The 72,089-nt window shown below is 43.3% G+C and overlaps 1 protein-coding gene across 1 annotated transcript; it reads left to right on the forward strand.

The window, feature by feature from the left end:
- The first annotated feature begins 4,360 nt into the window (after positions 1–4,360).
- Positions 4,361–52,206, forward strand: slc22a15 (solute carrier family 22 member 15). Its single transcript, XM_078413250.1, has 12 exons — positions 4,361–4,487; positions 11,309–11,455; positions 14,513–14,645; positions 19,495–19,659; positions 21,736–21,865; positions 27,569–27,790; positions 30,798–30,938; positions 34,681–34,766; positions 35,813–35,933; positions 39,552–39,624; positions 44,077–44,241; positions 48,618–52,206. Exons 1-12 carry the CDS (start codon positions 4,404–4,406, stop codon positions 48,648–48,650), a joined length of 1,500 nt encoding a protein of 499 aa, XP_078269376.1. The 5' UTR covers positions 4,361–4,403; the 3' UTR covers positions 48,651–52,206.
- The last annotated feature ends 19,883 nt before the right edge of the window (positions 52,207–72,089 follow it).

A 72,089-nucleotide genomic window follows, 5' to 3' on the forward strand; every position in this document is an offset into this window, starting at 1 on the left:
CTGCTGGGCCCACTTATGGTTTGGCATTGGACTCCCCAGGTGATGTTTCCTGCATTCCCACATGTGCCTGAAACTTAATAGATTTATTGGGAAATTTATTACAATACTGAGTAACATTTTTTTTTAAGTGAATTAAGTGTGTCGGGGTCAAACAGCATCCAATAGGGTGGAAAAGCTGCCTGAGCATCAGCCTTTAATCTGTTTTCAAAGTGAAGCATGGCCTGTTTCCGAGAGCTGTAATATGGTTTTCTCCCTTTGTATCATGATATGTTGTAATCGGGTACTTGATGAGATTCTTTGGTGGCGTATTTTTTTGGAGGGTTAATTTAATCTCCAGATTGGAGGCATCCTAAAAAATATATTACTTGCCTATAGAATATATGGATTTTGCTGGCAATACCTATGTTTATTCTCAATCCCTATTTGACCTGAATAGAGGAGGCAGTTAAAGGCTTAGCTTGTTGGTTAAGGAACTGAGGCCGGCTTTCTCTACAGTTTGAATTGATAATTAAATTCAGCAGCCATTGTAGCATTCAGACTGGTGATCAATGGTACAAATGCTAGTGGTCGGTTAGGTCATTTATCCCCTTCATTGCTGTAATCTGCATTGTCTTTGGAAAATGAAGGCCGTGAAACTCAACAGAGGGAAGCATCTGGTTTATTAACAGTTGCTGATATACAAGTTAAGATCCTTAATATCTTATCCTTAAGATGCTTAATGAAATTCCCGAGGTACCAACCACTATCGTGGCACGTTTCCTATCACATAAATTTAATATGTTTAGCTTTGCATTATAACTTTCCCCACTGAATTTCTGGGTCTTCCCTGTCTGACACCACAAAGGCAGGGAGATTCCCCACTCCCTGGTGCTGAGATGGTTGGATCGGTGATTGGTGTGCAACCCAGCCACCATTTCATCTGAAAAGAAGGCACATTATGGTCATTGATTAACTGCCTTTCAGCAGGTCAATAGTCTTCGGGCCTATTGTTTAGACACTAAGATTTATTAGAAGTACTTTACTGGACATCCTTGGGCCCTCATCACATTATTATCAACAGCGGGTGTTGCTTGCTTTGCAATTTCTTATCCTCCCAGTCACCTTGCAATGAAAATTGCTCTCCTAGTTGTGCATGTCTTCCATCACCAATATTGGCACTAAGGTTTAGATTTCTTTTATCACTCCATCTAGTGGAAATTTCTCCAAAAGAACACAATAGATATAGGATATGAAGCTTTCTTAGTCACTGTCATCACAGATGAACTCATGTTTAGTCTCTTTTCCATTCCCTGACCCACACATTCCTGTGTTAGCTGGTTATGGCTCTCTACCTCCACCTGGAGGTGGAAATTGTTTTGTAGACTCTTTCATCACACTATTTATTCACTCTTCATCTTTTGTTCTGGCGGAAGATGTCAAATTACATTTTTGATCTTCCGTTTTTAGTTTGGGTTTGGCTAATTATCCTGTCAATCCAGACTACCGTCGTCATGGTTCTACCCTGTGTCAGACATTTCTTGCTGTATTCCACATTATTTTGAATGAATGCATGAATGAATAAGTTTATTGGCCAAGTATGTACACATACAAGGAATGTGCCTTGGCGCTCTGCTCGCAAGTAACAACACGAACATACAATAAACAATTAAGAATAAAGCATAAAACATTAAGAATACAACATTACAGTTTAAACATGTGAGTGAAATAAACCAGAGCAAAAAGAGACTACAGACTTTTGGTTATTGAGTAGAGCTACTACTCGCGGGGAAAAAAAAGCTGTTTGTATGTCTGGCTGTGGCGGCTTTGACTGTTTGGAGTCGCCTTCCAGAGGGAAGTGCTTCAAATAATTTGTGACATGGTGAGAGGGGCCAGAGATGATCTTGCCCTCTCGCTTCCTGGTCCTTGCAGTGTACTGTTCGTCAATGGGGGGGGGAAGGTTGCAGCCAACAACCTTCTCAGCTGATCGAACGATTCAATAGACAATAGACAATAGGTGCAGGAGTAGGCCATTCAGCCCTTCGAGCCAGCACCGCCATTCAATGCGATCATGGCTGATCACTCTCAATCAGTACCCCGTTCCTGCCTTCTCCCCATACCCCCTGACTCCGCTATCCTTAAGAGCTCTATCCAGCTCTCGAAAGCATCCAACGAACTGGCCTCCACTGCCTTCTGAGGCAGAGAATTCCACACCTTCACCACTCTCTGACTGAAAAAGTTCTTCCTCATCTCCGTTCTAAATGGCCTACCCCTTATTCTTAAACTGTGGCCCCTTGTTCTGGACTCCCCCAACATTGGGAACATGTTTCCTGCCTCTAATGTGTCCAATCCCCTAATTATCTTATATGTTTCAATAAGATCCCCCTCATCCTTCTAAATTCCAGTGTATACAAGCCTAATTGCTCCAGCCTTTCAACATACGACAGTCCCGCCATTCCGGGAATTAACCTAGTGAACCTACGCTGCACGCCCTCAATAGCAAGAATATCTTTCCTCAAATTTGGAGACCAAAACTGCACACAGTACTCCAGGTGCGGTCTCTCCAGGTGCGGTCTCACCAGGGCCCGGTACAACTGTAGAAGGACCTCTTTGCTCCTATACTCAACTCCTCTTGTTATAACCACCGGATGTCGTGCTTCGTGGCTGAGCCAAACCAGACCATGATGACTGACAAACTGCAATGTCAGAGAGGAACATATTGGCAAGTGTGTTTCAACAATTCAAAAGTGAAGTACTACAGCTGCTGGAAATCATAAGGACATTTTAAAATTGCATGTATTTATCAATTTGTATAGAAATGACATGGTCTTGTGTTAATTAACCAGTAAAATATTAAAATGTATATGTTCTTTGTTATTGTCCTCAATAAACACCAGCTAAGATTAGATGTTGGGGTATGATAGATGCAGACACCACCATGCTGAGGAGGGAATATGTAATACCTGATCCAGCCAGAGGTGGGAATGGACCCAGTGTAGTACCAATCAGTTTTGACTGCGAGGAAGAAGGGTCTTGAGCTGAAACGTCACCCATTCCTTCTCTAGAGATGCTGCCTATCCTGCTGAGTTACTCCAGCATTTTTTGTCTATCGTGAGTGTGATGTATTGGGTCATACTTCAGTCTGGCAAGCTGTTGAGAAGTGACCTAACTGCTGAAAAGGGGACAAGACCGCTGACGCAGACAATATCATAGTTTGATCTCATTTGAGCTGCAGTAGTTATTGCTGCTGTTCAACCCCAGAATTCTTGATTCAATAATACCTAGTCTGCTGGTTGGGGATGGCTGATAAGTCATGTAGCATCCTCAGATTTAGCTGTACTCAAAAAATGTTACAATCCTCCATCTTCACAATTATGTGCAAGTCCTGAACATGGTGGGTTCAACAAGACTCTTCAACGCACTCTTAATCAGCTTTGTTGCAGCTCTACAGCAGAGTGTGGATCCTATCAGGGCATCATTCGTTCTGCATATTTTGTGTTGATTACAAGGAAAATATATATTTTTCTCTCAACAAAGAAGGATTACCCAGTAAAATAGACAAACGAACCCTGCACTTGCCATGTCACGATTAGGGTGCAATCCCGTCTCTGGTCTCGTGCGGCGCTGTAGTCTGGCCAGCCTACAACGCTGCACCCAAGTCCAGGGAGGAGGGGAGGTTGGGTGCGATATCACTCTAGTTCTCTCGGGGCCCTGTGCGTAGGATGCGATACCACGCCCATCCCCCGCAGCGCTGCTCCATGTTCAGGCTGCAGTACCGCGCCTGTCCCCCCGCGGCGCTGGTCCATGGTCTGGCTGCAGTACCGCGCCTGTCCCACTGCGGCACTGCGGTTGGTTTGTCTGCATTACTGCGCCTGTCCCCCGCGGCGCTGCCCCGTGGTCTGGCTGCAGTACCGCGCCTGCCCCCCCGCGGCGCTGCCCTGTAGTCTGGCTGCAGTACCGCGCCTGTCCCCCGCGGCGCTGCCCTGTGGTCTGGCTGCAGTACCGCGCCTGTCCCCCCGCGGCGCTGCCCCGTGGTCTGGCTGCAGTACCGCGCCTGTCCCCCCGCGGCGCTGCCCCGTGGTCTGGCTGCAGTACCGCGCCTGTCCCCCCGCGGCGCTGCCCCGTGGTCTGGCTGCAGTACCGCGCCTGTCCCCCCGCGGCGATGGTCCATTGTCTGGCTGCAGTACCGCGCCTGTCCCCCCGCGGCGCTGCCCCGTGGTCTGGCTGCAGTACCGCGCCTGTCCCCCGTGGTCTGGCTGCAGTACCGCGCCTGACTCCCCGCGGCGCTGCCCCGTGGTCCCGCTGCAGTACCGCGCCTGTCCCCACGTGGCGCTGTTTCGTGGTCTGGCTGCAGTACCGCGTCTGTCCCCCCGCGGCGCTACCGGGCACCGCCTGCCCGCCCGCCGCCAGTGTGTGCGCAGCCCGCTATGGACGTGGACGAGTCGCTGGTGGCGGTGGGCGAGTTCGGCTGCTACCAGAAGCAGCTGACCTGCACCTTCGTCCTCTTGCAGGTGGGAGCGCCCGCGCTTCGCGGCAGCCGGGGACCGGGGACCGACCTCGGCCTCCACTGGGGCGGCGGGGGGAGGCAGGGGACCACGGGCAGGAGCGGAGTCTGCATCCCGTGTGATAGAGCAGGGCCGCAGGTCTTCGGGACCCCTCACCCCAGCCACAGCCACACCCCCCATCACCCACACCCCCCCATCATCCACACCCCCCCATCATCCACACCCCCCCGTCACCCACACCCCCCCATCACCCACACCCCCCCGTCACCCACACCCCCCCGTCACCCACACCCCCCCATCACCCACACCCCCCCATCACCCACACCCCCCCGTCACCCACACCCCCCCCATCATCCACACCCCCCCGTCACCCACACCCCCCCGTCACCCACACCCCCCCATCACCCACCCACACCCCCCCATCACCCACCATCATCCACACCCCCCCATCACCCACACCCCCCCATCACCCACACCCCCCATCACCCCACACCCCCCCGTCACCCACACCCCCCCATCATCCACACCCCCCCGTCACCCACACCCCCCCATCACCCACACCCCCCATCACCCCACACCCCCCCATCATCCACACCCCCCCGTCACCCACACCCCCCCATCACCCACACCCCCCCATCACCCACACCCCCCCCATCATCCACACCCCCCCGTCATCCACACCCCCCCGTCACCCACACCCCCCCGTCACCCACACCCCCCCGTCACCCACACCCCCCCGTCACCCACACCCCCCCATCACCCACCATCACCCCACACCCCCCCGTCACCCACACCCCCCCGTCACCCACACCCCCCCATCACCCACACCCCCCCATCACCCACCATCACCCACACCCCCCATCACCCACACCCCCCCATCACCCACCATCACCCACACCCCCCATCACCCACACCCCCCCATCATCCACACCCCCCCGTCACCCACACCCCCCATCACCCACACCCCCCCATCATCCACACCCCCCCGTCACCCACACCCCCCCATCACCCACACCCACCCATCACCCACACCCCCCATCACCCACACCCCCCCATCACCCACACCCCCCATCACCCACACCCCCCATCACCCACACCCCCCATCACCCACACCCCCCCATCACCCACACCCCCCCATCATCCACACCCCCCCGTCACCCACACCCCCCCGTCACCCACACCCCCCATCACCCACACCCCCCCATCATCCACACCCCCCCGTCACCCACACCCCCCCATCACCCACCATCACCCACACCCCCCATCACCCACACCCCCCCATCACCCACACCCCCCATCACCCACACCCCCCCATCACCCACACCCCCCATCACCCACACCCCCCCATCACCCACACCCCCCATCACCCACACCCCCCCATCATCCACACCCCCCCATCACCCCACACCCCCCCATCACCCCACACCCCCCCATCACCCACCATCACCCACACCCCCCCATCACCCACACCCCCCATCACCCCACACCCCCCCATCACCCACACCCCCCCATCACCCCACACCCCCCCATCACCCACCATCACCCACACCCCCCCATCACCCACACCCCCCATCACCCACCATCATCCACACCCCCCCATCACCCACACCCCCCATCACCCCACACCCCCCCATCACCCACACCCCCCATCACCCACACCCCCCCATCATCCACACCCCCCCGTCACCCACACCCCCCCATCACCCACCATCACCCACACCCCCCCATCACCCACACCCCCCATCACCCCACACCCCCCCATCACCCACACCCCCCATCACCCACACCCCCCCATCACCCACACCCCCCATCACCCACACCCCCATCACCCCCCATCACCCACACCCCCCCATCATCCACACCCCCCCGTCACCCACACCCCCCCATCATCCACACACCCCCATCACCCACACCCCCCCATCACCCCCCATCACCCCACACCCCCCCATCATCCACACCCCCCCATCACCCACACCCCCCCATCATCCACACCCCCCCCATCACCCACACCCCCCCATCACCCCCCATCACCCACACCCCCCATCACCCACACCCCCCATCATCCACACCCCCCATCATCCACACCCCCCATCACCCACACCCCCCCATCACCCCCCATCACCCCACACCCCCCCATCATCCACACCCCCCCATCACCCACACCCCCCCATCATCCACACCCCCCCATCACCCACACCCCCCCATCACCCCCCATCACCCACACCCCCCATCACCCACACCCCCCCCATCACCCCACACCCCCCATCACCCACACCCCCCATCACCCACACCCCCCATCATCCACACCCCCCCATCATCCACACCCCCCCATCACCCTCACCCCCCATCACCCACACCCCCCATCATCCACACCCCCCCATCACCCCACACCCCCCATCACCCCACACCCCCCATCACCCCACACCCCCCCATCACCCCACACCCCCATCACCCACACCCCCCATCACCCACACCCCCCATCACCCCACACCCCCCCATCACCCCACACCCCCCATCACCCACACCCCCCCATCACCCACACCCCCCCATCACCCCACACCCCCCATCACCCACACCCCCCCCATCATCCCCCCATCACCCCCCATCACCCACACCCCCCATCACCCACCATCACCCACCGCCCCCCATCACCCACACCCCCCATCACCCACACCCCCCATCACACACACCCCCCCCATCACCCACACCCCCCATCACCCACACCCCCCCATCACCCCCCATCATCCACACCCCCCATCACCCCACACCCCCCCATCACCCACACCCCCCCATCACCCCCCATCATCCACACCCCCCATCACCCCACACCCCCCATCACCCACACCCCCCATCACTCACACCCCCCCATCACCCACACCCCCCATCACCCACACCCCCATCACCCCCCATCACTCACACCCCCCATCACCCCCCATCATCCACACCCCCCCATCACCCCACACCCCCCATCACCCCACACCCCCCATCACCCCACACCCCCCCATCACCCCACACCCCCCATCACCCACACCCCCCATCACCCACACCCCCCATCACCCCACACCCCCCCATCACCCCACACCCCCCATCACCCACACCCCCCCATCACCCACACCCCCCCATCACCCCACACCCCCCATCACCCACACCCCCCCCATCATCCCCCCATCACCCCCCATCACCCACACCCCCATCACCCACCATCACCCACCGCCCCCCATCACCCACACCCCCCCATCACCCACACCCCCCATCACACACACCCCCCCCATCACCCACACCCCCCATCACCCACACCCCCCATCACTCACACCCCCCATCACCCCCATCATCCACACCCCCCCATCACCCCACACCCCCCATCACCCCACACCCCCCCATCACCCCACACCCCCCATCACCCACACCCCCCATCACCCACACCCCCCATCACCCCACACCCCCCATCACCCCACACCCCCCATCACCCACACCCCCCCATCACCCACACCCCCCCATCACCCCACACCCCCCATCACCCACACCCCCCCATCATCCCCCCATCACCCACACCCCCCATCACCCACCATCACCCACCGCCCCCCATCACCCACACCCCCCATCACCCACACCCCCATCACACACACCCCCCATCACCCACACCCCCCATCACCCACACCCCCCCATCACCCCCCATCACCCACACCCCCATCACCCACACCCCCCATCACACACACCTCCCATCACCCACACCCCCCATCACCCACACCCCCCATCACACACACCCCCCATCACCCACACCCCCCATCACCCACACCCCCCGTCGCCAACATCTTACCCATTAATCTCCCCAGACAACGGACTCCGGACCCGTTACCAGCTCCAGCCCTCCCTCCACCATCTGGATCTCTCTCTCTCCCTCTCTCCCTCTCTCCCTCTCCCCCTCTCTCCCTCTGTCCCTCCCTCTCTATCTCCCCCTCTCGCTCTTCCCTCCCTCTTCTCTCCCTCTCCCCCTCTCTCTCTCTCCCCCTCGCTATCTCTCCCCCTCTCTCTCTCTCCCTCTCTCTCTATCTCCACCTCTCTCTCTCCCCCCCTCTCTCTCCCCTCCCTCTCTTTTTTAAACTGCAGATGGTAATAATCTGAGACAAAAACAGAAAATGTTTGAAATATTCAGAAAGTCAAGTCTTAACTGTAGTAAGGGTAGCATTTCCAGTTGAAGACCCTTCAGGTCCTTTGACCTGGAACATTAACTTTGTTGCTCGTTTTAAAGATGCTGAATGTTTCAGGCATTTTCTGTTGGAGATCAATTCCTCCGGCATATATTCTTAGTAACTCTGATTAAGGAACGTCCACTGTCACGATCGCTGTCAACTAGCTTGCCTGAGGGAGCATTCCCTGATTTTCTGTCCATTACACTGTCATATTTATCCAGCAAGGAAAGAATCTCTTTGTGTAGGAAGGTACTGCAGATACTGGTTTACACCGAAGATAGACACAGAATGCTGGAGTAACTCAGCGGGTCAGGCAGCATCTCTGGAGAGAAGGAATGGGTGACGTTTCAATAGACAATAGGTGCAGGAAGAGGCCATTCAGCCGTTCGAGCCAGCACCGCCATTCAATGTGATCATGGCTGATCATTCTCAATCAGTACCCCGTTCCTGCCTTCTCCCCATACCCCCTGACTCCGCTATCCTTAAGAGCTCTATCCAGCTCTCTCTTGAATGCATTCAGAGAATTGGCCTCCACTGCCTTCCGAGGCAGAAAATTCCACAGATTCACAACTCTGACTGAGTTTTTCCTCATCTCAGTTCTAAATGGCCTACCCCTTATTCTTAAACTGTGGCCCCTTGTTCTGGACTCCCCCAACATTGGGAACATGTTTCCTGCCTCTGTGTCCAACCCCTTAATAATCTATTTATTCACAAAATGCTGGAGTAACTCAGCAGGTCAGGCAGCATCTCGGGAGAGAAGGAATGGGTGACGTTTCGGGTTGAGACCCTTCTTCAACCCCTTAATAATCTTATACGTTTCGATAAGATCTCCTCTCATCCTTCTAAATTCCAGTGTATACAAGCCTAGTCGCTCCAGTCTTTCAACATATGACAGTCCCGCCATTCCGGGAATTAGCCTAGTAAACCTACGCTGCACGCCCCCAATAACAAGTTTTGGATCCAGACCCTTCTTCAAACTGAATATCTCTTTTCACGTTTGCTCTCAATGCAACTGGAGGCCGGAGGGGTCCCGGTACAATTACTCTCCACTCCACTGACCAAGGGAGGGATTGCTGTCCCTTTTATTCTACATTACACCTACTGTTGAAGAAATCGCTGGCATGTTCTTCCTTTATGACACTGAATTTGGGAAGGATCCATGTCACATTTGATCTCTGTCATGCAGAATATTTACTGTTTGTCACGTTCACCGTTTATCATGCGACTGTGGTCTGAGAGACAGATCCCTGTCATCTTTACCTTCAAGCGCTCTGACATCGGCTGTCTTTTACTCTGCCGGAGGGAGGATCACTGTCACATTTACTCCCCATCACACTGACGAGGGACAGATCCTATCACAATGCTCCCCGTCATCATTGCCACATGTCATTTATCCTCTGGTCTCTGATGCATTTCCTCTCAACTGCAGTTATTGGAGGATTTCCTGTCACGTTTACAAGACTGACTGAGTCCTTGGTCCTTGTCATCTTTAATCCCCATCATCAGAAACTCACCTGAAAAGTCACCTATCCCTTCCCTCCAGAGAAGCTACCTGACCCGCAGAGTGGAATCATGCTGACCAGGGGAGGGTCCCTGCTTTGTGTAAGCTCCATTGCATGGAAGTTGAGTGGAGTTGGATGTAGTTCTTCGTGTTTACTCATCTACTACTCTTATGAGGGACAAGTCCTACACGGTCTGAAGAAGGGTCTCGACCCGAAACATCATCCATTCCTTCTATCCAGAGATGCTGCCTGTCTCGCTGAGTTACTCCAGCATTTTGCACCTATCCCACATTTACCTTCATAGATCTCATTAAATAAGTTTGTTTGTCATCGCACTGATGGATGGAAGAGTTTCTCGTGTTTCTCCTGTACCAGCAGTACCCGGGTTATGAACATCTAACTTATGGACACTCCCACATTCAAAAGAACTCCCATTACATTATTAAATTCAAATGTTTGATATACATGCGTGTTTTTGATCCAACTAAGGGCAGAACTAGTTTTTGCTCTCATCACTTTTAGTAATTGTTCTTTCCTATCAGTCCTATGTGCTTTTGATGCCATTCATTACAAATCTGTGGAGATTACGTTGTGTGATCTTCGTGTAAGAAAATAATTGTAGATGCTGGTACAAATCGAAGGTATTTATTTCACAAAATGCTGGAGTAACTCAGCAGGTCAGGCAGCATCTCAGGAGAGAAGGAATGGGTGATGTTTCGGGGCGAGACTCTTCTTCAGACTGATCGTGTATTTTCCAACTTATGGACAACATTGACTTATGGAGTCTGCAAAAATACAACCTGTTTGTTACCTGGAAACAGTCTGTATGTGATCAGCAGGGCGCCTCTAGCTGACAGATTGTTAATAGATTAAATGTGTAGGAAGGAACTGCAGATGCTGGTTTAAACTGAAGATAGACACAAAATGCTGGAGTAACTCAGGGGGAGTGGCAGCATGTCTGGATGGAAGGAATGGATGCTTCTGAAGAAGGGTCTCGACCCGAAACGTCTCCCATTCCTTCTATCCAGAGATGCTGCCTGTCCCACTGAGTTACTCCATCTTCAGTTAATAGATGAACCTGCCCATTAATGGTTGGTGAACTAATGATGCACTAAGCTCATGTGATGTGTTACAGATTTACGTGGCTTGTCAATCAATGCTGATTGTGCTGGTGGGAGTACAGCCTGACTACAAGATAATCACACAGGAAGTCCCCAGTACACATGAAGAACTTATCAAACATGTCGTATTTGAGGAGGATTTGACTTCAATTGCAACAGAGGTAAACAAGGCGTGAGATCGGGTTACTTGGTTAAACTTTCTATTGATTCAATTGATCGCAAGTACTAACTCCACTCCAGATGACTCCTCTCCTCTTGCTGCTTGGAGTTCTGGCACAAGGCCCATGTCTGCTGCTTGGCGTCTGGCACTCAACTCATTTGCTCTTAACAGTATGTGTCAGCCAGCTGTTAGAACACAGAGGCATCACGTGGGCAGTACCCAGCCCTGGTGCGTTTTACTGAGGCACCAAGAACAGGTCACGTCAAATTTTCTACGGTCTTGTGAATATTTTGATTTCAAAGGAAACTGGGTAAAATCTCTGCTCATTTCATTCAAAAACTCTTAATTTCCATGTCCCGTAATGCATCCTTGTCATCTTCCAGTTTCCACCTGAAAATGAGGCAGTGAAATTCCGCGACATAGTCATTGTGTGTGGATTTGCCTTGGCTTGAACAGCCTTGAATGTTCCTGTTTAATGTCTGGTGTGTCATGTCTTTGTAAGTTGCTAGTTTATGAGGTTAAACAAGAGAAGCTCACACAGCTTTTGTGTATGTTCAAAGCCTGACAAGTGATTGGTGGACAGACACAAAAAGCTGGCGTAACAGCGGGACAGGCAGCATCTCTGGAGAGAAGGAATGGATGATGTTTCGGCTCAAGATCCTTCTCACATAGAAACATAGAAAATAGGTACAGGAGGAGGCCATTTTGGCCCTTCAAGCCAGCACCGCCATTCATTGTGTTCATGGCTGATCTTCTACAATCCATAACCTGTGCCTGCCTTCTCCCCATATCCCTTGATTCCACTAGCCCCTAGAGCTCTATCCAACTCTCTTTTAAATTCATCCAGTGAATTGGCCCCCACTGCCTTCTGTGGCAGAGAATTCCACAAATTCACAACTCTCAAAGTGAAAAAGTTTTTTCTCACCTCAGTTTTAAATGGCCTCCCCTTTATTCTTAGACTGTGTCCCCTGGTTCTGGACTCCCCCAACATTGGAAAAAAATTCCTGCATCTAGCTTATCTAGTCCTTTTATAATTGTATACGTCTCTATAAGATCCCCTCTCATCAATACAAGCCTAGTCTTTCCAATCTTTCCTCATATGACAGTCCCTCCATCCCAGGGATTAACCTCGTGAACCTACGCTGCACTGCCTCAATAGCAAGGACCTCCTTCCTCAAATTAGGAGACCAAAACTGCACACAATACTCCAGATGTGGTCTCACCAGGGCCCTGCACAATTGCAGAAGGACTTCTTTGCTCCTGTACTCAAATCCTCTCGTTTTGAAGGCCAACATGCCATTAGCTTTCTTCACTGCCCGCTGGACCTGCACGCTTACTTTCAGTGATTGGTGGATATAGGGGAGGGGTAGTTGGCAGTTGAGTGGAGTGAGTGACAAAGGCTAGAGGTGAAAAGGAGATAAAAGAATGTCAGATAAGAGGAGTGAAATATAAAGGCTAAGGGAAGGGTGGGGGTGAAATCTGGTTTGTTCTGTGTTGTGTTCATTTGTTGTTGCAATGGCCCTTGGGGTATTAAAGCTGGAGTGGAGTTGAAGGTGCAGCCAGCTGCGGAGTGTTCAATTAACTATCAGATCTTGCCAAGGCAACGTAATTGGGCCTTCCATTGGCAACAGAGGGTGAGAGATGGTGATTAAAGTTAACCTGCCTTTGAGACTAGATAACACTTCCAATCTTGTTTGTGGTTCTTGGACTTCCCCTGATATAAGCACATGTTTAGTTTAGAGATACAACGTGGAAACAGGCCCTTCGGCCCACCGAGTCTGTACCGACCAGCGACCCCTGCACATTAACACTATCCTGCACACACTGTGGACAATTTACAATTATACCAAGCCAATTAATCTACAAACCTGTACGCCTTTGAAGTGTGGGAGGAAACCAAAGATCTCACGATGGCCAATGGAGAACATACAAACTCCGTACAGATAGTACCCGTAAACATAGAAAACATAGAAAATAGGTGCAGGAGGAGGCCATTTGGCCCTTCGAGCCATAATTGTGTTCGTGGCTGATCATCCACAATCAGTAACCTGTGCCTGCCTTCTCCCCATATCCCTTGATTCCACCATCCTCTAGAGCTCTATCTAACTCTCTTTTAAATTCGTCCAGTGAATTGGCCTCCACTGCCTTCTGTGGCAGAGAATTCCATAAATTCACAACTCTGGGTGGAAAAGTTTCTTCTCACCTCAGTTTTAAATGGCCTCCCCTTTATTCTTAGACTGTGTCCCCTGGTTCTGGACCACTTTCTTCACACAGAGAGTGGTGAGTCTGTGGAATTCTCTGCCACAGAAGGTAGTTGAGGCCAGTTCATTGGCTATATTTAAGAGGGAGTTAGATGTGGCCCTTTTTGCTAAAGGGATCAGGGGGTATGGAGAGAAGACAGGTACAGGCTACTGAGCTGGATGATTAGCCATGATCATATTCAATGGCGGTGCAAGCTCGAAGGGCCGAATGGCCTACTCCTGCACCTATATTCTATGTTTCTATGTTTCTATGTTTCCCCCATCTTTGGGAACATTTTTCCTGCGTCTAGCTTGTCTAGTTCTTTTTATGATTTTATACGTCTCTATAAGATCCCCTCTCATCCTTCTAAACTCCAGTGAATACAAGCCTAGTTGTTCCAATCTTTCCTCATATGACAGTCCCTCCATCCCAGGGATTAACCTCGTGAACCTACGCTGCACTGCCTCAATAGCAAGGACGTCCTTCCTCAAATTAGGAGACCAAAACTGCACACAATACCCCAGATGTGGTCTCACCAAGGCCTTACACAATGCAGAAGGACATCTTTGCTCCTGTACGATCCCGTAGTCGAGATCGAACCCAGGTCTCTGGCGCTGCAATCGCTGTAAGGCAGCAACTCTACCGCTGTGCCTCCGTGTCGCCCAGACTTGGCTTGCTCTAACACACTTGTTCTCTGCTTGCTTTTGCATACTTTTGAACTCAGTTCCTTTCAGAGAACCTTTGGAATTATTGCATTAAAATGCAGATAATTCTTATACTCTCAATAAGAATAACGCCTTTTTTTATATACCAACAGTGGTACTTAATCAGACAAGAAGCATACAAAGTGAACTTGGCTGGATCCTTGTTTTTCTTGGGCCTACTCTTTGGTAACGTCTTATTTGGACCATTGTCTGACCGATTTGGCAGAAAACCAATCTTCCTTATAGGTGAGGTTAAGTGCTCTATATGATTGTAGTATAACATCTAAATAATTGAATGTGTCAAGTAAGTGTATAAGTAAAAGGTTTACTTTTACTTGTAGTATTAAATTAATTTAACTCAAGAGAAAGATTGGACTTTCTACAATAATAACGATATGCCTATAGGAAGCCCTCGAAAGGTTCCAAAGCACTTTGTGTGAGTTTTAACAAGAGGATTATACTTTAGCTTTCAACAGAAGATGCATAGGTAGGTGACCAAATGCTTGTGTGGATAGGTTTTACTGGTGTAGCTAGTGGGTGCTGGGGCCACAGTTGTTTACAATCTATATTGATGAGTAAATTAAGGAATCGCATGTACTGTAGCCAATTTTGCTGAAGATATGATGATGGGCGTGAAAACAAATTTTGAGAAGGACACAGTTTGAAAGGGCTAGGGTTACCTTAAGTTGGAGGACATTAATTTGGAGGCAAATGTGGGGAAATGGGAGGTTATTTACTTTGGTAGCCTGAACACATCACGTCAGCCACAGCCTGTCCCGAAAACGACCAGTCCCCAAAATAGCTATTCCCAAAAACAACTTAGCTCAAAAACAGCCTCGGCACTTCACCTCAGGCACAGCCATTCCTCAAAACAGTCACTCCCATGAAGAAGGGCCTCGACCCGAAACGTCACCCATTCCTTCTCTCCAGAGATGCTGCCTGTCCCGCTGAGTTACTCCAGCTTTTTGTGTCTAGCCACTCCCATGAATTGGACTGAGATAAATGTTGCCACAGATGGCAATGTTATGGCATTGCATAGTTTATACAAGATGCAGGATGGCTAGAAATGCATTGGGTGGTTCAGATTTGGAACCAATGGATGCATAAATCTGTCCATTGATTAGTGGGATATGGAAGTAGAGATTGGTGCCATTCATCTGAGGCTCTGTAGAACATGTGTCCTCTGGTCACTGAAGAAACAAGTCTTTAACTTGTTAGTTCCATGATTACAACAACATGTTTTAGCTGCAACATCTAATTTCTTGGATGTAGGCATATAAGCAAGAGGAGAAATTCTATGTTAGATATGTAAATTTATTTATTATGTATGTAATACATAATAATGTATTTAATACATTTTGTCTCTCATTTCGGGAGATAGCTTTAGTTCTTATATTGATCCATATCCAAGCAATTAAATTTTTTAATGGGCCGGAGATGTAATCACTAAAGCTATAAAGATGAATGTGCTTTGAAAATGGCTAAAAGAAGCCTGTCTTTCATGTTAAATTTCAAAAAATTGCAGGCTTGTTCTGTGATATGTAGATCAGTCTTCGGAAGATCAATGCATAATTTATTTGTAGGCAAACTATGCAAATCAAATGTAGGAATGATTTGGTTACTGTCAAAAGATGTATGCATTAAATTGTATTGGGTTAAATTTCAAAGGAACACCTTTCCAAGTAGAAATTCAAAAACTGTAACAAGGTCTGTATAAAAAAAATGTGTCAAGAGTGTTTTATCTTATGTCTCGGATAGAACAATTAAATTCTTATTTGCAGCAGTACAACAGAATATGTAAACATTGTACATTGTAAGCAATATAATAAATGAGAAAAAAGAAGTTCAGTGTGTGCATACACACACATATACATGTATACACACACACATACCCACATTTACATATATATTATATACATATACACCCACATATACATACACACACACATATGTACACATAAAAAACAAACATTAGCAAGGAATGCAAACATCTACAAACTTTAACGTTTGCTCTGTTTCTCCCAGCACAGATGCCACCTGACCTGAGTATTTCCAGTAATTTCTATTTTGATTTTAGATGTCGTGCATCTATAGACACTTTGGACTGATTGATTTGGAGGCTTTTCTGCTTGGAATATATACTTCATCTTATTTGATGTATTTCCAGCTCTGTTTCAGGAAATTACATTTGATTTTATGGATTGGTGAAGGACCTGTGCATCTGCATGTCACACTTTACTGTTAGGAGCTCTTTGAAAAATTCGCACCTTTCATTATTTTCTAAATATTTGTGCCACCAGTAATTTTCTGTATCTTGTATTCTAGATTGCAAGAAAGAACTTGCATTCATGTAGCATATTTCACAGGACATCCCAAAGAGCTTTACAGCAAATGAAGTACTTTGGAAGTGTAGCCACTGTTATTTTGTAGGTAAACACAGAAGCTAATTTATTTATTGTCTTACTTGTAAATGTAACTGTTAGTCTTAGGCTTTAAAAAAAGAATTTGAGTAGATTAAGTTGGAAGATACGTTGAATGCCTTTTTAAATGATGACATTGTAATTAAGCTACAGGGTCAGTAGTCCATTATAGTGGGTGGGAGGTTTAAATTTAGCAACAAATAAATCTGCAAATTGATATGAAATATGGTCTCAGTAATGATTACTATGAAGTTAATTTCTAAGCTAATTACTATGAAGCTAATGATTACTATGAAGATTGTCATTAAAAACTCACCAGGTTCACTAATTCATTTCAGGGAAGGAAATTTGTCCTCACCCAATTCACAGTGACGTCAAGCCAGTGTGGTCAACATGTAACCACCCTTGGAAATGGGTAGCAAACCATTCAGTTGGAACGGTTGGCAACTCACAGGGTTCACAGGCCCCATAAAAAAAATCTGCACTGATGGCTTGTGAGTGTCAAAGATGAGGCACTGACTATTGTTCATCTTAGCTTCCTCCTGAGATGTCCTGCTACTAGGAAGCCAGTCTTTAAGACAATTTGATTCACTCCAAATGCTGGCAAGAAATAGCTGAGAACATTGAATAAAGAATGGCTTTGGCACCAGACAGCAAACCTCCTGTATAACCAAAGCCCATAACCATGTAGTTCTGGTGTAAGCAAAGCACCAACGTTGATCTGAAATGTCCAGTTTTATTTCATCCACAAAACGTACGGACAAATAGGTGAATGAAATGAGCTGCCAGAACAGGTAGTTGAGGGAGGTACTATCAACAACATTTAAACGAAATTTTGGACAGGTAAATGGGTAGGAAAGGTTTATAAGGATATGAGGGAAACACAGGCAGGTAGGACAAGTGTAGATGGGGCATTTTAGTCGACATAGGCAAGTTGGGTTAAAGGGCCTGTTTCCCTGCTGAATGGGAAAACTCAATATTATAATCATCAATCTTATAATCATCAGCATAGTGATGGGAAATGTTATTGACAGTATTGTCAAGTGATACTTGCCAATAACCTTACTGTTGCTTGAGTTTTGTCAGGACCTTTTTGCCAGACCTGCTTTACCCTTGGTCCAAATAGAGCAGTGGTACAGAGGTGTGGTGAGGGTGATTGGTGTAGAAATTGAGGCAAGATTTGACCAAGGATGGCATTAGGGAGCCTTTGTAAATAGACATAAGTGGAATCAGAATTAAATCTCTCCACTGGCTGGAGTTGCATCTCACTCAAAGGAGTTGTGATTAGAGTCATAGAGTCACACAGTATGGAAACGAAACAGGCCTTTCGGCCCAACTTGCCCATTGTAGATTATGGAGGTTAAAGTGCCCACACTATGGAACATTTGTGTTAAGATTTTAGGCTGCATCATCCTAACTAAATTTTACTAAAATTTAATTTAGAAATCGGGATATTGTTGGGAAAGCCAGCATTCATTACCCATCCCCAGTTCCCCTTGAGAAGATGGTAGTGAGACCGCTTTGAACCTCTGCAGTTCTTTTGTTCAAGGTATTTCCATAGTGCTAATGGGTAGGGAGTTACAGGATTGTAATCCAGGCGTGATGAAGGACCAGTGATATATTTTCAAAGCAGGATCATGTATTATTTAAAGCGTAGCCTCCTAAAGCACAATTAAGAATGAATAATGGGCTGAGTTGCCAGTGATACATCATGCAACTGAATAGAAAGTCACTGTTTTAGACACCGCTGCTGACATTGTAAACCTTTTATGAAACACATGTGCACAAGTCATGCTTCACCTCTTTGAAAATTACTGCTGTCACTAGGAGTTAATGTTCACACCAGAAGGAATCTACCAAAAACTCTCATTTTTTACTTAAAGTGTGCGTTTGTATAGTTGTCACTGAAATGTTAGTGGTTTTTATTTTGGGAAGGTTAATGTATCGGGCAATCTGAGGCACTCTGACCTTTTTCCTTTGTAGGGGTAAATGAATAGAATAAGTGTTATCCTCTCTGGAGGAGGATAAGAGAGGTGATATTTGCTGCTAGTCTGCTCCTCTTCTATCCTTATTGGATTACTTGTGATGGCCAATCTCGGTTCAGCCGTTGCTGTGGGATAAAAATGGAAAATATTAGAGATTTCCAATAGGCCAGGTGACATCTGTTGGGGGAAAACTGATAATGTTTGAGGTCAATAACCTTCCAGTATAACCTCCCTCTCTGGCCATTTATCCTGATGAAAAGGGCAATAGAAACATTCAGAGGACATAGGACCAGAGGACATAGATTTAAGGTGAAGGGAAAGATATTTAATAGGAAATTGAGGGGCAACTTTTTTACATAAAGGGTGGAGGGTGTATGGAACAAGCTGCCAGAGGAGGTAGTTGAGGCTGGGACAATCCCAAACTTTTTAGAAACAGTTAGACAAGTGCATGGATAGGGACAGATTTGGACGGATATGGATCAAATGCGGGCAGGTGGGACTAGTGTAGCTGAAACATGTTGGCCGGGGTGTGGTCAAGTTGGACCGAAGGGCCTGTTTCCACACTATATCACTCCATGACTCTATTACTGCAATGAATACTGTGCTAGCAGCAGATTAATCTTCCTTTTGCTTCTATAATGGGCAGGAACTTGAAAGAAATGTTTCAAGCCATGTTCTTATTTCCTACAGGTTTATTCCTTGACGTCGTGTTTGGATTCATTTCAGCAATCGCTCCTAATTATGAAACCTTTGCCTTGACACGACTTCTTGTTGGCATGATGAATGGTGGAATGTCTCTGGTGTCTTTTGTACTGACGCAGGAATTTGTGGGAAAATCCTACTGGGCTTTAACAGGTGCTGAGTTTTATCACTGTTTGAACAATGGGTTCAAGGATAAGTGAGAAGCTTATTATAATACAATTTACCATATGTAACATGAACTCAGATTATCTCTGATGGTGGCAGCTATTGCCTCTCAGATCCTCATAAGTTTACCTGGGAGCTTGCTTTTCAGTTTGAGGTCGTTGAAAGTAAGAGGACAGTGGTACAAAGCATTCACAATTTTATTGCCCTCAGCAATTCACTTTCCTTGATCGTATGAACAATAATTCTTGCTTGCTTCGTGAACTGTATTCCACAGCTAAATTGGAAGACATTGTCATAGTCTTCAAGTGGGAAAAGATCGCCAGTCCATTTTATATATCGGTCTATAGTACTCCCTTCTCTAAAGTTTCCAATATTTACTTTCTTGGAACATAAGAAATCGCAGCAGGAATTGGTCACTCGGCCTCTCATGACTGTTAACGTTCATTAATGCTCATCTTTAATTTCAGCGCAGCTATAGTTTCCCATATCCAAGGAATTCATCCTGTGAACCTTTGTTGCACTTATTTGCAAGTATATCCTTCCATAGGTAGGGGATCAGACCTGCATACATTATTCCAGGTGCCATCACACCGGGGCTCTATATAATTGCAGGAAGACAGATTTACTCGTGACTCAAATTCTCTATACAATAAAATCCAATGTGCACTTTTCCTTATTGATTTTCTGCTGCACCGACATGTTAATTTGTAATGATTTCCACACAAAAGACATTTGGGTCCTTCTGCACACCGGCACTTTATGAACTCGCATCATATATAATATACTCCACGTTTATTTTTCTCATAGCAGACGACCTCATATTTTCCACGTTATATCCCATCTGCCATGTCCTTGCCCAGTCACGTAGCCAGCTTTTCTGCATCCCCATAGCACAACCAACTTTGTATGATCAGCAAACGTGGATATACAACCCTTGATCCCCTCATCCAAATCATTGAGATAGGTTGTTAACTTGTTAACAGCAGTTGTCCCCACACCAATGCATGTGACACCCCACAGTCACAATGCAGGTTAGTAATTGAGGGAGATCACCCATTCCACATGCCAATTTTTGTTAATAGCTCCTTGCATGGCATTTTATTAAATGCCTTCTAAAGTTCAAAACCACCACCTTCACTGCTTTCCTTAATTTATTCTGTTAATTACAACCTCACAAAACCTTTTAATAGTTTTGTCAAATATCATAAATCCATGTTGATTCTCTCCAGTCCTATTATTTTCCAAGTGCCCTATTACCATTTCTTAAATAATAGACTGCAACATTTTTTCTACCACTGATGTCAGGCTAATTTGTCTGCAGTTCTCTTTGCCTCCTTCCTTAAATTGTGGGGTTACATTCAACTTTATAGGAAGTGTTCTAGAATCTCGGATACCCATTAATGTTTCCCGTTTTACCACTTTTGACTCTTTCAAAAGACAACGTTCTTCTCGCATTTCTTGGTTTCGTTTGTAAGACAATGTGGTTAAATATTATCTGGAGAAGAAGCTCACTTGGATTGTTATTGTAAAATCTAATCATCATAAAGACTGTCTTCATTTTTCAGGAGAAAAGGCCTATGGTGCTCAATTTGTAAAAAGTCTTAACAACGATCAGTTAATTTGTAGGTTAAATCATTTCTGTAATCTGTGCGTCTGTGTTTATATCAATTCCCTTCACGGCAGAAGTGATGAAATTGCGGTTCACTTACATTATTTTTTTTGTAAAGATTGAGTGCTGTGGAATATCTGACTGACAGATTTTGGTAAAAGTGTTTTATTTTGAACCTTCATAATACGAGAAAGTTTCGGATGCCGATCTCTACGGCCCTTTTGCCCACCATCTCAATGCCGCCCATCATGCTTATCAATACTAGTCTCACTTGTTTACATTAATTCCATATCTCACTAAACCTTGCTCATGCAAGTACCATCATAAGTCTCTGTTTTAATTATGAAAGATTTTTCAAGAATGATATTATAAAGCTGGCCAGAGGGATTTGTACATTGTTCATTGGACAAGAATCAAGTCATATTTGAAATAACTGGATTTTTGTTTTAACGCAGGGTCACTTACCAATTTGGTGTTTGCAGTTGGAATTGCAGCTTTCTCTGTTATTGGTTATTACATCAGGGATTGGCGTGTTCTGACTGCTGCGGCCAATTGTCCTGGAGTTCTGTTTATCTTCCTTTTCATGTAAGTTCTTATGGAAAGGCATAAATGGATTTAACAAAAATACACAGTGCTACTGCATATTTTTAGGAATGTTTATGAATTAATCTGATATAAGCGTAATTGGATTGAACCTGATTCTTGATGAAGAAGCATACATAAATACAGTGCAAACTGAAGAACATAAGAACTGGATGCCCCACCATTCAGTAAGACCAAGGGCAATTGTGTACTGTATGTTCACTTTACTTATCGGTCACTGTATCCCCTGATTCTCCTTAAAGGTCTACACTGGTATGGTGTTCAGCACAGCTCTGCAGAAACCTGACCCCTGGGCAAAAACACTGTTACAAAAAAATTAGAGAACAAGAATAAAATTTGACAACTCTACCTATTTACTTGCTTGCTGAATGTATCCAGATAGGTTGCTAAACATTGACATGCTTTTCATGTTCACTACATCAGTGAGAGAACATGATTCCATTAGTGGTCACCAAACAGCAGACACTAGAAATCTGAAATAGCAGCAATATTTGGAATGAACGCAGGTGGTCAGGCAGCACCTGTGGAAAGAGAAATGTGTCCATAATGTTTCCTGTTTAAGAACTGAGTAAAAATAAATAAAAATGGGTGGAGGAAAGGGAATATCTCTGATATGAGGTGAAAAAATATGGCAATTTCCCCTTAACATTCACAGATACTGCCTGACTGAATGAGTTCATAAGTGTAGGAACAGAATTAGGCCATTCGGCCCATCAAGTGCACTCCGCATTCAATCATGGCTGATCTATCTTTCCCTCCTAACCCCATTATCCTGCCTTCCCCCCCCCCCCATAAACCCTGACACCTGTACTAATCAAGGATCTCTCAATCTTCATCTTAAAAATATCCATTGACTTAGCCTCCACAGCCTTCTGTGGCAATAAATTCTACAGAGTCACCACTGTCTGACAAGAAATTCTTCCTCATCTTTCTAAAGGTATGTCCTTTTATTCCGAGGCTATGGCCTCTGGTCCTAGACTCTCCCACTAGTGGAAACATCCACTCTATCCAGGCCTTTCACTATTCAGTAAGTTTCAATGAGGTCCCCCCTTATCCTTCTAAGCTCCAGTGAGTACAGGCTTAATGCTGTCAAACACTCATCATATATTAACCCAATCATCCTTGGGATCATTCTCGTAAACCTCCTCTGAACCCTCTCCAAAACCAGCACCTTCTTTCTCGGCTTTTTCTGTTTTTATTATGCCTTAGAACTCAGCCATTGAGAGTGCATTACGTAATGACACCTCCTTGAGCTGACTCAATTAGTACTCATTCCCCGGAATGTGTCACAAGAGTGAAGTGAGGTACTGGTGCATTAATCTGAGTCTTGATTCTCCACAACGCTGAGTTCCAGCCCTCTGCATTTCTTCTCTGCCTTAAGCCTGAGAATGAGGCCCTTGTTCTGCATTGTCCGGACAGAAGGGACAGATTCTTGACATCCGCCCCTGCATGATGCTCTTGGAAATCAGCATGTCTAAATGACATCACCTCTCATTGTTTTAAATCATAGTGAGCATTTGTCAATCTTAGTCTGTGCCTCCATATTGTCGAATCAATCCAGAAAATCGAAGGCACATTAACCAAGCAATTCTTTATTTAGGTCAGGAGCACAGTGTCCTTGTACACCGGTCACTGAGGGTGGGCATGCGGGTGCAGCAGGCGGTGGGGGAGGGGCTGATGGCATGTTGGCCTTCATGGCGGGAGAAGTTGAGAGTGGGAGCGGAGGGGTCCTTCTGCAGTTGTGCGGGTCGCTGGTGGGACCGCACCTGGGGTGTTATGTGCAGTTTTGGTCTCCTAGTTTGAGGAGGAACGTTCTTGCAGTTGAGGGATTGCAGCGTGGGTTCGTGGGGTTGGGCCTCAGGATGGCGGGATGGTCGTGTGATGGGAGAGTGGAGCGACTGGGCTTGTATACACTGGATTTTGGAGGGATGAGAGGGGATCTTGTAGAAACATATAAAGTTGTTAAGGGATTGGATACGCTAGAGGTAGGAAACATGTTCCCGATGTTGGGGGAGTCCAGAACCAGGAGCCACAGTTTAAGAATAAGGGATAGGCCATTTAGAACGGAGATGAGGAAAACCTTTTTCACCCAGAGAGTTGTGAATCTGTGGAATTCTCTGCCACAGAAGGCAGTGGGGGCCAATTCTCTGGATGTTTTCAAGAGAGAGTTAGATTTAGCGCTTAGGGCTAACGGAATCAAGGGATATGGGGAAAAAGCAGGAACGGGGTACTGATTTTGGATGATCAGCCATGATCATAATGAATGGTGGTGCTGGCTCAAAGGGCCGAATGGCCTAATCCTGCACCTATTGTCTAAAACTGCACAAAGTATTCCAAATGAGGTATCACCTGGGGCAATAACAATTTTTGCAAGACCTCATTACCTTTGGGCTCCAAACCCAATCAGTAAAAACCAGCACATATTTGCATTCTAAATGCTTGCTGTAACCTTATGTTAATTTTATGCGTCTTGTAAGCCAGCACAATATGATCATTCTAATTGCTGACATTTAATACTTTAAAAGTGTCCTTTATATTAAAATTCATAACCTCACATTGGACTCAATCTGCCACTGTCCTGCCAACTCGCTAAATCTGTTGCAACTCTGTTGCTATCTCTTTACAGCCTCTTTGCAGTCTCTAATGTAACCCACTTCCCCTCTTAGTTATATACTATCAGTAAACCTGGAAAAGTTATATTTGGAAAAACAAATACTTTTGACCCACATTATTTCCTCTTTGGGCTAGCTAGACACACACCAGTGTTGATTGGAACTGCAGATGCTGGTTTAAACTGAAGATAGACACAAAATGCAGGAGTAACTCAGCAGGACAACTAATACATTGCAATTTGATCATTGACCACTGTTTAACACACATTATTTTTAACAATTCAACAATTTGCATTGATTTTGCATCTTAAAGGTAGTAAACCTTTCATATCATATCATATCATATCATATATCTACAGCCGGAAACAGGCCTTTTCGGCCCTCCAAGTCCGTGCCGCCCAGTGATCCCCGTACATTAACACTATCCTACACCCACTAGGGACAATTTTTACATTTACCCAGCCAATTAACCTACATACCTTTCCTAGGCATTTCATACAAATGTTACCAAAGATAACAGAATTGAATTTCAGAAGTAACTTATTGGCACAATGTGCTTGGAGAAGTCTTGAGAATGCAATGTGTTGTATAGATCTGCAGTCTTTTTTTAATGTAAGAATTTCCAATGACTTTACAATTATGTCTAACCGTACAGTTAAGAGGTGATCTGACTGCGATGCTTAAGAAGATTGAAGTGTTTTATAGGTTTGTGTTTTGTAGGTTAGTTTAATAAGTTAAGACACTTAGTAAAGTATCTTATAGGTTCAGTGATCCCCAATGGTGCTAGGTCCCAAGAGAAAAGTTAATATACTATTTACTAGTATAGTATATACTATAGCCGCTGTGTTAAGATAAACAATTACAAAGAAAGCTCACATTAGCAACCTCAGAATAAAGCAAAGCTGAAGAACCACAAAGAAGGGCGGCACGGTAGCGCAGCGGTAGAGTTGCTGCTTTACAGCGAATGCAGCGCCGGAGACTCAGGTTCGATCCTGACTACGGGTGCTGCACTGTAAGGAGTTTGTACGTTCTCCCCGTGACCTGCGTGGGTTTTCTCCGAGATCTTCGGTTTCCTCCCACACTCCAAAGACGTACAGGTATGTAGGTTAATTGGCTGGGTAAATGTTAAAAAAATTGTCCCTAGTGGGTGTAGGATAGTGTTAATGTGCGGGGATCGCTGGGCGGCACGGACTTGGAGGGCCGAAAAGGCCTGTTTCCGGCTGTATATATATGATATGATATGATATGATATGAAAAGATTGAACTCTATTTTTATAATAAAGGACTTATTTTCACAAAAAGGGTAGTGACATTTCTTAAAATTCAATTTTTAAGGCATTTTAAAAGAAATTCTGGAAAACTATACCTTAAAAAGGATATGTATATTGATAACCAATATTGGTGGTGTGAGTCTCAGACCAAGGTTTGTAAACAAAATATGGCACTTGTCAGCCATAATCTAATTAAATGGTGGATCATGCTCAAAGATCCTATCAGAAATGTCACTACTATTAAATAGTAAACTAGGAAATCTTGCTGTTTTTAATACAAGGGCTCACAGAGTTCTGGGATGTGCAGGACTGCTAAGTTGAAAAATGGTAGTGCAGATATGACAAAATCTATCAAAATTAAATGATTCAATTCCAGAATCACAAGAAGATAGCCAATGTGAAACGATAAGTTGACAAGCTCAATGTATGGAGTCAAGTGCTTAATTGTAGAAACAAGAGCATAAAGTGCTTAGTAACTCAGCGGGTCAAGCAGCATCTCTGGAGAACATGGTTAGGTGTTGTTTCGGGTCATAACCCTTCTTCACTGATTGCTGGGGGGAGGGGGGGAAGAAAGCTGGAAGAGCGGAGAGGCATATGCATCTGGACTGGAACAACAAAACTCTTGCTTGCTGCAACTTTACAGACACATTGAATACAACAACACATCAAATCAATATACAGTTCTTTAGGTAAACAAGTGCATGCTTAACTATGAGGTGTAACACTAGTAGTGAAAAGTCCAATGGAGAGAGAGGGGGAGAGAGAGAGGGGGGGGAGAGAGAGAGGGGGAGAGAGAGAGAGAGAGAGGGGGGGAGAGAGAGAGAGAGAGAGGGAGAGAGAGAGAGAGAAGGGGGGGAGAGGGGGAGAGAGGGGGAGAGGGGGAGAGAGAGAGGGGGAGAGAGGGAGAGAGAGAGAGAGAGAGAGAGAGAGAGGGGGAGAGAGAGAGAGGGGAAGTTCGGTACTGAAATAAGGTTGTGCAAGAGCCTGATGGTATGCTTACCGTCATCGTTGGGGGCATTGAATATAAGAGTCAATAAGTCTTGATGCAGCTCCATAGGACTTGGTGAGGCTGTATTTCGAGCATTGTGTACATTTCCGGTCACCCTATTACAAGAATTAAGCTTAAGAGAAGGTGCAGAGGATGTTTACCAGAATTCTGCCTGGATTATAGGGGATCAGCTACAGGGAGAGAGGTTGGATTGGCTTGGATTGTTTTCACTGTAATGTGGGCAGGTGAGGGGAAATGATAGAAGTATATGAAATTATGAGAGGAATATAGATAGGGTAGACAGTCTGAACCTTATTCCCAGGGTGAAAATGTCCAACACTAGAGGACATAGCTTTAAGGTGAGTGGGGAAAATATAATGGGGATGTGCAGGGCAAATCTTTTATACAGAGGGTGGTGAGGGCTGGGAATGCATTCTTCTTTTAAGAAGCTTTTAGATAGGCGCATGAATTTGCAGGGATTGGAGGGATGTGGATCACTTGCAGGCAGATGAGATCAGTTTAGTATTGGTACATCATATTTGGTACAAATATTGTGGGCCGAAGGGCCCGTCCTGTGCTGTACTGTTCTATGCATATTAACATTGTCTTGATGTAATGGCTATCTTTGCACGTGTTTCTCTCCATTGCAAACCAATTATTATCACAAGTGAAATGTTGAAATCTCGAAAGGAAGCAAAGATTGAGCAGACCGTGAATGGGGGGGGGGGCACAAGTGCATTAAAACGCTTCCTTTAAGTGACCTGTAAATTCAGTGGTTTTTGTTGCATTTAATGGTGCCAACTTTCTGATGCAGTACAGTTCCAGAATCACCACGGTGGTTGTACTCTCAGGGGAGGACTAAGGAAGCAGAGGAGGTACTGCAAAATATTGCACACAGGAATGGAAATGGGAAGATTTTTATTCAACTGAAACCCTGTGCAGGAAGAAAGAAAAATGGTCAATCTGCTCATGGATTTATGGAGCTGGTGAGACATCCTATATTACGGTGGAGAAGCATCATCTTGATGTATATATGGTAAGTGATCATAAAAAGAACATTGTGCAGAGATTTGCAGACCATTGTGCGGTCAGGTGGATATGAAGCATGTCTAAAAGGCTTCAAGTGTCAAAGCACCATGATCTACTGTTTTTGGATCATCAGACCGCAGCTGACTTTGTATATTAATAAAAAATGGAAGAAATTAGATTACACTGAATCTAAGTAATCTTTTACTGAATGCAAAATGAGATTTCACAATAGTTCCAAACTACATCCAGTACGCCTTGTGAGTAAAATGCAACACACCACCTATCACTCTCTCTGTAAAAAAACTCGCCCCACACATCTCCTTTAAACTTTCTTCCGCTCACCTTAAAGCTATACCCTCTAGTTTTTGATATTTCTACCCTGGGGAAATGATTCTGTTTACCCTATCTGCGCCGCTCATAATATTATATACTTTTTTTCAGGTCTCCCCTCACACTTCAGCGTTCCAGAGAAAGCAATCCTAGCCTATCCTGGAATTTAGAAGGATGAGAGGGGATCTTATCGAAACATATAAGATTATTAAGAGGTTGGACACGTTAGAGGCAGGAAACATGTTCCCAATGGTGGGGGAGTCCAGAACCAGGGGCCGCAGTTTAAGAATAAGGGGTAGGCCATTTAGAACGGAGATGAGGAAAAACTTTTTCAGTCAGAGAGTTGTAAATCTGTGGAATTCACTGCCTCAGAAGGCAGTGGAGGCCAAGTCTCTGAATGCATTCAAGAGAGAACTAGATAGAGCTCTTAAGGATAGCGGAGTCAGGGGGTATGGGGAGAAGGCAGGAACGGGGTACTGATTGAGAATGATCAGCCATGATCACATTGAATGGTGGTGCTGGCTCGAAGGGCCGAATTGCCTACTCCTGCACCTATTGTCTACATTTTTTTTTTTTAATCCAATCTGTCCTTGTAACTTCACTTTAGGCAACATCCTGGTGAATCTCTTCTACACGTTTTTTAGCATTAGAGCATCCTTTTTATAGTGTGGCGACCAAATCTGCATACAATATTCTAAGTGTGGCCTAAGCCATGTCTTGTACACTTGCAACATGACGTTCCAACTCTTATACTCAATACCCCTGCCTATGAAGGCAAGCAAGCTAAAATGGCTTCTTCACTACCCTATCCATTTTTGTCACCATTTTCGGGACACTGTGAACCTACAACCCAAGATTCCTCTGTACATAAAGGTATCTCAGGTCTCTTCCATTTACTGTATATGTCCAGCCAGTATTGGATGAACCAAATTGCATTACTCTTGCATACACTTGTCAGGATTAAAACCCATCTGCTACTGTTCCACCCAACCTTCCAGTTCTGTGTCGCTCTGTATCCTTGGGCAACTATCCTCATCTCCAGTTTCAAACATCTTTGGTCATGAGCAAATTTACTTATTTTGACCATCTCGTCCAAGTCACCCAGGAAGCAGAATTGAGCGGCAGCGGCAAGGTTCAATAGAGCGCTATAAGGCAGCGGGAAGGCTTAAAGGAGCACTGCAGTTTGGTTCGTTGAGAGAGACGCCAGTCAATAGGAAGAGGTGAGGTTGAATGGAGCAGTTTGTTGGGAGCAGCTGTTTGGGAGAGACTGGGTTTTGAGGTGTAAGTCCTTTTCTTTTGAGGGTAGGTGTTGAGGCTTTGGCTCGAGAGGCTGCAGTTAGGAGGCTGAGCAGAGGGTGATGGCAAGGTAAGGAAAGGTCCTGTTTTTGTAACTTTCTTCTTTAGTCTAAGTGCGGTTGTGATGACATTAGGGCAATGGTATGCTCCTGCTGTGGAATGTGGAAACCTCCAGTGCCTCTGCGGACTACACCTGTGGGAAGTGTGCCCAGCTATAACTCCCGACTGATCGTGTGGGGGAACCGGAGCCGCAGCTGGGCATTCGCAGCATCATGAGGGCAGCGGAGAGCTTCATAGACAGGGGTTTTGGCAAGGTGGTCACACCTGAGGTGCAGGGTAAAAGAAGCTGGGTGACCACCAGGAAGGGTAAAGGAGTAGGCAGACCGTGCAGGAATCCCTTGTGGCCATTCCATTTGAAAACATGTATACCCTTTTGAATGAGTGTTCAGGAGTAAACAGCAGCAGCAGAGTACTAATTGAAGATAGACACAACATGCTGGAGTATCTCAGTGGGAGAGGCAGCATCTCTGGAGAGAAGGAAGGGGTGACGTTTCAGGTCGAGACTCTTCTTCAGACTGATCCTGCCCCACTGAGTTACTGGCTGCCTGTCCCGCTGAGTTACTCCAGAGGACATTGAGGAAGGATATTTAAGTTTACAACAGGATCTAGCTAAGTTGGGAAGGTGTGCCGAGGAATGGCAAATTGAATTTAAATCTGACAAGTGTGAGTTGTTGCACTTTGGTAGGTAAAACCATTGTAGGACTTGCACAACAAATGTATGAGCCTTGGAGAGTGTCGTTGAACGGAGACATCTGGAAGTACAGATGCATGGTTCCCTGAAAGAGCGAGTCAGATGGACAGGGTGGTGAAGAAGGTAATTGGCATGCTTGGCTTCATTGGGAAGGATATTGAGTACAAAGATTGGGATATCACGATGCAGCTGTACGAGTTGTTGGTGAAGCCGCACTTGGTTACAAGCCTCCAGTCAGAAAATCAACCCTCCACCACTACCCTCTGCCTCCATCATCAAGCCAATTTTGGGATCCATTTTGCTACAATGTCTTGGCCCATTTGTGGCCGAACTTTCTGGACCAGAAAGTGCTGGACCTTGCTAAAGTCCATGTACACTGACGCTGCCTACAGTTCTTCAGACTTCCCGGTACTCCTGGCTTCCCCATTCCCTCATCATCCCTTCACTCCAGGGCCTACAAGACCTCTGCATTCCAGCATTTTGCAACTTTAGAACCCAGCTCCCTCTTATTCCTTCCTCATTCCCCAACTTTAATTTTATCTCTTTCTCGATCTGATTTACCTCTGTTTATTATGGTATGTGTTATAAGAGTCTGCGATGTTGGTTGCTACAGAATTTCATAATCTATTGGTCCTAGGTATGTTTGCAGTCTTGTGTATTACGGCCTGATATTGAATGCTGGTGAACTGAAAGGCAACCGCTATCTCAACATCGCCATGAATGGTCTTGTGGAATTGCCAGCATTCCCCTTGTGCCTTTACTTCATTAATAAATCCTGGTAAGAATCAAACCATCCACCTGAAAGAGTCCCAATCCGAAAACGTTGTCTTTGTCTATTCACTCCACAGATGCTGCTTGACCTGCTGAGTTCTTCTGGCACTTTGTGTTTTTCTCATGATACCAGCATCTGCAGTTTGTTTTGTATCCATTTAGAATGACAAGTTGTGGCTTTTGGATATCATGAATCGGTAAATATTCAACAGCAGAGCAGAGCCTCGGAGCGGATTGTCTGTGTTTATTATCTTCAGATGGGGAAAGAAAGCTGGGTTTTAAAGTTTGTTTTCAAAGTTGGGCCAGATCATAGTTGTAAAATGACTCCTGTTTTTGAGGAGTGTTTAATTGATACTAGTCTTACGCGATCTTTCATGCAGTCTGCACATGATACCATTAATCTGCTGTGCAGTTTGGAGAATTTATAGTAATTAAATAACTTTGTAATTACAATTAGGTGGTGATGTGAAACTACCAGATAGCCATTAAAAACCCATTTCTTCCCCTGACATCTTTCAATTAGAAGTCTGCCACCCTTACCCCAGCCGACTTAAACGACTCCAGGTTCTTTCATGTATCTTAACTTCCTTATGAATGGCATATATACCACTCGGTTGTTTTGCTGATGGCATTCACATTCTATGAAAAAATGTAAAAAAGGGTATGCATATTTTAAATGTTCTCGAGTTAGAATTTCCATAAAACCATGTCATTTGAATACTTGTTTATTGGAATGGATATTCTGAGTAGTTGAGTTAACACAATTTGCTTAGATATTTCCCAGCTTCAGACGTGCTTGTTATAATTTCGATCAGTATGCAATGCTGATTTGCAGAACTGTGCTCAGAAATTGGGACTCACTGGTTCAGAAAATGAGTGTCGTTTCTCAGTCACTGAAATGCCAGTCTGCAACCCCTTGTGTTCCACATTAGAATGCAATTCAAAGGGCGACTCGGCTAATCACGAGAGACTTCGGAGTGCAGCTCCAAACCTCACCGCAGGATCTGGGCAGCATATTGCAATTTGTTGTGTATTATAGTGAATACTCTCATGATCCAATCTATCAACATTGCTGAGCTGGTATTATTCAGGCTACACTCAAATGGCCACCTACGAATTGAAAGGGCTTCCTCTCCGTCAAGGTACAACTAGTCATTAATTGCAAGAAAAGAAAATATCTTGACCTGGAATCGCGTGACACGTTCATTCTCATGGGTTTGCTTAGTGAGCACTCTCCAGCTTGGGCTGGAGAGGATGAGACGGAGTTTCTTCCCAAAGGCCATCAGGACTGTCAACTTTTATAACCCCAGAGACTAAATTTTTGTCGACACTAATAGTAACTTATTAACTTTATTTATATGCTGTAACTGTAATTCTTTTTTGTGCACAATCCGCAGGCATTGCCACTCTCATTTCACCGCACATCGTGTATGTGTATGTAACAAATAAACTTGACTTGACTTGACTTGATTACCTACTACTTACAGGACATTTCTTATCTATACACTCTCTACCCTCTCCAGCAGAGCATCACAACAGTGAGAGCCAGGGGAGAAGTGTATAATGCCATCAGCCTTCCCAAGATGAGGTTCCAATGTTCGCACCAGTATAGGGAGTGCCCTGATGTGCACACCTATCAGATAAGGAGACTTTGTGCTCTTTTACTGTATGCTTCATAATGCTTCGTCATCTGAAGAACTTGAGCCATGGCTAGAGCCATTCAACCACAAGATGAATTTCTGGAGGAGCAGAATGTATGAGCTATCCTATGCTCCAAGGAGTAAAGTCCTAACCTGCCCACCCTTTCCCTATGTCAGTCCCTTGAGCCTGGCAACATCCTTGTAAATCCTCTTTGCGCTCTTTCCATGCTAACGACATAACTCGTATGAGCAGAATTAGGCCAATTGGCCCATTGAGTATACCCCGCCATTCCATCATGACTGATCTATCTTTTCCGCTCAACCTCATTCTCTCACTTTCTCCCCGTAACCTTTGACACCCTTATTTACCAATGAATAAAGAAGTTGGGAGGTCATGTTGCAGTTATATAAGACGTTGGTGAGGCCACATTTAGAGTATTGTGTTCAATTTTGGGCACCATGTTATAGGAAAGATGTCAAGCTGGAAAGAGTGCAGAGAAGAATTACAAGGATGTTGCCAGGACTCAAGGGCCTGAGCTATAGGGGGAGAGAGTCCTCGCCTGCTCAGCCTCTCCCTATAGCTCAGGCCCTCCAAGATTCCTTGGAGCGCAGGAAGATGAGGGGTGATTTAATAATGGTGTACAAAATCATGAGAGGAATAGATCAGGTAAACCCACAGAGTTTCTTGCCCAGAGTAGGGGAATCGAGAACCAGGTGGGTTTAAGGTGAGGGGGGAAAGATTCAATAGGAACCTGAGGGGTAACTTTTTTTCACTAAGGGTGGTAGATATATGGAACGAGCTGCCAGAGGAGGTACTATCGCAATGTTTAAGAAATATCTGGACGGATACATTGGTCGGATAGGTTTAGAGGGATATAGGCCAAACGCAGACAGATGGGACTAATGTAGATGGAACATGTTGGTCGGTGTGGGCAAGTTGGGCCAAAGGGCCCGTTTCCACACTGTATGACTCTATAATCAAGAACCTGTCAATCTCCACTTTAAAAATACCCACTAACAGCCCCACCGCTGTCTGTGGCAATGAATTCTGCAGATTCACCACCCTCTGACTAAAGAAATCCCTCCTCAACTTCTTACTAAAGATACATCCTTCTGATTTCCTATAACAGGGTGACCATAACTGAACACAATACTCCAAATGCGAGTATTGTACGATTATAACATGACTTCCCAACTTTTATACTGGTTTCCCTGACTGCTGAAGGCCGATATGCAAGAAGCTACCTTCGCCATCCTATCTATCTTTAACACCACTTTCAGAGAACTATGTACTTGTACTCCCGGATCCCTCTAGTCTGCAATACTTGTTTCCATGCTGTATTACTCTGATTCCCCAAGGCCACACCATTCACTGTGAAAGTCCTGCCCTGGTTTGACTTCCCAAAATGTAACATCTCACACTTATTTGGATTAAACCCCATTTAATGCCACATGGAGGAAGATGTGACTATGTTTGTTCTCTTGGAGTGTAGGAAGTGGAGAGGGTGGGGAGAGACCATATAGATATATAAAATGATATGGATAGATAGCATAGATTTTCATAAACTTTTCTCAATAGCAGATGTATTGAAACCAAGAAGGGATAGGTTTAAGCTAAGAGGAACAATGTTTTAGAGGTGATCTGAGGAAGATTTATTTTTTTCAACTCAGATCTAGCTGAAATTAAAACAAGAACTGGAATTAATCAGCAGATCAGTCAACATCTGCAGAGTGAGACAGAGATAGACTGAATGTTTCAGGTCAATGACCATTAATCAGAAATCAGAATACTGCCAACCAAGCTGATTGATTTTAACTATGTTAAGATGGTTGATTTTAGAATCAGACAGCTGTTTTTGTTTTGCCATTACATTGGGTTATTTGATTGAAACAATAGAATGATTGAAACAGTTGTGAATTGATTTATATCAACTATGATTTTATTACATGACAGTGCTTTTAATTTGAGTGGCATTAAATACAGTTCAAACTTGTATATTTTCTATGTTAGAAATGTCTTCATGTGATTTAATGAGTTGTTTGAATGTAACACAGTGTAATCCTCCTGTTTCCTTCTGCTCCCACCTCCTTTCCCCATCCATCGCCAAGGTCAGGGAGGCGTAAGACACTGATGGCATTCCTGTTGTTTGCAGGGATTGCCTGTATAAGTACCATATTCCTGCCTGAGAAGCAAGGTAAGAAGCCTTTACACAGTTTGATTTCTCAGAAGTCTAATGCTCTCTGTAATAAAATATAAATAAATTCAGAATTGGTCAGATTCTCCTGCGACTCGAGGATTTGATTATTTGTGTCCCGTGGTGAGGATGCTGTGCCATGTTGTTGCCAACTCACTCAGCTCAGTAATTCCCTATTTTCTCGCTCCTTTCGTAAATACCATGGTTACATTTATTGTCTTCCAGTGAACATTCTCGAATCTGTAGATATTTCTAAGACGTTAACCAGAGTGACTATGACCTCCGTAGCCACCTCTTTCAAAACTCTGGATATAGATAATTATATCCTTCAGACTTATTTCTTGTTCATTAACTTACCTAATGATATTTCTTTACTCATGCTAATTTGTTTTACTGCTTCAGGTTTAGGTTTATTATTATTGTCACATGTACCAAGTGAAAAGCCTTGTTTTATATGCTTTCCAATCAGATCAAATAATGCTATAAATACAATCAAGTACAATAGGTAGAGCAAATGGGAAGATATGGAGTGCAGAATAGAGTTGAATTCGAAAACATTGCCTTTTTTCAAGTTTATGGGGGGGTTTTCTGGCAATTATGGCCATTTCTCCTGATTAAAAGCTACCTTTAATTTGTCATTTAATCCTTTATTGGATCACTTTTCCGGTTGTCTTGTGGATCTCTTTCCTTGCTGTATTACTCCATGACTCTGGAACTGATTTTTTAAAAAATCCTTTACTCAGTATGAGTCGAAGACTAAGACAATAGATTGTTAGATAATGGGGAAATTAATGAGAAAATCAGGACAGAAAGGTCGGAGATCGGCCATAATCTTATTGAATGATGGAGCAGGTGGAAGAGCTTGTGTAAAATATTATGTTCTCATTTAACATATTGAAAGATAAAGATAATTATTTTGTTGACATTGCCATGTGGGAACATTCCGTCTCATGATCCTTTTCTGGCATTCTGAGATCATTGTTAATTAGTGACCCAACTCCATCTGTCTCGTACTTAAAGACCAACTGTTTTTATTTTTCTACCAGACCTTGACATGGGGTTCTTGGTGGACGTCACCTCATTAGCTCTGTGTGGAAAGCTGGCTGTCAGTGCCGCCTTTAACATTGCATATGTTTTTACAGCAGAACTGTATCCCACCGTGATCAGGTTAGTACTCTTCATTCTTGATTACACATGTCAAGGATATTTTCCTTCGGGATCTAAAAGACTTGTATTTATGGAAGTCTTTTCACACACAACTTCTCACTTCCCAAAGTGCATCCTAGCCAGTTCTGAAGTGTAGCTAGTTTTACAGTGTAGGAAACATGGCAGCCAATTTGCACAGAAAATCACCCACAAATCGTGGAGTTAAGTGACTTAATTTCTTGTTTTATTGATGTTGGGTGAGAGGTTAATGTTAGCTCCACTTAGTTATGTTGAATTTTGCAGGTTTGAGAAGATTGTTTTGTCTTAGATCACTGATAGCAGCATGATAGTGCAGCAATACCTTAATATATTCCTCCTTATTGACTTCTATTGCTTCTCAGCATTCAAGACTTCCTTTCTTTCATTAAAACTGAAAAATTGTACTTTGATGCTGAGCACGCTGAAGATAAATAGTGTATTCCAGTGAGAATCCTTGACATTAATAAAGCATTTTCAATCTTCTGGATGCAGAATTGTAGTGCTAACTTCGATCTACTGATGTCTGGGAAATAGTTTTAAAACCAGTTTGTTGTTGAAATAGCTATTTAAGATAAAATTCGAGAGCTACTTATTTGCTGCTGACTGTATTTACTTCCTGCAGACTATTACAACTGTGCCACTATCCTTGATACTAATAATTCAAGTACTTTGTAAATTGCCTTTCGTCGATTGGCCTGTAATTTCTATTAACTGCATTCATATGTGGATTGTGTGCTAGGTATCCTTATATGAAATAAATTACACCACAATATTTTCTGATTTTTTAAATCAGAGGGAAAGTATCAAGCTGATAACTGTAATTTAGCTAGAGCTGCAGATTTAAATGTATTCCAAAGACCAAAGTTATATTTACTCTGTGAGAATCCGGCAGATGAATAGATGGGAAAATATGACTTCATTTCAAGGTTTCCACTGAGATCAAAGTCTACAGATGCTGGAATTTTGAACAAACAAAAAACTGCTGGAGGAACTCATCAGGCCAGGCAGCATCTGTGAAAGGAAATGGAGAATGGTCCTAACCCAAATTGTCACCCTTCCATTTTCCTGCCCCCAGGTTTAATTCGCTTTTTTAATCCCTCCCCCCCCAAAGAACCATCAGTACTATCTTACCATCCCGCACCTGCAGTATTACTTCCAATATATCTCAAAGATCCAACCTTACCTTCCCCCTGTTTCTCATTTCCCCATTGCCTCTCAGTGATATCATTCAGATGTAAATTGAAAATACCCAGCTTTACTGTCACTTCCCACATGCTGCTCCCTCCACTGTTTCTAATAGGTCTCATGACCCATTCATGAGGGGAGATCTCCTCCAACCAAGTAAAATGCCGATCAAGGCCATTGTCTGTGACCTCAGTCACAAAATGAGAAAGGGTTATTTAGATTGTTAGAATTGGAGAAAACGTTTCATGGGAAGGAGAATAATAATATCCTTATTATTGTGGAAGTGATGTCTTTGAAGCCCAAACAGCAAATTTCTGATAAATGATGTGCCGCTGACTTTATTAGTCGGTGGGCGCTTGCTGGGGGATGCTGGGCAGGTAAGTAGATGTCACAAAATGTGTTCCCTAGTCACTTGCACAATGCAGGGACCAGGCAATTTCCAGCAAGAGAAAATCTAGTATGTTCCCCATGACAACACCTTAATGGTATTACCAAGGTCAGCAACATCCTGGAGATCACCACCATCACATGTTTATTGGGCCAACCACACAACTACAAAGTACAGATAGGATGCTGGGTAACCTGTAGCAAATCACTTACTTCCTGATACACTAGAAATGTACTTTTTGGGAGTCAAGCCAGATGGAATATTCTTCACTTCCTGATAAATCCAAGGACCAGATGGTCTGTAGACCAGAGTTTTGAAAGAGGCTGCTATGGAAATAGTGGGTGTACCATTTGTCACCTTACAATATTATATTGACGCTGGAATTGTTCCGGTAGAATGGAACTTAGTCAATGTAATCCCACAATTTGAGAAAGGGAAAAAAAAGGAATTAGCAATTTGTTAGCCTAATGCTAACGGTAGGCAAAATACTGGAATCTACAATGAAAGATGGAATGCAGAACACATTGAAAATAATTGAATTGAGCAGATTCAATGTGGATTTGTGGAAGGAAAATTATGTTTGACTGAAGTAGTGAGGTTAATAAAGAAATCCATGAATTTGGTGTGTTTGGATTTTCAGAAGGCTTTCAATAATGTTGCCAGAAAGAGGTGGCAACAAGGTTTAAACGCATTAAATTGAGGGTAATGTATTGACAAGAAAGGAGGTTGGTTATCGGACTGACAACAAAGAGTGGAAGTAGATGGATGTTTGCAGGCTGTAACTAGTGCCAGAGATTGATGCTTGGCCCAAGCTAATCGCCATCAAAATCAACTATTTGTCATATTTCCCAGTTTGCTGATGATATCATGCTGGGCAGCATTGTAAGTACAAAGGAGGATGTAAAGAGGCATCAGAGAACACATCAAGTGAGCGGCTCATGGATTATAATATAAAATGGGAGATAATTTACTTTAGTTCACATGAAATAAAAGCCGAGCATTTGTTAAATAGTGAGAGATTGGGTGGTATCAAATTGACCCGAGTGCCCTGCGCAAAAGTCAATGAAGGCCAGCGTGCAGGTGCACAAGGCAATTTGAGGAAAATGAGAGGGTTCGATTTTAAGCAGTTAGGAAGTCTTATTGTAGTTGTATTGGGTCTTGGTGAGACCATACCTGAAGTGTTGTGTACAGTTTGGTCTACGAAAGGATGTACTTGCCATAGAGGAAGTGCAGTGAAGGTTCACCAGACTGGTTCCATGGAAAGCATTTGCTAATTAAGACAAGATTTAGTAGACAGGGACTATACTGTCTAAAGGTCAGAAGAGAGCAGATCTCATCAAAATCCTCAAACTTCTTACAGTGATTGATGGGCTTGATGTAGTCAACATGTTTCTCTTGACTGAAGAGGCTGGGACTAGAGGATACAGTTTGAGAATAAGGGGTGCTTCTTTGAAATTCGTTGTAGCCTCCAGATGTCGTGCTTGGTGGCTGAGCCAAACCAGACCATGATGGAGAAGGTGAGGGCGGGCTCTACGATGGCAGTATAGAATTGGACCATCATTGCCTGTGGCAGATTGTGTTTCCTCAGCTGCCGCAGGAAGTACATCCTCTGTTGGGCCTTTTTGACTGTGGAGTCGATGGTGGCCCCCCATTTAAGGTCCTTGGAGATGATGGTTCCAAGGAACTTAAATGACTCCACAGATGTGACTGTGGTGTTGTTGATGGTGAGTGGGGGGAGGGGAGGGGGAGGGGGAGCTCTCCTAAAATCTACAATCAGTTCCACTGTCTTAAGAGCATTGAGCTCCAGGTTGTTGCGATGGCACCAGGACGCCAGCTGTGTCACTTCCTGTCTGTAGGCAGATTCCTCCCCATCCTGGATCAGTCCAATCAGGGTTGTCAACCACAAACTTGAGAAGCTTGACAGAGGAGTCTGTGGAGGTGCAGTCGTTGCTGTAGAGAGATTACCTATTTTGTACATTTCAATGTTTCAGCCTGCACTAAATTGATACTGTTTTGTTTTGATGCAGGAATGCGGGACTGGGAATCTGTTCAATGTCATGCAGGGTTGGTGGGATTCTGGCTCCTTTCATACCGTCACTGGTCAGTCAAAACATTTTAAAATTTAAATTTGCCTTTGGGACCTTATGTGAATATGATACTTGGTTGCAAGCAATACTCAATTCAGTTTAGTTTATTGTCATGTGTATCGAGGTGCAGTGAAAAGCTTTTGTTGCATGCTAATTTTACATAAAACATAAAAGTAAATAAGCCCCAGCTGATACTATATCCACTTTGGGGTTTCAAGCTTTGGGAACAATGAATATTCATTCCCACATCATGCTTTGGGGAAAAGGAACAATAAATATGCAAAGATGATGTCGTGGAGGATGTTCAAAATTATGGAGAGTTTAAGTTTAAGTCGAGTAGATGGGGAGAAATTGTTTACATTGGCAAGCAGATTGGCACCAAAGGAGATGCAGTTAAATGGTAGTGGGAGCCTAGTTTAACATACTTTGTTGTGATGTGGAATACAATGCCTTTGCCTGAAAAAAAAATTGCAGAGTAATAAGCAGAATAACAGAATGGGACCATTATCACTCTTTCAAGGAGGGATAGCAAATGAATGACCTCCTTCTGCATTTTACGATTGTTGAGTTGAAGTAACAAGGAATATCTTAAAAGTACATTGTAGTCATATTCTCATGTGCCACAGTGTGATTTTCATAACCTTTGAGAAATGTCATTGTCTGATGCGTTTTTCTAATTTAGTTGAGATTTGTTAAAGCCTGGTTGTTACTAGTTTTTTTACATGAAATATTGCTGATAATCAGATAAAACAATTGTGTAATTGCAAGACCCCTACAAATAATTTGAAGAGCATGGTAAAAGGCACAAGCCAACCCTGAGTACTTAATACTAAACCAAATTCTTGCTCTTACCTTTAAGAAAAAAACATTAAATTTATACTTTACTATTTTTATACTGCATTCTATAGACCCCCCCCCCTGAATAATCCATCCACAACCACGCAATGACATTGAATAAACAGCATTTGGTCAAATACATCCCCGCCATTGTTCATTTTGTACTAGTATGTTCTATCATCCCTCCTCTCTCTCTTTCCCCATAACTCTCCACTCCCTTTTCTCTCGTACACTAATCTATACATCCTTTTAATCCATATCCATGTTAGCTCTATTGTGCCAACAAGTTTTAGTTCTCATCACACACTGGTTAAGGTAGCTTATTTTGAATTCCCTATTTAATCTCTTGCCACTATATTATTTTAATAGCTTCTAGCAAGGTGAAGTATTTTGGAAATTCAACGGGGAGGGCATAGTAGAGATCGGATTGGCTGGGTTTATTTGGACTGGAACGTAGGATAGTGATAGATGACTTTATAGAGCTTTATCAAACTATGAAGAACTGATCGATAGTCAGAATCGTTTTCCCAGGGCATAGGTGTCTCGAACTCTAGGACACAGGTTTAAGATGGAAGGGAGAAATTTAAAGGAGATCTGAAGGATGCTTTTTCCAAAAAAATGATGATTATCTGGAATAAGTTGCCAATGGAGCTAATGGAGGTAGAGAATATTACACGTTTAAAAGGCATTTGGACAAGTACTTAGCATTCCCAGGCCTATTGAAGGCAAATGAGATTTGCATAGATGTGCATAATGGTCAACTTGGATGTGGGCCGCAAAGGTCTGTTTCTGTGCTGTAGGATTCCTTGTGTCTAGTTTTGCCTTACTAGTGAAATGCTTTCCATGTCCACTCTGTCAAATCTCTCTGCATTTCTAAAGGTCTCTGTGGTAACTTCTCAGTTTTCAAGAGTAAAAAGACCCATTAATTTCTGATAGGTACAACCTTGCATTTTTGTGCCTTCCTTTGTAAACCATTACTGCTCTCTCTTTGTCTTTCCCATAATATAGTACCCAAGTGCGGTATGTGAAAAGTTCAATACTTTTCTTTTAGCATAACCTCCACTTTTCCATTGTAGCCTTGGAAATTAATCCAAGTGTTTTGTTTGCATTTTAAGGCCTAATTATCCTATGGCTGCACTTACAGTGATTTATGATTTTGTACTCACAGATTCCTTGCTGCTCTTTCCCATTTAGATTCTTATTTCCATTTCCAATATATAATTATCAACTACAGGTAAATTAGGTTGAAATTTTCATTTGCTAATTATAGGCCCATTCTTCATTTTTATTACCGTTTAGTTTAATTTGTTGTAACCTTTCCAGTATCAATACCTGCATCTCAGTTTAGTCAGAGCAGCAAATTCAGAACTTCATTCAGTCAGAACGTCTTCATTCTGAACTTCCATTCTTTGGCAACTTTTCCCCCCGATGTAAATCTCATAAAAATCCTAAAGGTGGTAGCTCAACCAAGGAACATTTTGAATTATTAAAATAAATTCGTAAGATGTGCTGGTTGGTAGGTTAATTGGCTTCTGTAAAGTAACCCGAGTAAATTGTCCCTAAGAACGGTTTAGAGAGATATGGGCCAAATGGGGGCAGGTGGGACTGGCGTAGATGGGGCATCTTGGTCGGCATGGGCAAGTTGGGTTGAAGGGCCTGCTTCCGTGCTGTATGACTCTACAGGAAACTTAGGGAGGAATTGATGGGCATTTGACAGAAGTGGAAGTGGGTAAACTCAGAGTTAGGAGAAACTGTGGACAAAAGGCCTCCTTCTTTGTCATAAGAAAATATGAAAAAGGATGAACATTAGTGTTCCCACTAGTGATTCATAAGAGATTCCACTTGCTACATTTTGCACTCTGAATAGAGCCCCTTTACCCCCCTGCTGCCTACCTTACAACTTGCATTCAGCCAGCTATCCATTAATTTGTTTTGCCCCAACTGCATGTTTTCTTTATCTATTTGTTAACTAATGATGTGAAATGCTATCAAAGGAAGTATACTACTACTATGTAAAACCCTTTTTTACTCTGATGTTTTTGGTTTCTACGTGTTTTTCTGTTCTCTTTTGACAGCACTTCCATTTTGCTTCCTACCACTGGTGTTGACTGGTCTGAAGTGCTCTAGGCATGTTCTGCCTGCCTTCTAACAAATAGGTATCATGCTCTCACGCTACATCATTTCCTACCAAATTATTAGAAAATGTAATCTCTTTAGTTTCTTTTAAAATTTGTAGATGCAATCTATCCAGGTGACAGGATTTATTTTCTTTGAATTTGATCAGTTGATATGACTTCTCTTGATTTTAAATACAGTTACATAATTCTTTAACTAAGCTTAAAACGTCCCTTCCATTTACACTGCACCCCAGTAAATATTGAAGCAAGAAACCTATTTATTATTTCCCCTGTTTTGCTGCCAGTGATTCCATTTAAAAGTGAAGAGTGGTTACTTGTCATGTGCACCGGATATGAACTGGTACAATGACATTCTTATTTGCTGTAGCTTTCCAAGCACATTAGACACAACAACAAAAATATGCAGTAAATTATAAGTTATTCAACGTAAAATAGACTAAGATAATGCAAACAAACAGTGTGTCGAGCAACCATAACTGTGCATAGTCTGCAGTGGTTTGGTGCTGCGGTACGGTTGGGGTCTTGTCAGTTGTGTTGAAGGGCCTGCTTCCTGACTCTACAGGAAAAGCAGGGTGGAACTGATGAGCATATGAAAGAAGTAAAAATGTGCACTGGCTGCAGAGAGTAGAATCTATTTGTTTCTTCGTTGTTTTCTTCCTTCTTATGCTTTCTCATCATCAGCATGCTCAATGTACTCAACCCTTCAAAATGAGCTATTTTCCAATCTGTTACCCTAGTCATTATAATGCTCATGTCCATATGCTGCTTAAACTGCTTTATGATACAAGCACTATTGCCGATATGTTCCCCTATGCCTGCCTCTCTTAATTGCTTCAGTTTATTCATTCCCCATCACTAGTCCCGATACCAAATGCTCCTTGATGGCTCTGTTACTTTTTTCTGCAGCCATTATGTTATCATTAAAAACCTTAGCATCTCCTTTTCTATCTTTATTAAATAGATTAAACACTGCACTCTCTGAACCTGGGTCAATTTTTTAAGAAGACTTGTCTCAGACTTCTAATCAGAACTACTAGTTCCCGGGAAATTGCCTCGAGTTGCTCTGTTTTTAATTCCTGTAATCGTTTTTTGGGTTTTACTCGTGTAGGGGAAATAATACTGTTCTGCCATCTCTGTTTTAATTTACTTTGGAAGATCTATGATGCAATAAATGATCGTTGCTCCATAACTCTTCCACCGATTGAGGAATGCCACTTTACAAGCACTGGTGTCAGAATTATTTTCTATTTAAACCTGGCACAAGGTAATTTGGTAAACAGTGTTATAGCACCTGTGACCTTGAGTGTGTTAGATTAATTATACCTGGCGTCATACCATCTTAACGAGCTCGATGTTAGTTTTTGTTTGTTAATGCTCCCGTGAAATGCCTTGAGATATTTTTGCCTGTGTAGATTGAAATTGTTGCAAGATCCTATTCCTTAACATGGTGCACTCAATTATATACTGAGGCGAGTATTCTTATTTGGCAGAAAGCTTTGAATCCATCGATGCCATTTATTGTCTTTGGGATTGCTGGGGTGTCAGGAGGATTTATGGCTCTCCTTCTCCCAGAAACGTTACACAAGCAAATTGCAGAGTCCATAGAAGATCTTCACTCTTCCGACTATCAGAGGCTCGAAGACAAAAGGAAAAAAGCAAGTTCAATTTTTTATTATTGTTTACTCTTTTAATTTCAGATGAAGTATATGTGCTGAAATTTATATTCATTTCAATCCAGAGAAGTCAGGTTATCTAGTCTGTGATTCACAGTTTTTTTTCTTTTTTAAGTCATGGTTTATTACTTTTGAGGCCTGTTACGCAACCATGATCATGTTTAATGCAGTTCTTGTTTCCTTCGGGACATTAGAACGGAGGCAGCTTGGTCCAGGGGATTTATAGGATTTTAGTCTCATTAATTTACCAATTCCTCCAGTATTTCGTCTTTAATATTAGTTACTTGAAATTGTCATTTTTATTAGACCCTTAGTAGCCTTCAATTTTTAATTTCTTCGTGGTCTTTTGCAATGATGGCAAGTGCAAAGTTGTTTAATGTCTAATCCAGTTCCTTATTTCTCATAATTTCTGTTAACATTTGATCCTCTCTGTTTGACTTACTTGAAAATAATTACTTTTTAAAAAGCTGTACTAGCTCCATTCTCTCACAGATGAGCCCTCACACATGCCTCCTCGATATCCCACAGCTCCGCTCTTGCTCCCACTCCCCCCAGTCGCAACAGGGACAGTCCCCCTAGTCCTCACCTTTCACCCCATCAGCCATCGCATGCAACACCTAATCCTCCGACATTTTCGCAACTCCAACGGGATATCACCACTAGTCACATCTTCCCATCTCCACCGCTTTCCACAGAGACCATTGGTGACGTTTCTTGTCGAGACCCTTCTTCCGACTGAGAAACTCTCAGTCTGAAGAAGGATCTCGACCCGAAACGTTACCCATTACTTGTATCCAGAGATGCCCAAGAAGCTGCCTGTCCCACTGAGTTACTCAACCATTTTGTGTCTATTTTCGGTGTAAACCAGCATCTGCAGTTTCTTCCTACACAACTCACTAAACTATTGACTCTTACTAATTATCCTTGCCTCCTACACAAAACAGATGATAAAATAGTTTCATCCTTGAATGGTTCACAGTGAAACCATCTGCAAGACTGTTCTACGTTCTCGTTATATGAATCAAGTCCATTTAATCCAGCACTTTGAGATTCATCTTCAGTTCCCCTATCTGCTTAATCTGGTGCCAGTTTTCTCAGATACCAAAACAAACATTCAGTACAATGACGACTCAAGACAATGGTGTGTGGAACAAAAAACCCCACAAACTGCTAGAGGAACTCAGCGGGTCAGGCAGCATCTGTGCAAGCAGAGGGATGGTTGTCCTTTCAGGTCAAGAACATACTGAGAGTGAAAGATGACTAAGAGTGTGGAGGGGAGATAACCAGTAACAAGAGGTGAGCCAGAGGAGTGAAGCTGGGCTAGCAGTTAATGAGTGGAACCAGGAATGGGAGGGGGGTGATGGGCAGACGGTGCCAGTTGGGGGAACGGATAAGAGATTGAATAGAATAAGTATGTGGGTAATAGGCAGATGGAGCCAGGTGGAGGTGGGATAGAAAATGAAGCTTGGTAATGGGGGCTGGGTACTTAACAAAGGGGACGAATGAAAACTGGATGGATAAAAAGGAGAGTGAAAGGGGTGTGGGTTACCTGAACTTGAAAAGTTCTATGTTCATACCATTGGGTTGTCGACCTCCCTGATGGTGTTCAGTTTGACTTCACCCTGGCAGGAGAGCACTGGCGACAGATGGGTCAGTGTGGGAATGAGAAGGGGAGTTGAAACGCCATGCAACTGGGAGCTCAAGATGACTCAGCAAAATGATTGGCTCGTCCATACTTTGTCTCCCCAATATAGAGGAGGCTACATGGAGAGCACCAAATGGAGTAAACAAGTGCATGTAAATCTTTGCCACACCTGGAAGGGATTTTTAGATCCCTGGATGGTGCTGAAGGAGGAGGTATAGGGACGAGTGTTGCACCTCCTATGGTTGCAGGTGAAAGAGCCAAGTGTGGGGTAGGTGGGAAGGGAAGAACGAACCAGGGTGTCAGGAGGGAAGGAGAAGATGTTACGAGGGGTGGGATCATGTAGGTGGTGGAACAAACAAAGGAATTGTGTTGGATATGAAAGCCAGTGGGGTGCAAGATGAGGACCAAGGCACATATTTTCTCTGGAGAGTCTGGGTGATAATCTTATAGAGGTTTATAAAACCACAAGGCATGTAGATAAGGTGAATAACCTCAATCCTTTTCCCAAGGTAGGGGAGTCTAAAACTAAATAGGTTAAATGTGAGAGGTGAAAGATTTATAAAGGACTTGAAGGGTTGTCCTTACTTCCAGTGTGTAGGAGAGTGATTGAACCTGGGTGGAGAACTAAATGGGATTCGGGCAGATGGGTGTTTGATGGTCATTTTGTACTTGGAGGGCGAAATGACCTGTTTCTGTGCTGTATAATTCTACGAAAAGCTGAGGCCCAGTATCCTATAACTGGAATGCCCAAGTGACATTCTTGCCTCTAAATATTAACCAGATCCAGATCTATATCACTAAATACTAAAGAGTGACTCCTAGATCAAGTTGCCTCTTCCTCTCTCTGAAAATTGCAACTACTTAAACACAAACTTCAACTCTCTAACTCTGAGATAGACTTTCTCAAGATGCACACAATTACTACAAATGTATTTGTTTAGGATAGCACAGGTCTTCACAAACTCCCAGACGATGTAATTATCTCACACCATTTGCACTGCCATTCCTATCAAAGCACATTTCATATTTTTTCATTTGTTTAGGTTTCAGATCACCAACTTAAATGAAACTGTCAATTATCCAGCTTATGTGGTTTGAGTTATTTATTTAACCAATGATATTTATATTCTCCCAGCTATTTACTTACAGTATTGCCCTGGTTTAAGAATGAACAATGTTTCACTTACCTGCAGTCTTTAGTTGTCACAGCACAATTATGCATTCCTGGGACTATCCAGCCCCCATTCCTACTGTCCTTCTGTCTCTTTTGCTGCTGCTTTGTCTCTCTCTCCCCCCCCCCCCCCCTCCAAAGAATTTAAATTTCCACACAGTTAATAATGTAAGAAATATGAACATTTGATTTTTTAATTTTATTGAGAATTTACTTGACTTTCTAAAGTTATTAAGCTGGATTTAATGTGGGTTCTTTTAAACAGCAGAACACCAAATTTATTATGATTCTGGCAGGTTATAGAAATTATACGATTAATATAACGGATCATAGGACAACATAAAAGCCTTAGCTGAAATAATTATTTCAAACACAGTCTTTGGGGCTACTGCCGTCCATAGATATGGTTATGAAACACTTGAATGTAGACAAGACTGTAAGAAAATAACTGCAGATGCTAGTACAAATCGAAGGTATTTATTCACAAAATGCTGGAGTAACTCAGCAGGTCAGGCAGCATCTCAGGAGAAGGAATGGGCGACGTTTCGGGTCGAGATCCTTCTTCTGAAGAAGGGTCCCGACCCGAAACGTCGCCCATTCCTTCTCGCTTGAATGTAGACAGGCTGTTCCGTCACACGTTGAGGATATAGTGTTTTAAATTTTTTTTGGAATGTGGAGTAATATGCACTTTAAAGAAGTCAAGAAAATAAAATACCAGTTTCCTTCTGTGTTCATCATATGCGTTAGACCTAATATTGTGTAATGCCACAATGCTCTCATTTGGATTTAACAATGCACAAATATGAGCGAAAACAAAGTTAAATTCTGAAAATTAGCACAATTTCCTTTCGATTCCTAAACAGACACTGCTCCATTTTATTATTATTACATGTGAATAATGAATGTTTGAACAGCTGCAGTGGTTTCCATGATGTTATTGCACTTCAGTGTTGTCAAAAGTTAATGATAACTACTGGCGTTTTCAAGGTAAAATTTTACCTTTCATACTATTATATCACAAAACCCATTTTGTGGTCAATATCCGTATGCCCAACATGTTCTAACATTCTAAGATTTTCTTTGAATATTGGATCCCAGTTAAACAAAGCCATAAATCAAAATTCTCACTTTTATTGTTACAAATTCTTTAGTGGTTCCATATCTCTCTATCTTTGTTTATCCCCACGCCTACCAATTTTGAGATCTCTGAGTTCCTTTAATTCTGGCTATTCGTCTTAAGCCTAAACTCTGTACATTCTCTGACCTCTCTCATGTCTATTTCCCTGTCCTTGTAGTCATTTTGCACTTTTCATCTCTTTGAGCAAGCTTTTGATCATTTGTCCTAACTTATGGTTTGCTGTATTTAGATTTAGATTTGGATTTAGATTTTCTTTGATAATGTCGTGAGCAGGGTCTTTCAGCATTATACAATGTTACAGGTGCTTCATATAAGCAAGTTGTTATTGTATTGAAATGATAATTTTACACATTGTGAAAGTCTTGAGTGTGGAGTGAACTCTGTATTTCCTTTTGATCTAACAGAGACTGCAACCACAGGAGGACACTGAGTCATGAAGGCAAAGAGCCATTGGGACTGAAAGGATGCCTCTTGTGGAGAGTGTTTTGAGAAAAACCGCACATGTATGTGGCCTCTGGAAGATACCACGAGAGGTTATACATTCAGTCCAGAAGAACTTTTGAAAGTCACCTCTTTATGATGAGTTGGCTATTCTTCATGACAATTCATTCTTAAGGGAGGACTTCCTTAAGCAAGAAAGATTTACCTCAGTTATTTATTTAATAGCGTTTGTTGGGTAACAAGTTAGGAATATTTTTGTGACATTTCTAATTGTACAGTTTTGCAAGTATTTTTACTTGTAGCTGGAATTTGTAAGTTTAATAATGTTGAGTATTAATTGTCGGAGTAATATAGTCTCAAGGTTTATTTTTTACATTGGAAGTATTTGTAAAGTCCCTGGGAGGTAAGTATCAATCTTAAATATAGAATATAAATTGAAAACCTTGAGAGCTCAGCTCTATTAACCTTTAAATACAAATTACATTATGACCGAAAGATATATAATTGGGGTTGTATGTACTGAGCATACTTTATACTCACTCTACCTTGAAGGCTCCTATTTAGATGCTTAAGATTTCTGAACAAGTATGATTTTATCAATTCTTTTCCATCTTTTCTGCTCTCCCACCTTGCACTTCTGAATTAAGAATGCTGAAATGTTGTTTATGGGAACATTTTGTATTGCAAGTATAATAGATAACTGTATTTTATTAATTCCTCTATCTTTTGGATCTGCGATTCAAATGGCTTGCATTATAATATTGACTTATTCTTGCACAATTTTCTACAAACTCAAAATGTAAATCTGCAAAATATTGATGGATATGGAGAGGTCAACTGTACTTTATCTCTACTCTCCCCGATCAACTTGTGTTCTTACACTTTGCCTTCACTGAACAGTATACCAACGTTTGATGCCTTTTTATGTGTCCCTTTCAATCTTGAATGTGTTTTAGCATCTTTGCCGAGTGTTGACATTTCATGTGCAATATTACTATAGAAATTTTCGTTGGAGGTTTTAGTTTAACAACATATTACTGCTTTTGAAAGACCATCCCAACTCAGGATACTATTCATTTTTGACTTATCAGAATACATTAACATTTGTCAGCCCCATTGACTGTGACTTGCTTGTTGTTCTGATGCTCATGCACGAGCAGCTTGGGTCGGTCCCCTACCAGAAGCTTGCTCGTAAGAGCACCACTGACAATAACCAGTAGTTGTACACCTACAATTATCTCGAGATTGAAAACCATTCAAATGTCCATTGAAATATCCTTCTCGAATGGAAAACCCATTCTATTCCCAACAAAATTCATCATCGATCTAGGAGGAACGTGAATGGTGGGGTAGACTTGATGGGCCGAGTGGCTTAATTCTACTCCTATGCCTTATGACCTCCCAAAGCTGGCAGATGAATTCCGTGGCAATGAAAGGAAACCTGGATACTGGATCCTGTAGGCCACATATACATAGAGGCCTAGTGCACTCACGCCAATGCTGGCACAAGATTCCATGGAATAATGCAGGTAAAATAAAGTATTTCATTTTTAAAAGATTTATTCAGAAGATCAGACCTTTTGCAAATGAAAACTAATAAAGTTGTATATAAATTTAAACTAATCTAGCTCCATTAATTGATTTTTTTTCTTCTGAGTGCTTCAGTTGCCTTGGTGATGAAGTAGCTCTTTTTATACTAGCGATTTGCACAATACACTTGGTATAGTGGCACAGCGGTAGAGTTACTGCCTTACAGCGAATGCAGCGCCGGAGACCCAGGTTCCGTCCCGACTACGGGTGCTGTCCGTACGGAGTTTGTACATTCTCCCCGTGACCCCCGTTGAGATCTTCGGTTTCCTCCCACACTCCAAAGACGTACAGGTTTTTGTAGGTTAATTGGCTTGGTAAATGCAAAAATTGTCCCTAGTGGGTATAGGATAGTGTTAATGTGCAGGGATCGCTGGTCGGTGCGGACCCGGTGGGCTGAAAGGGCCTGTTTCCGTGCTGTATCTCTAAACTAAACTAAATTTCATAGCTGCTTCATTCATTGTCAATGATTATTCATTGCGTTTACACTAAATGACTGGTTCCTGTGCTATTTCAATTCCTCAAATGGAATCATGGATGATGCCTTTTTTTCAAGGGCAGTTATCAGAAACAAATCATGTAGGTTTTCTGCAATAACAACATTCCACACTAATGAACCCATTAATTTTTGAAAAGTTGCAATGATCTTGAAGAGAAAGAATGGGTGCTGGCAAAATGAGAATTTTTCAGCTTTAAATAGATTCAGTTCAAAGATACAGCATGGAAACAGACTCTTCAGCCCATCAAAAATGTGACGACCAACAATCACGTGTACACTAGTTCTATCCTACACACTAGGGACAACTTACAGAAGCCAATTAACCTACAAACCCGCACGTCTTTGGAATGTGAGAGGAAACCAATGCACCTGGAGAAAACCTAAGCGGTCACAGAGAACGTACAAACTATGACAGCACCCATAGTCAGGATCATACCCGGGTCTCTAGCGCTGTAAAGCAGCAACTCTACCGCTTTGCCGTCCCTGAACAGGAGATTTGGGGAGTGAAACAGCAATGCATTTAAACTGCAAAGTCTTGGTCTGAGTAAATGTGAATGTTCTAAGCTGAGCAAAAGGGAGGAACTCACAAACAGTCAATGGAGAGAGAAAATCGGCCTGACCCTAATTGCTGTTCAAGATCTCCTTTGGACAGCTGATGGGAATGACAACCAATTGGGCAGTGATATGGAGATTGCTGGACTCAAGTGATTTTGCAGTTCCGTAGTCACAGTTCCAGAATTGGCCAGAGGAGAAAATAGAAACTGTCATTAAACCAAAAAGTTACAGTTAATAAGGAAGAGAACGGCGGAAAATGGAAAACAAGGAAGTAATTGGACCAGTGCAGACAAATGATATTTTACCAGTTGCAATTTTGTACATTGTAGAATCATCTATAGGCAAGAAGAGCTCATGCTTCTGTATAAAAGCAAAACATTTATTACAGTATCAGTGTTAGAGTTAAAAATGGAAAGAAAATGCTCATTGAGAAGAACGTCCCCCTGAATCTCTTGGCAGTTTGAGGTTAGAATGAAGTACAGCTAAGTCAGAGACCATTCATGCTTTCAATGGTTATACTTTATGACTATAATTTGCAGAGATGTTGAAACTGTAACAATAAACTGGAAATATATATATGTATTGGCCTGGACCTTTATTTCAAGCAGGGGTGGGGATGCAGATTTTTATCAGTCTGCCCCCATCCATGCTGGGGAACCATATTTGGATAACAGTTGGAAAATCTGGCTTATACTGACAAATAATAGCACAAAGTCATTGAATTTCATTTATTGCTTCAAAACTATTGTGGGTTTCTTTTGGTTTGTGTAGTTCTCAGAAAAGTGCCATCGTAACACGGTGGTTTGTGTGCTTGGTCTAAGCCAAACTAAATACCTGACTGCATTGCACAGATATTTATGGTGTAATTTGCCATGTGTGTTACTTTATCATAGACTGATAACGCGAATAAAACCAGAAACAACCCACTGAGCTGTCGTTGCATTTACTTGGTTTAATATTGCCCAAAACATTGTCAACCTTTTCAGAGGAAGATAAAAATCTTGTAACCAAAGTGTAATGTGACATGGAGATGGTGGTAAATCCTAGGAACTGGTCAGAAAGCCATTCATGCTTTGGCAAATCTGCTTGGACTTTATCATTTTGGCTTTGAAAGAATGCTGTTGATTAACTAAAGGAAGAAGAAAGAAGACTTGGTACCCTTCGCAACCACAGGACATTCCAAAATACTTTATAGTTGTTGAAGTACATTTAAAATGTGGTCACCATGGTAGGAAAAACAGCGAGTGATTTGTGTGAAGGCCAGTCCTTCAAACAACAATGTGAAAATAAATAGATTATCAGCTTTGGCGGTTTTAGTTGAGTTACAAATGTGGCTAGGGCAGTGGAGAAAACTCTCTTCAAAGTGCAGACAGGTCATGGTTTAATGTCAACCTGCAAGAATGCAACTTTAGTAATGCAGCATTTCCCTTTGTTTTGCTTAGTTTAGAGATACAGTGCGAAAGCAGGCCCTTCGGCCCACCGAGTCTGTGCCAGCCAGCAATCAACCGCTACACGAGCACTATCCTACTTACTCGGGGCAATTTATACCAAAGACAAATTAACTTACAAACCTGTACGTATTTTGAATGTAGGAGGAAACGAGCACCCAGGGAAAACCCACGTGGTCACAGGGAGACCGTACAAACTCCGTACAGGCAAGCACCTGTAGTCAGTTTGGAACCCGGGTCTCTGGCGCTGTAAGGCAGCAACTCTACTGCTGCACCACTGCGCCACCCCATATTTGAATGAAATTTCAACTTTACATTTTATACTAAAACCTGGACCCACGACAAAGTACAGTGAATGTATAAATCTGTCACACTCGAGACTTTAGTGGTAGCAGACCAACAAGATTTTTTTAAACTTTTGGATGTTATGTTACTTCTCATTTAAGAAGTATTGATCTTACTCATCCTTATAGCCCATATAAATGATGAATGAGGTTTATAAGATTCATGAAATAGATTAATCCATTTAAATTTATAAAAGTGAGAACTTTATTCAAAGCTCTCGGCCAAGTCTGGCTTTTTGACTACCAAGAATAAAAGGAATCTATGAAGCTCTTCTACTTTGAGAAATACTTTGGAAATGTTCAAGTTAGTTTTCTGAATTTGATCTGAATTAGGAAAATCTGTAGTTTGAAAAGGAGTTACTGTATATAACTGTGTCTGTAGAAGGGTCTCGACCCGAAAAGTCACCCATTCCTTCTCTCCAGAAATGCTGCCTGGCCCGCTGAGTTACTCCAGCATTTTGTGATACCTAACTGTTTCTAGATGCTTAATATACCTTTCAACACAAAACATAAATGGGTTCATGATCTGTGAAATTCAAAGGGAAGAGAAGGAGAAGAAAAAAAGATGGGGACACCATGCAGTCATAGTCATACAGCACGGAAACAGGTTCTTCAGCCCACCAAGTCTGCTCTGGCTATCAACCACTAATTTGCAGTCATTTCACGAAACCCAATTTATTCTTCCCCCTCAATTCCCCTCATGCCTACAGGCATATTCTGCCTTGTGGGAACATGGTTCATGACTACATTTCCGACTCGCAAACTATCCGGGTTCGGCACAAGCATTGTAGGCCAGAGGACTATGTTTACATATTCTGTTGTGCTGCGGCAAGTAAGAATTTCATTGGTCTATCTGGGACATATGACAATAAAACACTCTTGACTCTCTTGACTCATTCCTGTGCTGTCCAGGTGCATGTTCTATGGATAGAAAAGGTTTGTAAGGATTTGGGCCAAATGCAGGCAGATAAGACCAGTTCAATATACATCTTGGTTGGCATGAACAAGTTAGCTTGAGGGGCCGGTGTCTATGCTGAATAACTATGACTCAGTGATAGGGAAACAGGCTTGTAGGAGGCATGCAGCTCCTTCTGCTCATAATCCATATGTTCAGAATTGTACTTGGAGCATTCAGCAGCTAAGTGTGCTTGGCACAATGTCAGCAGTACTGGTAGCCTTGATTCTCAACCATCGACATCAGTCATTATCAGCAAAGCCAATGAAATGTAAATTAGCATTAAACATGCTTTCATAATAATATATTCCTTTATTCGTCCCACACCGGGGAAATTTACAATTTTGACCTGACTGAATTCAATTCATGTTGCCAGTGCCTGAAGGAGACATGCCCTGGAGATGGAACCTAATAAAATGCCATTAGAGTGATCACCAGCATCAAGGTGAGACTGGTTTTAGTAGGAGACAACAAAGACACTTCAGATTTCTAAATTTAAATTTTCTCAATTACTTATATTTTGTTAAATTTAATTTTAGATGAGCAAGGTGGCACAGTGGTAGAGTTGCTGCCTTTCAGCGCCAGAGACCCAGGTTCGATCCTGACTATAGGTGCTTGTCTTTACGGAGTTTGTACGTTCTCCCTGTGTGGGTTTTCTCTGGGATCTCCAATTTCCTCCCACATTCCACAGACATGCCGTTGTAGTTTAATTGGCATGGTATAATTGTAAATTGTCCCTAGTGTGTAGGATAGTGTTAGTGTGTGGGGATCGCTGGTCGGTGTGGACTACGCGTGCTAAGGTGCCTATTTCCGCATTGTATCTTTAAACTAAAAATAAACATAACTAGGGAAGTTTTTTCCTATGGAGAAAAATGGGTGGTGACAAATGGGACAGACAAGGATGGATTTAAAGGGAAAGAGTATGGGAAATGTTGAGAAAGACCCCAGAATTAACAGGACAGAAAGCTCACGAAGGGATAGGAGAGTATGGCCAAGTGTAATAGGAATCGATGTGAAAGGTGAGGTCAGTAATGGATTAAAAGTATATAAGAATGCACGAAGTATAGTGGATGAGCTTGAGGCTCATTTAGAGATTGGTGGATATGACATTGGGATTACAGAAACGTGGCTGCAGGAGGATCGGGGCTGGAAACTGAATATTCAGGGTTCTACGTCCTATAGAAAGGACAGGCAGGTGGGCAGAGGAGGTGGGGTAGCTCTGTTGGTGAGGGATGAAATTCAGTCCCTTGCGAGGGGTGACATAGGGACTGACGATGCAGAATCACTGCGGATAGAATTGAGGAATTGTAAAGGTAAGAAGACACTAATAGAAAGCTGACATTTTTAGAGGCTGTGGGACCTGATTATTCATAGGAAATGGATGACCAGCCCTGAAGTGACTCCACCATGGATCTGACTGGTGAATTGTGTTTCGGTTTTATTCTCTGTTGTTGCAGTACAAAAAAACAACAAGGCTTTCGAACAGATATTAACTAAAGCTGGTGGAAACATTTCTGAATGCTAATGTCGCACAAACGCACCATGCAGCATTCATGATATTGTATCACAGTAATCCTAATTTGTCATTCGAATGCTTTTCCTTCTAAACATGTTTCCAATTGGATTACTCCCTGGGATATGCTCCCTGACATTAATATGTTGGATTATTAATGGCAGGTTGTGGGCCAATGGTGGAGTTAATAGTAGCAGTTTTATCTTTTTGATGCCAATTTCTTTTAACTGTCAATCAGTCATGGAGCTGCTAAGATGTTGAAAGGGAAGAATACTTGCAGTTATAAATCCATTCATAAAAGGGGCTTCATATAACATTTCACTCAAAAGGCAGCATCTACTTTAGTGCTGCACTGAAGGCTCGGTTTTCTGCTCACTCATGGGATGTGACAAGCTCTCAATCCTTTGACTGAGTGTGAAGAGCTATCAAACCAAGTCGAGCTTGATACTTTTAACAACTTTGCGTGGCCGTCTTTGCAGGGATGAAATATTTAACGCTGTCTTTGCAGTGACAGCGACAAATTGAGCACAGTAGGATCCCACATTGTGGTGACTATATCCGAACGTGATGTTGATTGAGTGATCGTTGCTTGCATTGATCCGTTCTCCCAACAAGACCATTCCCACACTGTCCTTTCTGTACTTGGGCCTCCTCCATTGTCAGGGCGAGGCCCAGCGCAAATTGGAGGAACAACCCCTCATATTACACCCCAGCGGTATGAACATTGACTTCTCTAACTTCAAGTAACCCTTGGTTTCCCTCTCTCTCCATTCCTCCCCCTTCCCAGTTCTCTGACCAGTCTGACTGTCTCCGACTACATTTTATCTCTGTTTGCTTTGTTGTTATCTTCTCCCAGCTAACAATGATCTATTCTACATTTTCCTTGATCTCCAATCCCTTTGTCCTCTTTTCACACCTTACAGTTCCTTATCTATGTATCTCCCTCTCCCCAAACATCAGTCTGAAGCAGGGTCTTGTCACCCATTCCTTCTCTCTAGAGATGCTGCCTGTCCCGCTGAGTTACTCCAGCATTTTGTGTCTGTCCTCAATATACTATCATTGGTTTATGGCATATATGCATCACTGGATTCAGTAGAAGTATATGTCACAAGGAGACATGTGGAACTGCAGATGTTGGAATTTTGAGCAAAACACAAAGTGCTGGAGGAACTCTGGGTCAGGCAGCATCTGTGCAGGACATGGGCAGGCGGTGTTTTGGGTCGGGACCCTTCTTCAGCAGTGATTTGTTGATATAAATGTCTGTACACTCATGTCATGTTTAATCAACTCCATCACTGGTTTTCCATGTGGATGGTGGAAGATGAATTAGTCATTCTTTCTTATGTTGTGTCCATTTATTCCTATCCTGCAGGGCTGAAGAATATTATCATGCATTTATTAAACATAGGTCACAATTGATTAAGCCCAGCGTTGTAAAACTTAAACACAGACAAGTGCATATGAACATCATATAAAGGATACAAATCCTACAAAAGGATACTTCAATGTGATGGACTCTTTGGTGCATATTGTTGCTGCCTTCTTGAACTAATGTAGTGCTCTGAGACCTTGATCTGATGGTATTAATGTGACATTATCACATCCTGACGCAATGTTATGCAGCCTGCAAAGAAGAGAAATGAATTCATCCGATTCCAAGAACAGTGATGTTATTCACATTGATACTACACATAAATATTGCATAAGAGATATGGGAAATATTGTACAGGCAGAAAGATCAGGATATAACTTCAACATATTCTGTAAATATTGTTTCAAAAACTGACAATAATTTATTTATGAAGCGATGTATTAAGTTAAGGTCAAAGTTATTGGCAGTACTTTATGTCATAGAGGGGAGCAGTACGAAAATAAAACAGAATGCCTAAACTACATGATATGGCATTTGTCACCAGTTGAACAGTTGCAAAAGCTATGACATTTAGATGCAGTGTAACTGATAGATCGTGAATTCAGACACCAATGCTTCGGTGAATGTATTGGTAATTTCCTCAAACAAGCAACGATCTAGACAGTGAAGAGCTACATTCTGGGTATTTCTTCCATTGGTGCTGCCTTGGCTTCCTTGGTGCTGCCTCCACATTTAATAATGTATGAAGGAAGTGCTCCAATTTTTCTGCATTCCCTGTACTCTGAGGGAAAAATTACATCCTTGTCCCTGAAAATCCAATCCATCAGCAAATGAATGATATGGAACATTTTCTGTTTAAACGCAAAATGCTGGAGTAACTCAGCGGGGCAGCAGGTTCTTTGGAGAGAAGGAATGGGTGACTTTTCGGGTTGAGACCCTTCTTCAGACTGAGTCAGTCTGAAGAAGGGTCTCGAGCCGAAACGTCACCCATTCCTATTCTCCAGAGATGCTGAGTTACTCCAGCATTTTGTGTCTCTTCGGTTTAAACCAGCATCTGCAGTTCCTTTCTACACATTTTCTGTTTAAAACCTACTCCATAGTCCTCGTATTCCACGTGGAGAGACTACAACTACAATTAAAGGTGAAAATAAGAATTGCTGGAAATACTCGGCAGGTCAGACTGCATTTATGGTGGAGAAACAGTTAGTTTCCAGCCAGCGATCTTTCTTTAGAACTGGATTCAAGGGTTTTATGCATTTTAAGATAATGCAGAATCATCAAAAAAAGTGAGATAGTAGTAGGATAAATGGGAAGGAGAACAAAACAAGTTATGTTAAATTTAGTTTCGTTTAAGAATACAACATGGAAAATCTTTCTGTTTTTCCCATTCCATTGAAAACCAATAACTAATCTTAAAACAAAAAAAATGCACATTCTGAAAATGCAAAACAAAAACGCAGAAAATGCAGCAGATCAGGCTGCATCTGTAGAGAGAGATGCATGATTAATTATTTAATTTGAAGTCCCTTCATCAGAACTGGCAAAGTATGAAAATGTCTAGTTCTAACATTGGGTCGTGATCTGTGTTTCTCTTCCCTCAGATGTTGACTCACCTTCAATTTCTGTCTTTAATTCTGAGAGCTTTGTTTCTTTCTCAGCAGAAGCCGACTGACCCATTGAGTTTTAACAGCCGTTTCTGGGTTTTTTTTCCGGAGAACATCACGGCAGTTGTCTATCATTGACCTCTTACACACAAGGGGCAATTTACAGAGGCCAATTAGTCAAGAGCCAAGAGTGTTTTATTGTCGTGAAATTCTTACTTGCTGCAGCACTACAGAATATGTAAAGATTGTACACTGTAAACAATATGATAAACAAGAGAGGAAAAAAAAGTTTTTGATAATTTACATATATCATTTACATATATATATATATATGTAAATGATATATGTAAATTATCAAAAATATTGAAATTCATCCTATTTGCTGATGACACTAACATTCTTGGTTCTGGTGAAAATTTTGCAAAACTAAAAATGGTTTGACATTAACAAATTATCACTAAACTTGAGCAAAACAAAAATTATGATATTTGGGAACAGTAAAATAAACAATCAAGCACAGGTACAGATAGAGGGTGTTAACATAGAAAGAGTAAATGAAACTAAATTCCTTGGGGTGATAATAGATGAAAAAATTTGCTGGAAATCTCACATTAAACTTATCCACAGTAAAGTATCTAGAAGCATTTCAGTTCTGGCCAAAGCAAAACATTTCCTAGATAACAAATCACTTCGCATTCTGTTCTGTTCACTAGTTTCACCTTATTTAAGTTACTGTATAGAGGTGTGGGGAAGTACATATATAAGTTCACTACAACCACTATTCATACTGCAAAAAAGAGCCATTAGAATAATTCATAATGTCGGTTTTTGTGAACACACCAACTCATTATTTATAAAGTCTAAAATAATCAAATTTTATGACATTGTGGAATATCAAACAGCTCAATTCATGTACAAAGTGAGAAACAATTTGCTACCAAGTAACTTACAGGAAATGTTTTATGAAAGAGAGGGGGGGGGGGTATAATTTAAGGGGAACATTAAATTTCAAGATTCGCAATACTCGAACAACAATGAAAAGATTTTCTATATCAATCAGTGGAGTAAAGCTATGGAACAGAATGAATGCGGAATTAAAACAATGTTCAAACATCATCCAGTTTAAAAACAAATATAAACACATGATTTTTTCTAGGTACAGTGAGGAGGGGGATTAACAGTCACCAGGGGTCTACATATAATAACACATCATTATTTAAATAAGTATATCTATATGAACATATAAGGGTGTATGAGTATTTTTGTATTAATATCTGATACTTGATAAATATTAATTAGGGAATGGGGGTAGGATTAAATAAGTTCACACTTCTTCCTACTCCTTTTCGCACATGTTAAGTAATGGATGAAATTCCTTGTATTTCTTGTTTTTTTGTTTATTTTGTTTTTTAATTGATGTCTTTTAACATGTTCGAAATAAAATAAAATGAAATGAAATGAAATGAAATATATATATATATATATATATTTATATATGCTTCTCCACATACACACGCAGCGGTAGAGTTGCTGCTTTACAGCGAATGCAGCGCCGGAGACTCAGGTTCGATCCTGACTACGGGTGCTGCACTGTAAGGAGTTTGTACGTTCTCCCCGTGACCTGCGTGGGTTTTCTCCGAGATCTTCGGTTTCCTCCCACACTCCAAAGACGTACAGGTATGTAGGTTAATTGGCTGGGTAAATGTAAAAATTGTCCCTAGTGGGTGTAGGATAGTGTTAATGTACGGGGATCACTGGGCGGCACGGACTTGGAGGGCCGAAAAGGCCTGTTTCCGGCTGTAGATATATGATATGATATGATAAAACTAAATTTAACATATATATATATAAACACACACATACTCAAAAAACAAAGAATTGTAGTGTAATAATAATAATAATAATAATAATAATAATATCATATATATACAGCCCGAAACAGGCCTTTTCGGCCCTCCAAGTCCGTGCCGCCCAGCGATCCCCGTACACTAACACTATCCTACACCCACAAGGGACAATTTTTACATTTACCCAGCCAATTAACCTACATACCTGTACGTCTTTTGTATGGTCTATAATGGTCTATTGTAGTTCAGAGCTTATTTGAGGTTGTAGTGTTTAATAGCCTGATGGCTTTAGGGAAGAAGCTGTTCCTGAACCTGAACGTCACAGTTTTCAGGCCTTCTTCCTGATGGCGGGGGTGAAATGAGTGAGGCCAGGGTGGTGTTGGTCTCTAGCGATGCTGGCTGACATTTTGAGGCAGCGACTCTGATAAGTCCCTTTGATGGTGGGGAGGTCAGAGCCGATGATGGACTGGGCAGTGTTCACAACGTTTTGCAGTCTTCTCCGCTCCTGGACGTTCAAGTTGCCGAACCAGGCTGTGATGCAACCGGTCAATATGCTCTCTGTTCTGCACCTGTAGAAGTTCAGGAGAATCCTCTCTGACATACCGAATCTCCATAATCTTCTCAGGAAGTAGAGGCTTTATTTTAATGTGCTTTATTTTTTATATTAACCAGCAAACCTGCACATCTTGTGGGAGGAAACTAGAGCATCGGCAGGGAACCCATACGGTCGCAGGGAGAATGAGCAAACTACACAATCTGCACCCAAGGTCGGGATTGACCCCTGGCATCTGGCGCTGTGAGGCAGCAGCTCTGCCACTGTGCTGCCCTGCAGGTGAGCGGGATCTAGTGGGAGGAGTGTGGCGGAAAAAAAGGAACAGGTTAGTAGGGTGCTTGGGGTTAAGATGGGAAGAAGGAGGTGTGAAGAAGTACTGGGGTAGATAGCAGGAAAGAGGAAGGGACAGAGGGGTGTTAGGTCACCTGGAATTCTACATAGGTTACCAGATGTTCTACCCATCAGTGGTAGCCAGTGCCATCTTCTTCGCTGTCGTGCGCTGAGCAGCAGGGCGAAGGCCGCAGACGCCAACAGGATTAACAAACTGGTCAGGAAGGCTGGCTCCGTCCTGGGGGTGGAGTTGGATTCACGGGAGATGGTCTTGGAGGGGAGGATGCTCCTCAAACTGCAGAGCAACCTCGACAACACAGCTCACCCCCTCCATGACACACTGGTCAACCTGAGGAGCACCTTCAGCAACAGACTGGTTCCACCAAGATACAGTACAGAACGCCACAGGAGATCCTTCTTCCCTGTGGCTATCAAACTGTACAACTCCCCCCCCCTCCCCTTCTGTCGTGGGGTAGACTGACTCCCATCCCCCCACCCCCCAATTCTTTGCACATCCCCAAATTCTTTCCACTCGTCACTTTAATTTCACATTCCATGTGTCTTGTGTTTTATGACTGTTGACAGATCAATTTCCCTCCTGGGATAACTAAAGTTCTATCGTATCGTATCGATTTGGAGGGTTCTGTGTTCACATCCTTGGGTTGCAAACTATGCAGGTGAAATTTGAGGTGCTGTTACTCTTTGTATCGTTATACATGTTGAATTTAAGCAAGTGGTTTCAAAAGGAGCATCCATGTATAAAAATATAAATGTAAATGTAAAAATATTTACATTTATGCAAATTTATGCCAGAATGCTTTGGGTCTGTATACAATAGACAATAGACAATAGGTGCAGGAGTAGGCCATTCGGCCCTTCGAGCCAGCACCGCCATTCAATGTGATCATGGCTGATCATTCTCAATCAGTACCCCGTTCCTGCTTTCTCCCCATACCCCCTGACTCCGCTATCCTTAAGAGCTCTATCTAGCTCTCTCTTGAATGTATTCAGAGAATTGGCCTCCACTGCCCTCTGAGGCAGAGAATTCCACAATATGTGAGCAGCCATCTACCAATTTGCTGTGGTACTGAGCTCCCTGCTTGCTGTGCCTGTTTAATTAGAAGCAGACCACTAAACCAGGTTTGTGAACTGGTGCAGCCTGCTTAACTATTCATCGCGCTGGATGGATTTTGTTTTATGAATTTTTCTGATTAGGACCATGTAATCTTGCTGAGTGAATCTGATTGCACTGTTTACTCTTCCGATTTCATTTTTAAGTGACTTGAATAATAAGGCAGATGGATAAGTTTCCTGAGAAGTACATCAGGAAGCATATTAAGAATTCAATTTTAAGTTGTCAGGCATTTATTACGTCGTATATATGCGCTAATTAAGTGTGAACGATTTGAGGTGGATGAATGTCTCTCGTAAAACCCACTTACAGTTTGCATTTTGTTGATCTGGAAGAGTGGGTGGGACAGTATTACACAGCAGCATTGTTACAAATGTACATTTAAGGATGGTGTCAATAAGACTTCATGAAAGCTTTCTGAGAGTAAACAAATAGCTGGAACGTGCAAATTCAGCCCTTTTTCAATTTACAGAATCTTTTTATATTTTGCATCATTTTATTCATTCCACTTTTGCATCACTGGCAAGAGCAGTATTTATTTGCCCTCCTTAATATCTTTTGAGGAGCTCGTGGAGAGCCACCTCGTTGAACTTCTTTCGATCTTCTTTGTGTGAGGGAGCATGCTGTGGGGCAAGGAGCACCAGAACGTAGGCCCTGTGGGAGGAAGGAGCCATGATGTCACTTCCTCATCATGATGGCGTGCTCCTTGAAGTGAACCTGCGGGTAGTGGCGTCCCCAGGCGATGGTGTCCCCACGTGACCTCTTGGTGGCGGGAGCTCACTGGTTTTTAGAGGAGCTGTGGAAATAGCCTGGGTGAGTAACTTCAATTGGTGTATTGTGTGGCAGTGATGGAGGAATGAATATTTGGGCTGGTGGATGGACTATCGGGGAAATGGGCTCCTCTGTGCTGAATGATGATGACAAGCTCCATTCAGAAGAGATACAATAAACTGTTGATGCTGGAATATTGAGTGAAAAACAAAGTGCTGGAGAAACTCAGTGAGTCAGGTAGCTTCTGTCAGGGAACGGACAGGCGACATTCTTGGTTGGGACCTTCTTTAAAAAATACAGCATGGACATAAATCCTTCGGCCCACTGAGTCCACACCAATGATTGATCACCTATTCACGAGTTCTATGTGGTCTCACTTTCTCACCCACTGCCTGAACATTATAGGCGATTTACAGATGCCAATTAATCTTTGGGATCTGGGAGGAAGCCAGAGCAATTAGAGGATATCTGGAGGATTGCGAGAACGTTCGAACTCCATGCAGACAGCACCTGAGGTTAGGTTCGAAACTGGGTCTCTGGCACGATGAGGCAACAGCTCTTGTAAATTTCCCCGGTGTGGGACGAATAAAGGAATATGTATATATATATACCAGCCTGTCCCATTTGCCTGTGTTTGGCCCATATCCCTCTAAACCTGTCCTATCCATGTACCTGTCCAATCGCTTCCTAAACATTGCTATAGTCCCTGCCTCAACTACCTCCTCTGACAGCTCGTTCCATTCACCCACCACCCTTTGTGTGAAAAAGTTACCCCTCAGATTCCGATAAAATTGTTCCCACTTCACCTTAAACCTATGCCCTCTAGTTCTCGATTCCCCTACCCTGGGCAAGAGACTCTATGTGTCTACCCGATCTATTTTGCTTTATGCTTTTATTTTGTTTTTCTTGAGGCTAAGCGATTGGATCGATCGATTGAAAGGTACAGGATGGAAATTGACCTTTCAGCCCATCGAGTCCATGATGACCATCGATCAACCATTTAGACCAGTTTTGTGTTATTTCACTTTCACATCCACACCCTACGCAAAGCACAAAGGCCAATTAACCCACAAATCCGCAGGTCTTTGGAATGTGAGAAGTAACTGGAGTGCCTGGAGGAAACCCATGTGGTCACTGGGAGAGCGTGCAAACTCCACACAGCAGCACCTGAGATCAGTATCTGGTGCTGTGAGGCAGCAGCTCTACCTGCTGCACCACTCTCAGTTGAAGTTGGGAGACATTATAGTAATAAGATTTGGAAGACAAGCAAATGGTTGTTTAATTATTTTTCTCTTCCCCTTGCATTTTGTTTTGTTTGAGATTGATTTCTCTTTCTTTAATGTAACATTTAAAATACAGCTTTATTTGAATCTGTCACACACCCTAGTTTAAAATGATATAATTGTCGGACAATTTGTCTGAGCAAGTTCTACTAATTTTAAACAGAAGCATGTTATGGGGTTTCATTCATGTGGTTGTTTTTGGCAACCCTAAAAAACATTGATCTGTTTGATTTGTTTTGGTCGATAATGTGCGTGAACTTGTTGAAAAAACGTAGGCCAGACATTTTCCAGGATATGTGAAGAAATAAAATAATGATTATGTAAAGTTACTACTTACCGAGCGAGACATGGCTGATTTTACAAAGTTAATAGGAACTTAGAATAAGCCCTGAAAATGTCTTGTGTTTGCGTTTGGGTTTTAGTAGATACGTTGAAGCAGTAATGAAACGCTGTTTGAGATGCGATGATTTAAAGCCAGCCAAACATTTAGAAAGCCTTGTAGACTGTTTTGATTTGATGCCTTCAGATTTCTTAACACTCAACTCTTGAATTTATTTCCTGGATTGCTTTTGCCTCTATCTCTCATCCTAATAAGTCACCACCTCTTTCCCGTGCCATTTTCTTTATCTATGGTGTGGCGCCAAATTTCGGCTGATAATGCTCCTGAGAGATGCTTTACGACAGTAAAGCCTTTATGTCAGTGCAAATCGTTGTTGATCCTAATATCGGGCTCCTTGCATAACATTAATTAATAATGCCGCAACCTCTGCATTTTACAGTTTTCTAGTGCAGCATTAATCATTGCACTGAAATATAATGAAACTTTAGAAAATAAAAATACCTTTAATCTGGCATTGAAACTAATTGAAAACATCGAGCCTACGAACAGTTGATCTTTCAATGGAATAGTTTTTCGATATGTGATGCTCTAAGCCTGTGCATTCCTATCTATTAGAATTATAAGCTTAACATAACAAACTGATGCAGGGAGGTATTAATGTGAGATTATAAAGAAGGCAAGCTTTCTTTAATTTAAATGTAGTTTGATAAGGGAGTCAAAAGGAAATTGGAGAATGTAGTTAATGCACTATATCCCTCTTAATTCTGGATATTGGTTTGGCAGAGAATTTAACACACTGGATAGAATGCCCTTCACCCAGTTTACTTGTGGACGGGAGCATTTGGTCTGGGGCAACAACCCTGACAGTGCCTATCATGTTACAGGGGCAGTTACTTCAAGAGCTGGAAATGAAAGGAGCATTTGCATTTAGACAGCATCTCTCACAATCAAGACTGTATTACAGCCGATGCAAAGGCAGTGAGCCGTCTTTGGTAATATCCAAATACAGTGCAGTTTGGATACACACAAAGAGCAGTGTGAAAATAACCAGATGACCTTTTCCAGTGGCTTTCACTGAGGGATAATCAATAGGAGAGGCAACAAGAGAGACCTCCTCTGCTCGCTTTCATCAGTGGTCTGGCATCCCTTACATCCTCTAGAAGGGAAGACAAGGCCTCTGTTTATTAGTGTAGTTTAGCTTAGAGATACAGCAGGTCCCCCCCATCATTCTCGGCGTCCCCCACCCGCTGGGTCCCCCATCGTTCTCAGTGGCCTTCCTCGATCTGATGACCTCCCTCGCTCTACGAGTGCCCTTCTCGCTCTCCAACCGCACTCTGGTGGCCCTCCTCGTTCCTCGATGATCCCCTCACTCTCCGGCGGCCCACCCCGCTCTCATAAGGTCATAAGGGATAGGAGTAGAATTAGGCCATTCGGCCCATCAAGTCCACTCCGCCATTCAATCATGGCTGATCTATTTCTCCCTCCGAACCCCATTCTCCTGCCTTCCCCCATAACCACTGACGCCTGTACGAATCAAGAATCGATCTATCGTTGCCTTAAAAACATCCACTGACTTGGCCTCCAGGGCCTTCTGTGGCAAAGAATTCCACAGATTCACCACCCTCTGACTAAATAAATTTCTCCTCATCTAAAAGAATGTCCTTTAATTCTAAGGCTAGAACCTCTAGTACTAGACTCTCCCACTAGTGGAAACATCCTCTCCACATCCACTTTATCCAAGCCTTTTCACTATTCTGTATGTTTCAATGAGGTCTCCCCTCATTCTCCTAAACTCCAGCGTGTACAGGCCCAGTGCTGTCAAACGCTCATCATAGGTTAACCTACTAATTCCTGGGATCATATCATATCATATCATATCATATATATACAGCCGGAAACAGGCCTTTTCGGCCCTCCAAGTCCGTGCCGCCCAGCAATCCCCGTACATTAACACTATCCTACACCCACTAGGGACAATTTTTTACATTTACCCAGCCAATTAACCTACATACCTGTACGTCTTTGGAGTGTGGGAGGAAACCGAAGATCTCGGAGAAAACCCACGCAGGTCACGGGGAGAACGTACAAACTCCTTACAGTGCAGCACCCGTAGTCAGGATCGAACCTGAGTCTCCGGCGCTGCATTCGCTGTAAAGCAGCAACTCTACCGCAGCGCTACCGTGCCGCCCTTGTAAACCTCTTGTAAACCTCCTCCCCAGAGCCAGCACATCCTTGCTCAGACATGGTACCCAAAATTGCTCACAATATTCCAAAATGTGGCCTTACCAGCGCCTTATAGAGCCTCAGCATTACATCCCTGTTTTTGTATACAAGCACTCTTGAAATAAATGCTAGCATTGAGTTCACTTTCTTTACTCTCGGCAGTTGCTCCTGGGTCCCTCCCTCCTGGCATTGGATTGTTAGTCAAAGGTCCTTATAAAGAGAATTAAATATTTTAAGTTTTGTACCTATAACTTCAAAAAAAGTTGGAAGAAGAATAACTTTAAAATGATCATATTTAAGTATTTTTCACAGCACCGGAATCGTGTAAATTATTCATTTCATGGCAAAATCAATATGGTTTATTTAACTTAAGGATAAGGTAATCTAACTGAAAAATCATTCTTACTTAAGTAAATTACCTCATTTACTCTGAGAGGCTTACCAAAAAAAATTGAGATTATAATGGACATATCTATTGAATTGCTACTTCCAAACCTTGCTCTAGCATGCAGTTGGTAAATCCTGTTGGGGGACTTGCATTGTTTGCTAGGTCTCCATTTTATTGCTCCACTCATATTTGGACACTGCTTTGTTATCCAGGTCAGCTAGGCGCGTCCACCTTGAGGAGATTTGAAGTTGGGGTTATAAAAAAAGTTGACGAAAAATGTTCTCCGGCCTTGGGTCAGAAGATTGTGATCCCAAATGCTTCTGCTACTAGGTTTGAGCATGTAATCCAGAGGACACAAGAGGAGGTGCTGAACCTGCTGCTTCATCAGACGAAATGTTAACGACGATATTATCAGCCATCCTGAGTGACTGTGAAAGACCCTGTGAATTGTGTTGCAAACCTTGTGGAGGTTGCAACGGGAGGTATGATCGTGGGATACCAGACGAAAGGGATGGGATCAAGATGCAGATCGGATATAGAATAGAATGACGGAACAGGTTTGAGAGATTTTGGTTAGATTGCTGGGAAAAGCCATGCTATCTGCTGGGAAAAGCCATGCTTTAAGCTGCATTGTCTCCCATGTCTCTCTTGCCTTTAGACTCTTCCAATGGGCCCTCCATGAACCTGAGTCCATTCAAATCTCTGCTGCCCACAAGCCATTGGCCTCCATCACCAGAAAGATCAACTCCACCACCAAGATGGTGAAGGGCAGCAGGCGATTGGGAGGCCCACCACATTTTGGTCTCCTCCAAGCCCCACGCCATCCTGACTTGGAAATGTATATCGCCGGCCCTTTCTCATTGCAGCTCATGAGGCAGCTCACCTCAAGGGTTGCGCGATAAATTCTGGACTTGTTAGTGACGTCCAGATCCTTAAGTGAGTATTAAAGAAACATCCTACCTCACACAGGTTCACTCTCCCATTACTTCTATGCTGACTGTCTTGTTCAGGCTCACAGTCCAACAGTGCCTCATGTTAGAAACTTCATCCGTCTTTTAAAGCCAACTCATGGCCTTGCCCTGCCCTAACTCTACTCCAACCTCTGCCTTCCTCCAGCCCTAGTGTCTTTTTTTCCCATTCCTGATGTTATGTGTTCCATCATTGACATTATAAGTTAGATGATCATAAATTGGGGAGGACACGAACTACTTTTGGACCGGAGCAGGCTTTGGCCCCATCAAATGTGTTCACGTTGATGCCAACGTGCTTTAAGGTGGGAGCCATTCCCTTTTGTCTACAGCCTCTCTGCGCTGGTGAAAAGTTTTCAGGTCACTGGAGGTTTCACTGCATGGGAGCGTAATCATTTTAATGGAGCCCAGTCTACTGCATTCTCATCTGCTGAAATTAGCCAAATGGGGTTTATAAATAGTTGTAACATTTATGAAAAATAACATTATATGGGCAAAGTAAAACAAAATTGAAAATCAATAAAACCATTAAAAAAAACCCCCCCAACTTAGTCGAGGCTGGAGGCGAGGGAACATTTGCAGTTGATAAATTGTAATTCACTGATTTAAGGAACGAGCTCTCCAGGCAGGGTTGAAGTCTGGAGGTAAGAAGATAACATTATGATATTATTTCTGCTCTTTAATCAGAAAATGCAATGTTTGTGAGATTAAATTACCTTTCTTCATTGTCATTTTGAAGTATCAGCATTTTGGTAATCCAAGTTTAAAAAATGCTCAGAGTCATTAGCTGTAATATTTTTCATGTTGTCCATCCTTAATATTATTGCATAGCAATGTGAGTTGTACTTAACATTATACCTGAAAACAGTTCCCGATTTGAAGGAACAGCTGTACTACCTCCGAAATACAGTAGATGGTGCAAGAGATCAAACCATGGCAGACAAAATGTGTAGGAAGGAATTCCAGATGCTGGTTTACGCCGAAGATGGACACAAAATGCTGGACAGGCAGCATCTCTGGAGAGAAGGAATGGGTGACGTTTCAGGTCAAGATTCCACTTCAGACTGAGAGTCAGGGGAAAGGGAGTCGAGAGATATGGAGGGTGCTAAACAGCTGTAAGATTTATGAAAAATAACATTATATGGACAAAGTAAACAAAAAATGAAAATGGAGGGGTAAAGTGTGAAAACAACAGATCAAAGCAGTTGTTGATAAGTAGTCATTGAAAGCAAGCGTGCAGGTGCAGCAGGCAGTGAAGAAAGCGAATGGTATGTTGGCATTCATAGCAAGAGGATTTGAGTTTAGGAACAGGGAGGTTCTGCTGCAGTTGTAGTGAGACCGCACCTGGAGTATTGTGTGCAGTTTTGGTCTCCTAACCTGAGGAAAGACGTTTTTGCCTTAGAGGGAGTACAGAGAAGGTTCACCAGATTGATCCCTGGGATGGCGGGACTTTCATATGAGGAAAGACTGGATAGACTGGGCTTGTACTCGCTGGAATTTAGAAGACTGAGGGGGGTTCTTATAGAAACATATAAAATTCTTAAGGGGTTGGAGAGGCTAGATGCGGGAAAATTGTTCCCGATGTTGGGGGAGTCCAGAACCAGGGGTCACAGCTTAAGGATAAGGGGGAAGTCTTTTAGGACCGAGATGAGAAAACATTTCTTCACACAGAGAGTGGTGAGTCTGTGGAATTCTCTGCCACAGAAGGTAGTTGAGGCCAGTTCATTGGCTATATTTAAGAGGGAGTTAGATGTGGCCCTTTTTGCTAAAGGGATCAGGGGGTATGGAGAGAAGGCAGGTACAGGCTACTGAGCTGGATGATCAGCCATGATCATATTGAATGGCGGTGCAGGCTCGAAGGGCCGAATGGCCTACTCCTGCACCTATTTTCTATGTTTCTATGTTTCTAAATGTAGAATGGCTCATCGTTAGCTGAGGGGAAGGTGACAATGAGGCATACAATTAGTAAAATTATTATTTTTTAAAATATTTTTTTTTATTCCCCTCCATTTTGTTTTTTATACATAACAGCAAAAATAATAATAATAATAATAACCCTCACCCACCCTCCCCGGACACCCCCCTGCAGCTGATGTGTTCACAATACACCACACCACAAACACAAATGCACAACCCGACAGCAAAACCTCCACATTCCTCCAAGGCGCAGTACACCACACACATCCACAACAAGTCAGATGGTTCAGGATACACTCATTCACTATGCATCAGCCATCATGTGAGGTAACCCGCACTTATGTAAAATTAATCAGAAGGACAGTGAAGCTAGTCGGAGAATGAGGGTGGGATGGAGAAAGAGGGAAAGCAAGGATTACTTGAAGTTAGAGAGATCAATATCGTACAGCTGGGTTGACTGGCCATTCTTGCCAAACCTAAATCCCAGGCTTCCCTGGTCAGTATGAAGAAGGGTCTCCACTCAAAACGTCACCTATCCATGTTCTCCAGTGATGCTGCCTAACCCGCTGGGTTACTCCAGCACTTTGTGTCCTTTTGTGTTCCACGTTCATTGGTATGAGTGCTATTTGTGTGTTTCCTGGGTAGGTTTAACTGTTGCCCTGAGCGTCTGGCATTACCCAGACACTTCTTATTAGATAAAAGGCATGGTTCGGCAATTATCTAGTGAAGCGGAGATTTTGTCTGTCCATCCGAGGGGCGATCTTCGCAGGAGCTGTCAGTTGGACAGGCTGACAGCTTCATGCCTTGTTGGAGCTGCTCCATAGACCCGGATTCTTATTCTTATTTTTCTGAAGAATGGGGGAGGTTTGCTATTCATCTTTGTGTAACAATTTTTCTTGGTGCAAGATTACATTTTGGAGATCATTGAAATGACACTGGGACACGAGGATAGGGTGGGGTGGGGGGTTGGAATTAACTGAGAGGTGGGGCTTCACAATGAAGGAAGAACTAACCATGTCCCACTAATTGAACTTGCAACAGCACCTTGTGCAGTGTGGAGCAAGTGACTGTCTTGGTCCAGTCATGGGCTTTACTGAGATTTAAAAAGTAAACTGTGGCTGTAGGGTGCTGGGGTGGCACGGCGGCGCAGCGGTAGAGTTCCTGCCTTACAGCGCCAGAGACCCGGGTTCGATCCTGACTACGGGTGCTGTCTGTACGGAGTTTGTACGCTCTCCCCGTGACCTGCATGGGTCTTTATCCGAGATTTTTGATTTCCTCCCACACTCCAAAGACATACAGGTTTGGAGGTTAATTGGCTTGGTCTAAATGTAAATTGTCCCTAATGTGTGTGTAAGATTGCATCAGTGTGCAGGGATCAGTGGTCGGTGCAGACTCGGTGGGCTGAAGGGCCTGTTAGTTTGTATCTCTAAACTAAGCTAAACTAAACTGAAATGTGTGGGACAGGTTTTTTGTACACAGAGGGTGTCTGGAGTGAGCTGCCAATGTTGGTGGCGGAGCCCGACACAATAGTGGCATTGCAGAGACTTTTAAAAAGGTAGATAAACATGTAGGGAACGGAGAGATATGAATCATCTGCAGGGGGAGGAGGTTAGTTTAACAGCATCATGTTTTGCCAAGGACATTGTGGGCTAAAGGGTCTGTTTTGTTCTATATTCTGTACGCTTAATAACTATATAATGGTAATTTATTAAAAAGTTTGGATTTGCTCAGGTCTCTGAGTAGCAGCTGCAGGGACACAAGGTGAATATTTTTAAATACTTGGGAGTCCGCATCGCAGAGGATCTG

This window comes from Rhinoraja longicauda, chromosome 16 (assembly GCF_053455715.1).
Source record: "Rhinoraja longicauda isolate Sanriku21f chromosome 16, sRhiLon1.1, whole genome shotgun sequence".
NCBI lineage: Eukaryota > Metazoa > Chordata > Chondrichthyes > Rajiformes > Arhynchobatidae > Rhinoraja > Rhinoraja longicauda.

Bases quoted from the DNA above. Each gene is read 5' to 3' on its own strand.
- slc22a15 (XM_078413250.1), top strand. From the start codon at position 4,404: ATGGACGTGGACGAGTCGCTGGTGGCGGTGGGCGAGTTCGGCTGCTAC. The intron at 11,456-14,512 runs GTAAACAAGGCG...ATATACCAACAG, and splicing joins TGACTTCAATTGCAACAGAG to TGGTACTTAATCAGACAAGA. The intron at 39,625-44,076 runs GTCAGTCAAAAC...CTTATTTGGCAG, and splicing joins CTCCTTTCATACCGTCACTG to AAAGCTTTGAATCCATCGAT.